Consider the following 60,948-nt stretch of genomic DNA (forward strand, 5'->3'; position numbering starts at 1 on the left):
CGCTATACTTGCCTTAAGTACCATAATTGACCTTGTTTATTTTGCAGCCGGATATGACAAGTATTCACATGTATGTGCGCTGACATTGCACAGTGCATGCTATTAAGATGTTACTGTTGCGTCCTTCAGGTCGATACCTAAATACCATAACCACAGATTCTGCGTCATGAGCTCCTTGAAAAGGCACATTGTACAGTACTGGGAAAGTCTTGTTTTGTGACTGAAAGGGGTAATCATTTATGTAAAATCTGCATTATGTCATTACATGTTTAGTTCACTTTTCTAGTAATTGTCACTTCGCTGCAAATGTATGTACTTCTCTCATATATATTTTACGCACTTCGCAGTTCATTTTTAGAGAGAAACAAAGCATGTGAGTTCTATGTTTTCAGCATTTTCAAAGATATAAGTTCTGTAGTATGTTGTTGACAATTATCAGAGCCAAACTAAATGTTACCATAGGCAACACTCTTGTCTTATCATGTCCTCCTGCCAGGAGACATTTCCACTTCAGATGATGTAGGCAAACAGTTTGTCACGTGTAGCGTATGCAATCCCGAAGAAAAAAATACATTGCATGAATGTGAGAATGGTCTCTGCAGCTTGCCGTAACTGACACCTTTAACTGCTGATCATAAGCATGTCAGGGTGAGTTGTTAAAAGTAAACAATGTTCTAGTTTTTGTGCATGTATTCTTTAAAAACGTTATTACCTAGTTGAGTGGCAGCCCATGACAGGAAGTGGTTCCAGCACTACGTTTTCTTCTGCCTCTTGCCTCCAGGTCCTTTCAGTGAGCCGCTCCTGCAACTCCTCTTGAGCTGTTGCACCTTATAAGCAGTAGATCACACAGGAGGCAGGTGTCTCGGCCGTCAAGGGGTTGTGTAATAAAACAAATGCTCTTATTGTCGTTTGGGGTTTTCGTATTTCGCCTAGACGCCCTGCGCAGGATGCGCCACATCTGAGCAAGAATGCGGAGCAGGTCCTTGACCACTTATTGAGCCCTTCCTAATCTATGACTGAATATCCTTTTTGCTTATTGTCAGGCAAACTGGCTTCCCTTTTGCTACACAGGGGTGGAAACTTGGGCTAGTTAGTAACGCTGATCCATGACATGTCTTTCGTCCTTTTGCGCTACACTCTCATGTCATGGTTCCCTTTTGCTGTTGTGCTTGCCCTTCAGTGCAATCTCGAAGCAAAGAAGGCAGATCGGCGCAATAACAAGTGCAGCTCGAGTTTATTAGGGAAAAAAGCAAGCTCAATAAAATTGTTATGTGAAATTATCTAATGTAATAAAGCTTTGCAATAATATTTTACAACAGTATTTTTGTTTTCTTTTCATTCATTGCCTCCTTGTTTCAAGAGGAGCGGCAAAATATATACTTGCATAGGCAAGGTTATTGTAAACTATACTTGCAGTCCTTAACATAATCCCCCATCTTGTGCAGTTACTGTGGATTGGTGAAGCAAACTCATAAACAGGTCATCGAATTAAGAAATCATACAGGTTTTTTAATGGCCTGGGGAAGGAATAGCAGTTTACGTCAGATAGCGAAGCACTGGAAGTAACAGGCGAATATGTCTACTTAGGTAGTATAACCGGAGATCCGGACTACGAAAGGGAAATAAAAGAAAATAAGATTTGGATGGAGCGCATTGTAATGGGCTGGGCAGCACATGTAGCGCGAAGAAAGGATAACCGATGGTCGCTTAGGGCAACACACTGGATTCCAAGGGAAGGAAAGCGTAGCAGCGGGTGGCAGAAAATTAGGTGGGCGGAGGAGGTTAAGAAATTCGCAGAGGCCAAGTGCGTGCAGCTCGCACAGGACCGGGTTAATTGGAGGAATATGGATGATCATGGTGATGATGACGATGATAATGATGATGATGGAGCGCATTGGGCAAGAATTCGCAGCTCGCACAGGACCGGGTTAATTGGAGGAATATGGATCATCATGGTGATGATGATGATGATGATGATGATGATGGAGCGCATTGGGCAAGAATTCGCAGATTATGACTAGCAGCTTGCCGTTAACGCTGAAGAGAGGAAAATGAGGAGTTGCATCTTACCTGTACTCACCTATGGAGATGAAATGTGTAGGCTAATGTAAAGGTTTCTTCTTAAGTTGAGGACAACACAGAGGGCCATGGAACCAAAAATTGTAGGTGTAATGTTAATTGAGAGGAAGCGTGCAGAGTGGGTCAGAGAAATAGCTCGAGTTAATTACATCCTAGTGGAAATCAAGAAGAAAAAATGGGCATGGGCAGGGCACCTAGTGCGCAGAGAGTACAACCGATGGTCGCTTAGTATAACGAATTGTATTCCAGTGGAAGGGAAGCGCAACAGGGGGAGTCAGAAAGTTAGTTGAGCAGATGAGGTTAAGAAGTTCGCAAGGGTCAGGTGGATGCAGCTAGCACAGGACTGGGTTAATTGGAGGAATATAGGAGAGGCCTTCCCCCTGCTGTGGGTATATAGTCAGGCTGATGATTATGATGTCGATAGGCTGCAGTAAACACGTATTATGCACTAGGATAGGAATGGTTATAAATTCGTTTACTTACCCGTCCTCGCAAATAGGAGCCTTGCGCTGCCTAGGGGGCGCCCCGGAAACAATGCTAAAAAGCGCCCCCTGAGCGTCTGCTAGGTATCCCCAGCGCCAGCATTCGAATGCATGGACTCAGGCGCTGGTGGAAGTTCCTGGCCCTGTGGGGCTGGGACGGTAGGTCAACGCCACTTGCGGCGGAGGCTAGCCAGCCACCGAATTTTTATTTGTTTATTTGGCCGTCATTGCACCCGCATCGCTTAGGTGGTGGACGACGGCTGTTGTTGCGGCGCGCGTCTTGCTCTTCCTTTTCTTTTTCTTTCTTCTCTATTTTCTCTGCTGTCCGCACGAGGCAGCGGAGGTGGCTCAGCTTCAGAGCCAGTTGTAGGCCCACGCATTTTCATCTCCTTCTTCGTGCAGCCACAGCAACAACAACAGTATAGATTTACCGCTTTAATTTGCACATATGTGTGTATACATTATTAAGGAGCCGGCAAACGACGGGTTAAAGCGTCGAGCCGCTGGCCAAACATCGACCCGGGGTTATGCCCTACTCTGCACTGCCTCATTTGGCCCGTTTGTGGTGGCTTGTGAGGCTTGTGCTTTCGAGTGCATCCCGGGCTTGCTGGACGGCCCACAGTTGAATGTCCTTGTGTGTACTTTGCACAATACTTGGACGTTCCGGCGGGTATGTCTTGGATGTAGCTTCGGTCGGGAACCTGGCACAGTCCCAAATGATGTGCCATTGGTCCACCGGACCAACTTGACATACACTCCAGATATCACCCATGTAAATGTATGGGTGGAGGACGTGTAGTACTGCCGGGGCGAGCAGTGACCCGGTTTGCATTTGCCTTAGGATGACCGCCTCCTCCCGACTAAGTTCCGGGTGAGGCGGCGGCATTGTCCGTCGAGCTAGGCGGTAACATTTATTCACTTCCTCGTAACTGGTCATTTGGTCTTTTGTTTCGAACCATCAGTCGGAACGGTCCCTCTCGGGAGCGCGGAAGATAAGCGCTCGCGCCACCGAATGGGCCGTCTCGTGATTCGGTGAGGATGCACAATCTCCCGCGTACGCCGGAAACCACTTGATGCGGATAGTGTTACCGCGGTCTTGGAGCTGGAGCTTACTGATGATGGCGGCCGCCGGCGCGCACACTCGCCCCTTGGCAAAGTTGCGCTCAGCGTTCCTCGAGTCGCTGAGCACAGTGCGATACTCGGCCTCCGAGATCGCCAGAGCGATCTCAACCTCCTCGGCGTCTATGGCGTCCGTATATGAATTACAACAAATTTAAGGGGCTGAAAATTCTTTTAGGGCTGTCAGGACGGGAAAGGCAATAAATAATCCAACTTCAGGCGTCATACGACATGCAGCAATCGGAGAGGAAGTCACGGCACGCTGCCAGCCGATATAGCCAGGCGAGTGTCGTGCGAATTCTTCGAGCTCTACGAAAGCTTTACACGGAACTGAGCTGATGCAAGGGAATACACGGAACCGCAGCACAGATAAGCAGCGTAAACAACGCTTCTTAGGCAAAAATAGCCCTTCCGATGGGCACCTTTAGCCGGCCGTGCATCGGCCGCTGGGGTTTACATTCAAATGCATGCATGTGAGCTCAGTTGATCCTAAGCTGGTTTTTGCTTTTACGTTTAGCTGGTAAGTCACGCTCGCAATGTTTGGAAATACAAAGTCCACGTACTGGAAGCCACACAGGAAGCTGAAGCTGGGACTGCAGAAACGCTCGAATTGCACCGCAGCAGGCGCTTCGGTGTTCGTCGTTATGTGCAGATATCAGTGAAGGGACACTGACTTCGTTCCACTAGGGTAGAAATTTGGGCAAGTCGCTACTGATTCATACCGTACGAGAAGCGCCATGCCAGGACAACCCTTTAACTTATACGCTTACAGCTCTCGAATCAAAGCTTTTGCCTGTTGGCTCAGAGAGGACTTTACTTATTAGAAGCGCACTGTCAGATCAAGAACGCACAGTGCATGACCGAAATGCTATTGTCGGCTGCTTAGTAATTACAAATATGCGCCATATGACGTCTATTGCTTTTTTTCTCGTGAGAGTGAATGGCTGCTTTCATAGAGACAGCAATCGTTTTAAGTAAAGTCTTGTTTGTCGATTTACCTTTCATTGCTTGATATACGCTCGTGCAGTCCTTACTTACGCCGCTGCCAAAAACAGTAGCATAACGGACGGTTTCTCTCGCGATCACAAATAAACACGAGTACATAGCGGGTTTAGCTCTGAGTCGGCGGAGCGGCCAGCTTATAGCGAACGGCGTTTCTCTTGAACCATGCATGCACCTGATCACCGCCGTACCAATCGCACCGTAGCCCAGTTTCGTGCGGCTTGAAAGAAAGCAGTAGATTTGAACAATGAAATTGTTAACTTGTCCGTGGCACCCTACGATGCACGCGGAAACAGCGGCGGTGACAATGTTTCGGGTCGGATGGTACACGGCAAGATCAATGCTGCATTCTTTTAACATTTCGCCGGAAGGCAGCCGCAGCGCTTTTTTTTTTATTATTACACTACTGCTGGTTCACAATGATGTGCATGATACATGACGACGCTTTTCACGCTCACGAAGGGCAGAAAACATAACGAATCGCCGTAGAAAGCTTGTGAGATACGTGCTGCAGCATAGGCAGAGCCGCTATTGTACTACCCAGTCAGGTTTGTCTTGGCCGCCACGAGGCAGCGCCACCCTACTCAAAACTCTAGCGCAAGGGCCCTATTGACGCATGCGGTAGGTTTTAAAGGAAAAGAGGAGGAATTGCCATAAATAACATTACTTGCTCTTCCTCTCATATGTCCTCCTACGGTAAGTTTGTATAGGATATGCCTCGTCTCCTACAAAGTAGTGTGCTGTGCATACAATGCCGACCAAAAGCGAGTCATTGGAAAAGCCTTGCTAGAACTCAGGAACATTCTTGAAAACCTCGCTGCGGTCGAAGTTTCCTTTATTTGGCTCGGTGGCAATGCATCCCGCTTCCACAAGCAAGGATCTATATATCTGGGCATTGAAAATTACATTACTCATAACTTGTGGCGAAGAACAAAATATGTGACACATGAGCCTTACTACAGATACACCACTTACATAAAAATTCAGCCTATTCGTAAATAAGTCACATAAACAACAATAATAAATGGTACAGCTGAAATCTTCCACAGGCTTTGGATTCATACAGCTGGAACAGCTAGTATGGCTCAAATCGAAGTCACGTTCTGTCAAGGTTTAGCCTTGCGCTCTAAGGTGAGAAGTTGCACATGGTATCTTTATGGCTTTACTAAAATTGCTCAAGATAACATTATTTACTCTTGTTTCCTAGAAGAATGAGCGTAAATAACTCTTCAGACATCTCACAGAACAGTTACACGTACAGCGCATCACACGATTGAAGCAATAAAGATGAGAAGATAAAAACCACTATGAGCACTGTGAGGAACAACCTGAATTAAAGCAAGAAATTAAATTTATCCAGCCGAAGCATGTACAAAGCGCATAAGCACCTGTGATTGATGCAACTTCCATGCCTGTAATGCATATCACTGATTGCAAGCATCGACTTGCTAATTGCGTTTTTGTCATTTCTGCCAGATTTGTTAGGCATTGAATATTGGTGTTTTCTGTTCAGAACACCTATGCAATTTGCTATCTGTCATATCTGTCCAAAGTCGTCGGGAATCTAAATTTGGGACAAACGAAAAGTTCATGTCAAACAGTTATTTGTCCTTGCAAGCTATTTGGTATACTTAAACCGCTTAACCTCTTGGACAACAACACGCTATGTGCAACACACTTCATGTAGAATAGGGGTTCTAGACGTTAGTATTCCACGGGATAGTAGCATTTCAATTGTTTTGTTTTGTCAATTACACATTATGTACAAATTATTTCAACGTTCACTCGTTCTTTCAGCCCGCTCTCTGTGTAAACAACTCTGTATCAATGCTGCCTTTGGTTCAGGCTGTATTAAATATTTCAAAAGCAAATAGAGCTAGAGTGACGTTTAGCTCGTTCGTTGCCAATCTTCAGAGGGGCTGAAGCCTCACCAAACGTGGTCATTCGGCAGTGAAGAAGCAGAAGACGATGATCTGACGATGGTCAGGAGGAGATATATATTTACAGAAGCAAAATAGTATACATAGGCAAAGTTACAGCAACAAGTCACACAGACAACTGTAACTTAAAAGAAAATGAAGACTCTCACACAGGGAAATCACTTTACAGGCCCTTACTTTCCTACCGAGCGTTTCGGTTCAAGTCTAGGGGGTGTAAATACGTGCTAAGCACGGAGCCTCAAACTTGACTGTCGAACATGGTCCGAGGACCGCTTTTTGATACCAGCCTTCAACAATGACCCAAGGGCGGTCACCTTAGGTGATCCGCCCCGAAAATGAAGCAGCCAATCAAATTATCTAAAAACATGCCACAACCCCCGTGGTTTGGGAATAATCTTGGACCCAGGTCATTAATTACGCCAAATAAAAATACAACATTCAAAACACACACTCTCTCCACTCGCTGGTCCCCAAACCCTCTCACATGGCGCCTGTCTTTGCCTTCCCTCCTCAGCGTGTGTGCGACGCGACCTTGCAGCTGGCGTGAAAGAAACGCCGCGGGGGATCTGGAGACTAGGCCACCCAGCCGTCACGTGCGAGGGAAAGGGGGGGGAGGGGCACTGTCCCAGAGCAGTGTAGAGTCGCCGTTGCTCGGATGCAATGTCTCGCGACACAGCGGGAGGCCACTGGGCTGATTGCCTACTTGGGAGGGCCAAGGGTCGCGCCTATTGTCGCTTTCTGCAGGACATTTAGTGAGCGCTTGTGGCAGTGCAAAAACCTTTATTAACGGCGTCTCCCTGCACCCATGCTTGGCGCCACGGCGAGACATCACTGGACGAGCTGGCCGTAAAGTGGTTCGCAGAAGCGTGCTGCTGTTGTTCCCGGCCGATAAGGATGCGTCTGCCGTTCGCTTCTTGGCGACGCCTCGGGGCGAAGGGGCGAAACAAACCAAGCCTCCCGCGCGCCCGCGCCCAAGAAAATGGGAGAAAAGGAGAAAAAAAAAACAGCAGCGCTCGCTCCTTGGCCTCGGCGCGTGGGGGGTTCGACCGCAGGCTCAACTCCACGTGCGAGTCGCTTTTCACTGCGGCCTTACACGCCCCTCCCAAGAGGGTAAATGAGCTTAGCATCCGGTCATTTCAGCCTAATACAACAAAGGCCGCAACAACCCGCGAAGAAAACAAAACATGTAACACACTTCGCACGTGATTGGGACACCAAATGAATCTCGCGACACAAGATGGGTATAACAAAAAACAAATCACACATTCGGATCGGCGGACCGGACAGTGTTCGTGAAAGTCCCGCGTTCGAGCAATTGGATGTCCTGACGCCAAGTTCACGCGCACTCCACCGTTCACATCACACATTGCACCGGGTACGCGGGAACATTCACGCGTCGCCGAAAGGCCATGGCTCAAGCGTGTGCTTGCTCTACGCCCCAAGTCACATTGGGGACACGGGTTAACGCGTCGGCGTTACCATTGCTTGACCCTTTCCTGTGGGTCACCGTCCCATTGTAGTGCTGTAGGGCCAGCGCCCATCGCGCGAGTTTTGCCCCATGAGGCGTACTAGTAGTGAGATAGTAGAGGGGGTTGTGGTCAGACACCACGTTAATTTCTGCCCTGTACACCCAATGATCAAATTTCTTTAGTGCCCAGATAATGGCGAATGCTTCCCGCTCGATCGTAGACCAGCGGGTCTGCGTTGGCGTGAATCGGTGGCTGGCAAACGCTATCGGCCTTTCCCGTCCCTCGTCTCCCATCTGCGCCAAGCAAGCCCCCGCTGCAACGTCGGACGCGTCGGTGAACAGCCAATATGGCCTTTTAATGTCGGGGGTGTTCAGCGATGCAGCTTCGTACAGAGCTGACTTGAGCCTGTCGAGCGCGTTTTGCGCTTCCTGGCTCCACGGAATCGTGTTAGGTACACCTCGCCCCGTCAAAGACGTGAGTGGTGCGGCCACCTCGGCGTATCCTTCAACGCAATCGTGGTAGTAACCACATAAGCCTAGCAGACTCCGTAGCTGTCTCTTTGTTGCGGGGGGCACGAGCCCACGATTGGCCGATATCTTTTCTGGGTCGGGCCCATGGTTTCAGCCTCCCACTATGTGTCCTAGGTACTTAATGTGGGCCTGTGCGACTTGACACTTTTCCCGGCTCACTTTAAGCTTGGCGTCGCGCAACAAATCAAAAATTATTTCTAAGTGCCGCAAGTGTTCAGTCCACGAGGAAGAGAAAATGGCGATGTCATCGAGGTATGCGGCCGCATAAGCCTGATGCTTCGAGAGGAGGGTGTTCATTATCCGCTGAAAGGTGGCCGCGGCGTTCTTTAGCCCGAACGGCATGACGCGCCAAGCATATTGTCCCTCGTGAGTTACGAAGGCGGTCAGATGTTGGCTCTCCGGAGCTACCGGCACCTGCCAGTATCCGCGTCGCAAGTCTATATGAGTGATATACCTAGCGCGGCCCACCCTCATGATGAGCTCTTTAGGGGGTGACATTGGAAAGGCGTCCGTGCGCGTCGCTGCGTTTAAAGCGCGCTAGTCAACACACATGCGCATCGATCCATCCTTCTTACCCACGCACACAACGGGATGGGCGCACTCGCTTTCCACCGGATACACCAGCCCGAGGTCTAGCAACTCGTTTACCTGGCGGCTCACCTCACTCCTTAATAACTCCGGCAAGCGATATGGGAAAGTGCGTTTGAGCTGGTGGCCTTCGTGCAGCTCTATCTTATGTGCCCCAACTCGTGCGACTCCCGGCGTTTCGCTGAACAAATCAACGTAAGCGGCAAACATCTCCGAGATCTCTAGGCGGTTTTGAATAGGTAGGTGTGCGAGTTTCTCCGCATCTATCTGACAACCACCACATCTCTCAGGCACAGACCGAGGGGTGTACTCGATTTCACCAAACCCCTCGTCTTCCTCGAAAACTACTCCGACATGGCTGACACGTGCGTAGTAGGGTCGCAGCCTGTTCGCATGCACTATCGCTGTAGCCTTTTTTCCCTTGTCAATTCTGTACGAGTTCTGCCTCTCTTGCGCGGTTGCGACGAATGGACCGAGCCATTTGGAGGCCATTTTACTGCCAGGGTCTGTGTCAAAGAGCAATACCTGGTCTCCGACGACGAACGTCTTGCTCCGTGCGCGCCTGTTATACGCCTGCGCGTAACTTCCCTCACGTGCGCTCGCCGTCAAACGCGCTACTTCTGCTGCTACTTCTAGCTGCTCGCGTAGCTGTCGCAAATACTTCGCGGGTTCTTCCCTGAGTGTGTTCGGGAGGGGTTACTGGCCTGTCCATGTTTGCTGCAGAATTGCTAGCGGTCCGATAGGGTTTCTACCGAATAAGAGCCGGAACGGCGCCACATCTGTAGGGTCATGGGGGACTTCCCTGTACGCCCAGAGAACGAACGGGACCAGTCTATCCCAGCTCTTGGGATCTTTCCCCATAACATGGAACAACATGTTCTTCAAAACGCGGTTCCACCTTTCCACTGTCCCGTTGCTCTCCGTATGCTCAGGAGTCGAAAAACGCGGTGCGCATCCCAGTCTTGCTAACATCTCACGGGTCAGCTGCGCCGTGAAGTTCGTTCCCTGATCTGAACAGACTATCTCAGGTATGCCTGTGCGGCTGAAAATCGTAAGCAAGGCGTCGCATGTTGCCCTAGCGGTTAGGGATCGCAAACAGACTACCTTCGGCCACCGCGTGCACAAGTCAACGAGGCAGAGAGCGTACCTATGATCCCTGCTCGACGGAACATCTAGCGGCCCGATTATATCGACATTTACGACCTGAAACAGATGGTCGGGTCTGGTGAGAGGCGTGATGGGAACCCTATCTTTAATTCGCCTGTCTGAGCGGACTTGACAACCGTGACATGTCCTGCAGTGTCGCGTTACGTCCCCTTCTAAGCCTGGCCAGAAAAAGCTGTACTTAATTCTGGTCTTTAACTTCCGTGGCCCCAAATGGCCTCCCCAAAGCGACTCATGCGCAAGGCACAGTACCTCTTCACGCCTGCTAAGGGGGAGCACGAGCTGCTTCACTTTGCTACCGTAGATCGAGTCCCAGTGATAAAACAAGCCGTCTGAAACAAACATGCCTGCCTTCCCTGCCTTTGCGTCAGCCCACGCTTTCTTTAAGGTTTCGTCTGATACTTGGTCGGTTCTGAATACCTGGCGCTGTTTTAGGGCTGCGTCCGTGTCATCCTGGTTCAAGATTACATCTTCCTTCTCGCTTTCTTCCAGATCTACTTCACAGGGCTGTTCCGTCGCCACACCTTGTTCACCACTCATTAGTTTGTCTGCCTCAGGCCCCGCCGCTTGCTCCTCGTGTGATGTAGAGCTCAGCTTTGCGCTCTGCTCCGTCATGGTTACAGACGCGCTAACTGCTTCAGACAGAGGGCAGGCCTTATTCATAACAAGTGCCTCGTAACGACTGTCTATCTCCGAAAGCAGTTCCCAATCCTCCCTGGAGAGCAAACAATCCACTCCCTCCGCCAGCTTATCAGAAAGCGCGCATACAATGTCTACTGCCTCGGGCCCTGTTATGTGTGCGGTGGGCCGCCTGATGCTTACCGCAAGAGTGACCAGTTTTGCGTTAACCGTCTCCCCAAAGGCCGAAACTAGCTTTATCGAGCCGGATGGCTCCCGACATATACTTGGCACGAGGCCTTCCCTAACCACGGTTATCTCGCTACCGGTATCAATTATAGCTGTCGCCGGTATCCCTGCGCACTCAGTCTCCACCTGCTGTAGCTTCGATTTGCTTACCTCGTCGAATGACTGGGGCGTTTTCATCTCTGCTACTAGGGTTGTCTGGGAGGTTACTGACCCCGGTGTTTCGCATGCCTCTACGTTGGCTACAGCGACTTTTTGAGCTCGAGCGCGTTTCTCCTTCTTCTGCACGTTTTGTGAAGCGCGAGGGCATTCCTTGGCTCGGTGGCCAGATGCGCTGCACTCATAACACTGAATTGGCCGTTTGATATCATTGTTCGCCGCTTGCGGGGGTCCCTTCGGTTTTTCCGCATACACAACATTTTGTTTCGCTGCGCGTCCCTCGCCCTTAGCCTGTTCGAACGTTTGGAGAACGTCGGATATTTCATTCGGTTTTAGCCACCTCTCCTCCTCACGAAGACGCACATACTCTAAGCCCTCAGGGCTCAAGCTACACTTTATGCGATCTGCGATGATCAATGATACCAGGTCGTCTTTGGGTTCTGCGTCCCGTGACCGAAGGTAGTACTGAAAGTACGTCTTAGTGCGCGAGGTGAACTGCGCCCAAGTTTCATCGCAGCGTTTCGTCGCGCGCTCAAAGCGTTCGAGGTATTCTGAGGGCTTAAGCTTCAGCTCCTTTAAAACGGCTGTTTTTACCGACTCGTAGCTGCCACACTCGTCATCCCCGAGGTCACGGAGAAGGTACCTGACACGCTCAGCTAGTGCTAGCATGATTAAGTGAACGCGGCTTTCGTTTGGCACCTTGTACGTCGTGAAAATTCTCTCGACCTCCTCGAACCATAACGGCACGTCCGCGTGACACGGCAGCTTCAGTCCCTTAAGGACTTTAGCGCATTGGGAGACTGGATCGGGCCCCATTCGACGCTGATCGTCAATGTCTGACCTTACAGACGTCTGCCCGCTTCCCGCTATCGCCATTGCAACCGCTGGATCTAGCCCAAGTTTCTGTAACTCTAGGCGTTCCTGTGAAAGAATTTTCAATTTTTCCAGCTCAAAATCTAGTTCCATGCGGCGAATTGCAACCGCATCGGATACCGACATCTCCGCTACTTCACGTAGCGCTCCTGCTACATGCTGAGTTGTCGCATGCTGTGGCTGCTCGCTGTCATCTGTTATATCTCCTCCTGTCTCTCTCTCGCCGACGCTCGCCATCATGCTCCGTGTTAAAACCATACGCCACTTTACACTTGAGCCATAGCCACTTCAACAAAACGCAAGAAATCCCGCTTGCCCGTGCTGGTGTTGCCAGTTGGGGCCTCCGTCCCTTGGTGCCGCAGCCTCGTCGGAGTCCTTCCCCAGAACGCTGCCTCTGGTTCGGGGCCTGGATCACCTTGCTGCTTCTGGCTGGACGTGCGGACGCTTGTTGCCTAGTGGGTTCCCAGGGCCTGGGTGCTGTGGGTGATGCTCGTGGTCGCTGGTTGCCGAACCCTGTCGTGCTGCGCCAGTGATGTTTAGCTGATACTGACAATCTTCTGCAGGTAGAGGAGAACTCCACAGGTTGCCCAAGTTGAGAAAGTAGGAGACGATGATCTGATGATGGTCAGGAGGAGATATATATTTACAGAAGCAAAATAGTATACATAGGCAAAGTTACAGCAACTAGTCACACAGACAACTGTAACTTAAGAGAAAATGAAGACTCTCACACAGAGAAGTCACTTTACAGGCCCTTACTTTCCTACCGAGCGTTTCGGTTAAAGTGTAGGGGGTGTAAATACGTGCTAAGCACGAAGCTTCGATCTTGACTGACGAACATGGTCCGAGTACCGCTTTTTGATACCAGGCATCAACAAGGACCCAAGGGCGGTCACCTTAGATGATCCGCCCCGAAAATGAAGCAGCCAATCAAATTATTTAAAAACATGCCACAACCCCCGTGGGTTGGGAATAATCTTGGACCCAGGTCCTTAATTGCGCCAAATAAAAATACAACATTCAAAACACACTCTCTCCACTCGCTGGTCCCCAAACCCTCTCACACGGCGCCTGTCTTTGCCTCCCCTCCTCAGCGTGTTTGCGACGCGACCTTGCAGCTGGCGCCTTTGTGAAAGAAACGCCGCGGGGGATCTGGAGACTAGGCCACCCAGCCGTCCCGTTCCAGGAAAAGGGGGGGGGGGGGGCACTGTCCCAGAGAAGTGTACAGTCGCCGTTGCTCGGACGCAATGTCTCGCGACACAGCGGGAGGCCGCTGGGCTGATTGCCTACTTAGGAGGGCCAAGGGTCGCGCCTGTTGTCGCCTTCTGCAGGACATTTAGTGAGCGCTTGTGGCAGTGCAAAAAGCTTTATTAACGGCGTCTCCCTGCAACCATGCTTGGCGCCACGGCGGGACATCGCTGGACGAGCTGGCCGTAAAGTGGTTCGCAGAAGCGTGCTGCTGTTGTTCCCGGCCGATAAGGATGCGTCTGCCGTTCGCTTCTTGGCGACGCCTCGGGGCGAAGGGGCGAAACAAACCAAGCCTCCCGCGCGCCCGCGCCCAAGAAAAGGGGAGAAAAGGAGAAAAAAAAAAAAACAGCAGCGCTCGCTCCTTGGCCTCGGCGCGTGGGGGGTTCGACCGCCAGCTCGACTCCACGTGCGAGTCGCTTTTCACTGCGGCCTTATAGCTAGGGACAAGTCCCTTAACTATTCGGCTGGAGATCCTTGTCTTATACAATATATAGCACTGATAATCTTCCAAATTGCCTGAAAAATTTTGCGACCAACTTGCAAGTTGCTGCCGGGTCTGCTAAAATATTTAAAACTGGGGAGCAGAGAGTATCTCGAAGTGCCAGTAATAATAAATAGACGGATGAAAAATATTCTATGCAGGTACGATGCTGCGATTAAAAATTTTGCACATGACGGGTTCCAAACAATTTCAGATTATACATGTACAAATATTATTGTCAAATTTGCTCCGATAAATCTCTCTATAGTAATGTTGCCTGTACCAGGACAGGTCTTTACTACTTCCAACAGCTGCTGATGGCATGGCTCTAAGGATACTACCCGGAAATTCGCTGGTTCCTTGCTGAATGCGTAGCGTTAATTTAGAAAAGGAGCCCTAAGGAATACCTCCCGGCCTGGTATTGGCATCCCATTATGTGCTAATTATTCACTTTTGGCACATTTTCTACTTCGACTAAATCTTGGGAAAGTACTGCATTCCCTCGGATACAATGAAAACAAAAAATAAATAAATCCATTTAAAAAGTTGGCTTCTCCTCACAACTCTTAAGCCTCCTGTCTATGACCTCAAGAAAGCGCCGTTTTATGGTATATAATTAAACGGCGCTTTTTTATACATTATATATGATGTATAACAAGGCATCATCGTCTAAGGCTCATATCAACATGCATCGTATACAGTACGCAGGCGAAATCGACCGTAATTATTTTGTGGCTCTCAGATATCCAAATCTACGCGCGGGCCGTCTTGTCATCATCCAGCGGGAAATACGCCGCCTTGAACAAATATTTGCCGCTGCATTCGCTCCTTCATTAAGGATGTTTTTACTATGGATGGACAAAAAGTACAATCGTCCACGGATGGCTGAATAAGCCTCAATTTCACTGCCATATTTAGCTTTTCTTATAGGTATTTTATGCAGCACGAACTCTAATCCCAGAGAAATAAAAATTCGATCATTCAAGCCCTGTATAATGAGGTAAAAGTTCATCAGGCTAGCAGTTAATTATAGAGCACCTTGTATGGAGTAGTGTATCACGTATGACAACCTTTTGTCAGCGATGCGAGGCGCAACGAGTTCCGCAAGTTTATCAAAGCTACTCAGTGACACGCGCAGGAAGCTACGGATAGGATAACATGGATATTGATGACAGCACAGTCGCTCGTACGATTTAGGTCAGATATAAAAATCACCGGCCTCAAAGTTATCGTGAACATATTCTCTGTTGTACTCCACGCCACAGTCACGAAGTGGCAAAAGTGCCTGGTCCAGTCTGTCGCAATCTTTCAAGGACGGGTGCCCTCACCACCACCTCCGCCGAGATAATAAGGGAAGTTCAGAACTTCGCAGTTCTTCGAGCATGGCCTTTACGGAGCTGCAGAGGAGATTGGACCAATCTCCTTCCCTTCCGGAATGCTAGCCATCATGCTAGCAGTGCCTGCTGAATGACAAAAAACTGGCACAGGGCTAGAAGGCAGCGGGAGGAGAAAAAAAAGTCGCGCGAACTGCTGTAGTTCACGCGACATATCGTGAGGTCCCCATACTGCTGTGGGATCTTGATGTCTTCGTGAAAAAGCGAAAAAGAGCTGTGATTCCGCCGTGGCGGTAGCCGAGATGAGAACAGGTTCTGTATATTTTTCCGGTGACTGTATTCGCTGCGATCATCGCTTTCTGTACTTGCGCGAACCGACCTTAACCCTCGTCGCTTCTGCGCAACAAGACTACCTCTCTAACTTCTCGGCTTCAGTTTTACGTAGGCGACCTCATCTCTGAGCAGGAACAGACGTAGATGCAACTACCCACTATCGATGAAAACAACAGCTCATACGAGCGCTCTATTTCCCTGATGCTGGTGTGGGCCTTCTGCTTCGTACCGGGAAATCACAGCGGGGTGGATAAGGTCATTCGAAAGATATAGAGGAAAACGAAGAAAAAAAAAAGAGTAAAATCGGGGCATGCATAACCACTGTGCTTGACAAGTCTTTCATCGGGCGTTGTTTTGGCGCTTTTTATGATGATGATGATGACTACTCGTCGTTGTACTACAGTACTCTAGAAGACAACCTTCTATTGTAGTATATGTTTTGCGAGGAGGTGCACACGAAATGCTTGGCCTCAAAGAAGGGCGATTAGTTAAGTTATATACTGCTCGCACACCATTAGTTGCAATAGCACCGCATCATCACGAGGCTTTCCCAGTGAGCAGTGCATGCCGCAGTGAATATAGCAGTGGGGTAAATAGGATGATCAGCGGAAATGTAATCTGATACTTCCTGAACTCTTATTTATGTAATTGGTTTCTCATAATACCTACTAATAAGGTGTGAGTCGTAAGGCAATGCATAGAAAAGGCCCACCATTATTCGTAGAGAGTGCCACATTGCTACAGGACTTATTTGATTCACTTTATAGTAAACGGGCATCTGCCAAGTCCCGTGCCAATAGACTCTTTTGCGAAGCAAGACTGTTCGAAGTCCTGGATGTTTTTTTTTTGCCTTTTCCTGCAGCCGTTCTATATGAGTGTTCTAAGCACTAGTAGTATCCATGGCTTCCCTTTTCTCGAGAATGAGGTCGAAATGCTTGCAATACTTATCGTATTGTTTTTTTTTTTTTGCACTTACAAGACCAGCATAGACACATTTGTATTCAAGATAGAACACTCAGGGTTCGTCTCTGGCGCTCAGAAGATTCGCTCTAAAAGTTCTGGTCTTTGGATTGGTTCATGAAGCTCAACACCACCCCTATGTACAGCAGTGGAATGCTCATGCATGTGTGGCCTGAAAATATCTGGGCGTTCCACAGCATCCATTTATGTGCACATTACTGAAGAAAACGGATCATTTTCGTTTAGTGATTAGCTCCTATCTTTGTCCACCATCGCCTTCGAATCTTTGGTCACGCCCAGGCCAGCAACGTATCTCTGGCGGCAAAAAAAAACAAAAACTATTGTCTGTTCCAGGGCCCCCCACTGCGCGAGGTACGTATTACGTCCAGCGTTTTCAGCGGATGTTCGCAACATTTATTTTGTCAATTAATATTGGGCCAATCAAACGTGATAACCTACTCAGGCCTGCTTTCGAAGGGATGTTAATGCTGAGTGGTGTAGCGTATTTCGCATTGAATGTTTGGATCTCTTGAGATGTGTGTTCTCTTTGCTGTGGTGTACTGTAAGATACTTTAAAGGGCCACTGTCCAGGGAAGGCCCTTTTAAGCAAAGGAGCCTAGTGTTTCGATCAGGTACCGGAGATAGTTTGTGCAAAATGCTGCAGTGACACGCGCGCCACAAAGCATCGAAAATACAATTCAAAGCTCTCTCATGCTCTCCTCCGGGAAGCCAGCTTCCCCGTTTCCTGCGCTGGCCCGACGGGCCACAGCAATGACGTACGTACCCCGAACGATGTCCATTGGTCCGTCTCGCTGACTGACGGGAGAAGGATGGGTGTCTACCGCTCGCAGCGCACTTTTCCCTCGCCACGGCCAGACTGAATCCAGCGGCGCGCGCTACCTCGACCGTTTTTTTTTTCGCGCTCGCGGAGAGCTACGCCCCACCTCCCGCCAAACGCGGAGGAGGAAAGAGAAATTGTATTGCGGAGGCTAGACGACCTCGGGCAGGAGAGTGAAAAACCTTTGCGAGGGAACGGAAGGAGAGAGGCACAGAATCGGGTGATTGCGGTGGCTGTAACTGCGTTATTAGTTACTCTTTTCAAAAACATTTTGCGGCCTTGCGTTCTAGGGGCGAAGTCTCACAGTCACCGGGGAAGAAAATATTTTCGACCGGAGGGTGGACAGTGGGCCTTTAAGGAGCTAGTCCCACGTAGCAAGTTGTTTACTTTTGCAGTCGCAGCTGTCAGTGCCCCCTGAATTGGGCCAATGACATAAATAGTCATGTTTAAACGGCTTTTCTCGTGGCACTTTTTTCACTCTAAAGTGAGCAAAAATAAAGAAAACATCGTAGCTTAGGCATTTAGTTACCCGTTTCTTCTTTCGTCATTGTTAAGAGCATTCCTGTAAGCTAACTTTATGATTCTGCTCCTCAACATAAAGGTTTCCTCAAATTTTACTGACTGCCCCATGTTATTAATATTTATACAGGAAGTTTATATTTTGGTGGGGTTTTTGGTAGTCCGGTTTTTGATTGAGTACTTATATTCTGTTTCCGCACGAGTGTGTACACAAAATGGATAATAGTGCGCTTTACGTCGCCATTGTATATAGTATGCAGAAGCGAGTGTTCAAAATGACGATTTCATCGTGCACGTAAACGGATTTTATTAAATTATACCCTAAAATCTCCTTTAAACATATGCCTCAATATGAAAAATATTTTGTATCTTCGGTCACCTGTCGTCTCTGTGAAGTGAAGGAAGCAATCGAACACTGTTAAATAACAAAAATGCAGTTCTCTTTTTTGGACGTACTGTAAAGATCTCAGCGGAAAGACATGATTCTCACTGGACTCGTAGCTGGTGGAAGAGGCGCATGTTGGATTCCTACGCTGAATCTTTTGAGCCACTCAGAACTTTTAGCCAGGTATAATGTCCCAGCATTTATGAAGAAAAACGCTTTCAATCAGACTGTCTTCCGCTGTTGACCCGGCGTTTACCCTTCCCATCGAATCAGTTGTATATTTTGTGACGGCAGCGCAGCTGGGCAAAGGATCAGCGCTTTTTACATAGTACGTATGATATACAACATTCTACACGTATATTAAATACCGTGTATGTAAAAACGTCATTGACTGAGTGTTCGCGGGCTTTTCTCGCAAAGTGATTGTGGCGAAATCGATTCGTTCGCAGTGCAAGGCTTTTTACTCCTTTGCTTACCGCTGATTTTCGCTAACCACTACGTCGACGCCGGCTTTTCTGCGAAACGGTACCCATAACGCTGTGCCATTCAAGAAGGACCGTTCTCCTGCGAGGACTCCGGGAGGCCGTGATTGAAGGTTGTCTCGCGCTTCCTTCGTACTGCACCATTGAAGTGTTTTCACTGCAGTACGACTATAACGGATATTACGAGCCACACCAAACACTGACACGGCAGCCAGATTTCTCACCGATTTCCATCTGGAGACGATATTGGTCGTTTCCTTCAAGTGGCTGAAGCAAAACAAGCGAATGGAAGTTTTTTCAGGAAACATTTCACCGCGGTTGAGTTGCCCCTTTTAATTCCCATTGTGCGTGTATGTGCATGCACATGTGCATAACTTATGCGCTCATAACTTATGCGCGCATGCGCATAAGTTATGAGCGGGATTGGTATGGTTGTCTAGGTAGAACCGGAGGATTGAGCGGGACCCCGAGGGAGGAACGCTCGGACAGCCGCGTGAGCGGTCTCGTTCCCCTCCACCGCCTGGTGGGCAGACACCCATATAGCATGTTTTTTACTGGTTGCCAAATCCGAATTTTTTGTATGTGCCAATAATATGCGGTCAAGTGGCACTATCCTACCCCGCACGTAATTTCGGCAGACCTGTTGCAAGTCCGAAATTATGTAGGTTGCGTCACAGTGGGTGGCGGCCAGTGCAATCGCCACTTCCTCCAACATTAGCGCGTAGTTAATTTTTACTGAGAGCCCGTTCACCTGCCTTCCTTCGTGCACAACAGCAAAGGTGCAGATGCTATCCTCGGAGGGACCCGCTGCATCACGTAATATTTGTGCGTGTGCGTGTGTGCGCGTGTGCGCGTGTGCGCGCGTGTGTGTGCGCGCGTGTGTGTGCGCGTGCGCGTGCGCGTGCGCGTGCGCGTGTGTGTGCGTGTGTGTGCGCGTGTGTGTGTGTGTGTGTGTGCGTGTGTGTGTGTGTGTGCGTGCGTGTGTGCGTGCGTGTGTGCGTGCGTGTGCGTGTGCGTGTGCGTGTGCGCGTGCGTGTGCGCGTGCGTGTGCGACAAAAGAACACACACACAGCGTGTATACATCACCAATGCCACTCTGAGGATGTGAAAAAAGAAAAGGACACTGATTTTACTCAGCGCTTCATTCGGAGCGTTTTTGTACAAAACTGTTAGGCAAGAAATCACTGCGAGAGATCTCCACCTTTCAGCTGCAATGGGATAAACAACGGTTATAAGAAAACAGATTCGAACTGCTTAAGAGTGAGCATGGCTTGGGCAATGCAGTTTTTTCATCCACTGCGTTTTATTGGAACCATCAGCACTGCCTTGCTTGCGCAGTCAAACGCACTTGCACGCCAGGGTGCAGTTCATGCAGGAAGACAATCCGTAGATTGCGAGTCCTTCCTCGTCACCACGGTCTTTGTCTTCGGGCTACTGTCGACGGCGGTCGAACGGTTTGCAGTGGGCGGCATCGCGTCGGCATGCTCTAAACTGAGCTAGGGCGGCGCATGTGGCAGACTTCTTTCCTCTGCCGACGCTCTGACCTGGGGCATGTTGTCGAGGAGCAGTAAGCGGACAAAGCGGCGCTGCATGACCAACGCCTCACGGTGGAGGCGGAAATTTTGGTGAACGGCGTCCAAGATGTACTGGCACATTTTTACGTAGGTGACGCAGGAAGCGAGACATAACAGCACGATCGGGATGTTGCGGAACACCACGACCAACGACAGGCATGTCGCGGTCAACAGCACGACGATCCAAATGAGAAGAAGGCAAATCATACTCATGATGCTCAGGCGGATGTCGAGCCCGATCAGATAGGGCATCCACTCGAAGACCCCTATGGGCGCCCATTCAACCTGCACAGAGGATGGTGGCGGTGGTTGTGGCAGCAGCTTTGGATTCACACAGATGTAATGCATTTTAGAACACTACGTAAAAGTTAGGAGGACACAAATTCGTGGGGGAAAAATCTGCTTTGCCTCGGTAATGAGCCAGGCAATATTTTTCTTGAGCAGCGTCTTTCACTTCGTTATTTCAATAGTTTTATTGCGAAAGCAATACTACGCCAGCTCTAATCGCTCATCACTGTGTGCCGTGTGTCCCTGGTCCCTCATAAAAATTCAGCCTGCCATGAAGTCCAAATTCACGTTACACCTATACTACGGGCAGAAGCTCCCAACTCAGGTCGCTCCTTTTATACGGGAGGGTGATATCAGAATCAACCTACCAGAACCATTTGCATTCTCGTTACCCCTACGACACGCAGGTACGTAGGGGAATAATGTAGCAGGCAAAAGAAGTTTCCACCATGGCTTTCGCAATTCAACAGGGGTTAACCAGAGTTGAACCACAACAAATCTTATGGTAATATCCTTTTTTCTGCCACTTAGAATACTTTTGTTCGCAAATCCGCATCCACTAAACATTTTTGCATGGCTGTATAGGAGGGCACAAACAATTTCAGAGCACTCTTGTAACGTTTAAACATTTCCGCTGGTTCTGTATAGAGGATGCGACAGTCACTTGGGTCCATACGCGAGCGTAGCAGCGGAATGTGCTAAAACATTTAAAAAGTACTTGCTTATATTGGCTAGATAAAACACGAAAAAAAGTTTGTCATCAGGCATCTTCCATATTATTATGACTGGGGCTGTAGATGCAACTATGTGTTCTGAAGCATCGCAGTCCGAAGTGTACTAGCATGGAATGCGGATAAAAACATTGGAAATCTGATATTTTTTTGTAAACACTTCTGCATCGGCAGAGCATTGATATAAAATGCGTTGTTGGCGCGTCACAAATATGCTCCCCGGCCACGGAAATACTAAGGACGCATGCAAATTTGGATTTTTGTCTCGCATCTAATGGTTACAACTGCCGCACAAAATGTAACGGAGTGTGTTTTCCGCTACAAATATTAAGCAAGTGAAAGCGTCCCGGGGAGAGATCTGCGGATATGTAAATTTTGTGTTGCGTCTTTATGCCTTACGCGAAACACATGCTCATAGACTTCTCATTGGAAAAAGATTGTCGGGGGGTGGGGGGGGGGGGTAGCCACTTGAGTGAGGAATGGGACGCTATCATTACATGCGACGCGGGTACAGGCTTCTGTTACATTGGCCCGAAAACTAGGCTGTAGCCCTTTTGCTTAAGTCTCTTTAACCCGTATAGCTGGTTGTGAATCCAAACTATCACTACCACCAGACTCCTTCAATGCTCCTACTGGCCATGAAACCCCCGCCGAAGTTTGATGCGTGGATAAAAGCGGCCGCTAGGAGCGCCCCCACCGATCAAGGGGTCGTAAAATCTGGCTGCCGCTGCGCCGTATGGTACAGCTGCACCTAAAACTATTTTTATGCCCGTGTTACTAATACACACTTTTATTACTTTACGTGAAATTCAAGTCGATGCAATGGAGGAGGAGAAAACATTTATTTACGATGATATGATTTGGAAAGGGAGGTGCGTTTTGTTGTGGAGCTGAGTGGCAGACCCTATTTCGGGACGCCATGTGCCGCCGCCGCTGTCAGAGCTCTCTGAACCAGGACACGCTGGGCCTCCAGGTCCGAGCTGAACAGGGCCGCCTCCCAGCCCTCCCTAGTTGGCAGTTTTATAACTTTTGTATTTTGCTGGCAGGCCCACACCACGTGGTATAGGTCAGCATACTGCCCGCAGAATTTGCACCTACCGTGAATGTCGGGTCCATGTGTTTTAGTATGGCGGGATTTAGAAAACGCCCGGGTTGGAGCCGTCTAAGGTGACCCTCCTCAGATCTGTCGAGACCTTTGGCGGGTCCCGGGAGTGCCCTCTTGCAGAGGCGTAAATAATTTCTAATGTCCGCATAAGTTATGAGCGGGATTGGTATGGTTGCCTAGGTAGAACCGGAGGATTGAGCGGGACCCCGAGGGAGGAACGCTCGGACAGCCGCGTGAGCGGTCTCGTTCCCCTCCACCGCCTGGTGGGCAGACACCAATATAGCATGTTTTTTACTGGTAGCCAAATCTGAATTTCTTGTATGTGCCAATAATATGCGGGCAAGTGGCACTATCCTACCCCGCACGTAATTTCGGCAGGCCTGTTGCGAGTCCGAAATTATGTAGGCTGCGTCACGGTGGGTGGCGGCCAGTGCAATCGCCACTTCCTCCAACATTAGCGCGTCGTTAATTTTTACTGAGAGCCCGTTCACCTGCCTTCCTTCGTGCACAACAGCAAAGGTGCAGATGCTATCCTCGGAGAGACCCGCTGCATCACGTAATATCTGCCTGTCTTAGTGCCATAGTTATTTTGTGTAAATTTTGCCCTGGCTTCACGCTTCCCCTGATTATACTCGCAATTCATGTTTTTGGGGAGCGGCTTAACCGGCAAATTATTTTTTCACACTTCCGGGATGTCCACTCTGTTTTCTGTGGTGGGGAGAATCCCTAGATTAAAGTCTCGGAGGACTAGCCTGCCGGTTCTGGTCCCCTACAGCCTAGCAATTTGTCCCCTGCAGATCCGCTCATGCAATCTGCTTGCCGTTTAAATGAAGGAAGCGCTGCCTGCAGAGGCACAGCTGGCTCCTCTATGCGCGCCCGTACGTATGCGTGTGGCTTTCTGATGCGTTCATTGGCAGACTGAAACATTACCGAAAGGAGTGGTGTGCTTATTAAATTACAACCCATGACGCTTAGCGGTGTGCTCTAAGCCAAAGATCGTGAAGCTCTGTTTGCATGTTTTGACAATCGTTAAGCAATGGTTTAGCTATAATGCACTCGTCAGTAGCTAACCAATGATATAGCACTAATGTACCATGTTTGCATTACAAAGGTCTACAATTAATATTGTGAAAGAAGGCCAGGTCGAGACGGCAAGGTTGTGACGACAAGGAAAGGGATGCTGTGTCTAGCGTTTGAATCCGATGGTGAACCCAAGTGCATGCCGCAGCCGGCGCCGCGGGACGATGACGATGGTATGTACAAATGAAAGAAGAAAATCCATGGAAGGCTCACAATATCGCCAATTACTAACAAAACTATCAGATTATACCTGCTTTCACCAGTACCTATAAAATGATATCCAACACTATGTATAATACATTGCACAGTTAATTATTTATTAACTATATTAAGTTATTACCAGATTGTAGTCATTATACTTGCTCTCGTAAAATGGCTGTGCGCGTTAAAATACATAGTTCATTATTTTGGTCATGAGCTCAATCATAATTACCCATTGCTCTGTTAACTTCATATACTTCTTCTGAACGCTGCTGTTGTAAGCAGGGACGTATACATGCAACGCACGTGGCTTAGCAGACAGACTAAGTGCGATTTGACCTGTTGCTGGCTTAAAAGTCAGGGCGGGGCATACGCTGCCGATTTCTGAGTTAGTACCGCTAGAGGAGTACAGCTTGCTTTCTGAAAAGAAGCAAGTGCCTCCACATCTTATGTTCAAACTTTGGCGCTCACCAGCGATTAGCTTTGCAGAGAAGTTCACTCCCGCCTTCCCGCTGGCCCTTTCTAGGAAGACGGAAAGAGGTGGCCCAATGCGAATACGCAGCGCAGGATACGGGCCTCCGATTTCGGGGTCAGAGAAGGGTTAATTCGCAATGTTGAGCGCTGCGGTTGCCTTGACCTTATAGTGAAGTTCGGGCAATAGTGACCTCAAATAGACGGCTCCTTGCATCGCAGCACGTGTGGATATTTAGCAGAAAGCGCCAACCTGACCCCGACCGCTGAGCAATACTGCAGGCAGCTGGCAGCGTCGCTTGAAGACAACATATTCAGCTGTTCTATTTTGTGGTAATGCCACCGAGCTCGCTTTCTGATCGAGCAGTTAAAGAACAGCTTTTGCTCAAACTCCTTAAACGGTCAAAGGAGATGTCGTTAGCGGGAAGCAATCTGATCACGTAGTCCACATACCGCGACTATTCCCATGCCGAAGACTGCATCCTTGGCGCTTCTTGCAATTCCATTGTAGAGTGTGAATCCATAAATCTACATATGACACTAAACAGAACAGGATATGTTCGATAACGAGAGTATAGCTTGCGTTGTATCGCGCGAGAACGAGCAGTATACAGCCATACAGCCATTTGAATACTCAAGCTAAACAATAGTACTTGCGTGCGGTCTAGTTTGGTTAGATGATTCTGAAGACCTCTGGCAGCTCACAAACAAATAACAGCCAGTTGGTAGTGAGCGCATGATCGGCGTGAAAGTCTTGCTGTAATCGTGTGTGTGTGTGTGTGTGTGTGTGTGTGCGTGCGTGCGTGCGTGCGTGTGCGTGCGTGCGTGTGCGTGCGTGTGCGTGCGTGCGTGTGCGTGCGTGCGTGTGCGTGCGTGCGTGTGCGTGCGTGCGTGTGCGTGCGTGTGTGTGCGTGCGTGCGTGTGCGTGCGTGTGCGTGCGTGCGTGTGTGTGCGTGCGTGTGTGTGCGTGCGTGTGTGTGCGTGTGTGTGCGTGCGTGTGTGTGCGTGCGCGTGCGTGCGCGTGTGTGCGTGTGTGTGCGTGCGTGTGTGTGCGTGTGCGTGCGTGTGTGCGTGCGTGTGCGTGTGTGTGTGTGTGTGTGTGTGTGCGTGTGTGTGTAACTATGCAGCGCCAGAGGTGTTCAGAACTATCTAAACGAGCGCGGTAAGTGGGGTGCAGTCGTAATTCGCCCCAGCTCCTGTTCATCCTTAGCGCTATAATGCACAGCACAAGGGGCAAATTCGAGGCAGCTACGAACGCACGGCCAATAAGGCGATTTACCGCACATTATCGATTACACAGGCCACAGACACCCCCGCCTTATCCTCCATTAGATACTACGCAAGCAGTTCCGTCGAAATGGCTCCAAACTTGCAATTCTCGAACCTGGTTTGGTAAATCGTATTTTAGCGTAGATTACGTATCATACCGGTGTGTAAGCTGCGGATTGAGTGGGTCGCCCGGCCACATCTGGGACGGTAATGGCGGTGCGAAAACCTGTTCCATGTTCACATGACGGAGCATTTGACTGACAAATAGCGATCACACCCTCGAAATATACGAATAATGTGCTTTCAAATGTGTGCTTAAGGTCTACGGCATGATTCCGTCAATTTTGGTTTCCGATAGCATAACGGACGCACAGAACAAGCCCAATTTTCCAGAGATCCGTACGCTCACATAAATTGCTCAGTGCTTCCGATGAGAAAAACAAATATGCAGATGATTTTCGTTTCGCAAATCACCACTTTTCGATTGGGCATCACCCATGGTGTCGATGTAAACACTGGAAAGACCCCAATGCTACAGCAGTAGGTCTAAACTATTATTCTGCGCGAGCATACCCTAGAAGACATGTATCTGCTTCGTGACGACACACATAACACTTGCAGAGCTGCGAGAGTGACTCTGCGTTATAGTTACAGGGATGATACCCCGCCGCGGTGGCACAGTGGTTACGGCGCTCCACTACTGTTCCCAAGGACGCGGGATCGAATCCCGGCCTCGGCGGTCGCTTTTCGATGGAGTCGAAAAACAAGGCGCCCGTGTGCTGTACGGTGTCAGTGCACGTTAAAGAACCCCAGGCGGTCGAAATTTCCGGAGTCTCCACTACGGCGTCTCTCATAGCCTTAGTCGCTTTGGGACGTTAAAACCCATAAACCAACCAACCAGTTACAGGGATAATATATGATAATGATGATGTAAACATTTATTTCGGTAGCTTGCTAGGGGCCCTCATGCTAGGGCTTCTGCAGCAGTGGCCGCAATTCTGGCCTTTCTCCCAACTTGCGCCGATCATTCACGACCCGCCTGGCTGGCACGGTTCAAGAATGGGTATCGATTAGTGGGCCCCACGACTGGCAGGCGTTAGATGCACAGGTGCCATATCGGCCTTTTCACCTGGTGCACAAACACTCTGATAAACTTTTTTTGGACAATGGCGGTTAGTTTAAAAGAGTTCGCTCTATTTCCTTCTCCATTCTCACGCCAGTTGCACGCAAGAGGCGACCCAGAAATATGAGAACACTGAGAAAACGCTTATCATAGACAGATCTATGCATTTCCCATGATCCGCTGCCAAGGTGTGCGGAGTTAAAGCAACTATTTACCTGAAACCGGTACGAGCATATGCTGCATTTGTCGGTGTTTCTGCGCGAGAGCCACTCCTCGAGGCACTCTTTGTGGACGAGCCCGATGGTGCCTCGGCAGTTGCAAGGCGACAGCAGGTCGCCATATTGGGAGCCACCGAAGCAGATGCGGCACACATCAGACTCATCCTCGTTGTGAGAGTAACCTCTCGTGTTAGCGGTGACGTCTTCTGCAGCCGCAGAACACGGCGAACCCCCTTCGACCGCACCTTCCGACCGCGTCATAGCCGCATCGGTGCTCAGTGCTGGGGCACCCACCGTCTGGTGGTCCAAGCCTCGTCTTTCCATCATGGTCACTTTTTGGGCGCCCCGTAGTCCTGCGGGAAAAATGTATCAAATAGGGAACAGACGGCACTGATTACTACAGCGAGGCTGTGAAACTGAGGCATCCCGATCTTGAAAGTAACGGCACACTCTTACGCCAAAGTTTCTTCCTCGATTTTCCTCGCTCGCTTGGTGCGCGTGTTGCACACTTTAAGTTTCAGGCATGTGCGCCGGCCGTACACTTTGGCCACCATTAATAAGTACGCTGGTGTTTCCGTGGAGTTATTGTCTCAGTATTCGCCGCAAGATCGACCTAGAGGGGGCGCCACCATCGCTCTGATAGTGTGGATCGGCAGCCGGTGGCGTTCGCAAAAACGCACGCGGCGTATGTCTGCTTTCAGTTTACGGCGGGCTTGTTGGTGACGAAAACGTGCCTACTGAAATGCATTGGCGATTTACTGTTCAGAGTGTTTCAATACTGCAGACAAAAATCCGTGGACGTCGCAATACAGCAGAAAAAAAGATCCGCGGATTTTAGGGACGCAAGGCACACAACAACCCGCCTTTTAGAGCTGACATCACTGTGCGCGCTTTTTGCGTTGTAGGGTGCTCACAGGCCTGATACTTAGTCTTGAACATGGCATATCTCATCGCTTTTTCAACAGTGTGCACGTGTCTTATACGAGTGAGACAAGCAAATTTAGTGTCAAGTCCACGGAGATACAAGGTTTGTGCTCTGACCTGCAATACTTTAGAATGAATGAAGGCAGCCTGGTTCCTTATATTATACTTGACTCGAAGATTAAGCAGGTTAAGTGTAGCACTAACAGCGTACTGCCGGCGGGGTGCCGCAGACTTAGTGGAAATCAACTCTCAGGCACAAATCAAATCAGGCACAAGTATTCCCCAAAAACGAGATTACGCCGGCACTGTACAGGAAACTTAGCCGCACAGGAAAGCTGATTGCTCACGTGTAAAGCGCTGAGTTGATTGAGTTTGCCGAGCTCATAGCAAGGCGAATGCTTCTTGCGGCAGATAGCCTGGTAGTGTTGCACTGTGAAATGACTCTAAATGATTTCCTGAAACCGAGGGAAGTATAAGGAATTTCTGATGTGTATGATGTTGATAAATGATAAATTAGTAGTGTAATTATTTTTTTCAATGACAATGAATTTCACTATGTGAGAGAACTTTTACACACTCGACCAAATTTAGGACTATCAGCGAATAATTTTCAGCAACGTTAAAGTGCAAGCTACGAATCAGTAGCTGCGAAGACATCGTAAAAACTGCGCATGGTCGCTGTCATGTTCTGACAAGGAATTTTGAAGGCTGGAGATTTCTTTATCATTGCAGTTATTCTTGATCCATGACTCAAATTTATGGGATGCAAATTATTAGGGTTATTTCCAAAACAGCTAGGTGCCGGATATAACACTATTCTGAAAGAAATGTAGTTTATGTTATCATTGAAATATAAATATGTATTTATTCCCGAACTAAACACCGTTGGTTAAGCTCGTATGAATCTATTTTACACCCCTTCTCAGAAACAACGAGTTTGCTCGAAAGATAGCGCAGACGAAAAGGGTCTTAATGGTTTTAAGGGCTACCAGTGTACATTGATATATGTTTATTATGTAATATTTAGTGTAACAGGTGATGGGAGGATTTGTTTCTCAAACATTAGAGCATTTTCTAAAGCGATTTGTGCTTGCTAACACTGTTGCGGATGTGCAGAGGCCTTAAACAAAAACAAAAAAAAAGCATATATGGGTTTAACGCGCCATGCGACGTCGGTTATATGACGGATGATGAATGGGTGGGCTTCGGTGTCGTTAACCACGTGGGATTGTTTAGCGTGCACTCAAATCCCACAGCCGAGGAGCGCCTTTCGAAACGGCCGGGATCGAACCCCCCGTTTTTGAAATCAGCAGTCGAGTGCCCTACCATTGAGACACCAAGACAGAAGTTTAACAGCAAAAAAAAAAAAAACGTTACTCAAATATATCGTGCATACAAAGGCACAGAGGGATTTGTTCAAATTGGATTTTGCTAAGCAGCAGTCTGCGGTTGCATGTTTAATTAGCTGCGGTATGGCTGCACAGGAGGTCCCCTGTGCAGCCATTGGCTTTGGGACCTTCTTTTGTATTTACGAAATCTTTGTATTCAGTCATTGCATTGAATAAATTCTGATTGTAATTCTGATTCTAATTCTAATTCTATGCAGAAATCGAAATATATGATTTGAGCTTTTGCATTAAGTTGTATTGACGGAAGCAACCTGTTTGCTTTGACACGGCGCCTAACGACAGCACCACTTCGTTTCAGACACCGAGTGTCAAAGAATTTGAAGCGCTGAAAACCGCGACTGATGATGTCTTTTCCAGTATGACATACATACTCGATATGAACAAGTATTTTTTTTAATGTACCGTGGAGTGATAGCCTGTTCATATTTCTTTTGCAAAAGGCAGATAAACCGCGAAATGAACCAAAAGCACTCGTGCACATGCAGCACGCGCGCGTATAAATAAATCACTGCGGGCTGGCACTTGACGCGAACATGCATCCACAGTGACTAGAGTTCACTGCTATGCCGCTAGGTGGCGACTCTGCTTGATCTCAAGGCCCGTTTCAAAGGGGACGCTAATATATTCCATCCATCCATCCAAGGCCAATAATAAACAACTGCAAGAAATCGACTGGATGTTTTTGGTCATACCATAATGAATTTAGGACTAAAGCTTTTATTTGATTGAAGGGATGGCTCTCCGCCGCTGTTTGGGTAATATAGAGTTAGGAGGGATGGGAGTGTACCTTCTTCCTTCTTCACGGGTATTCAAGCTGCTTCTCATTCTTTGTCACACTATCGATCTGCACGCTGTAAGTTATGAATGCTCCTTTAAGCTCCTCCTTCAAATGACAACTGCGGAGGTTTTTGGACTTTCGTGTATTCTTTTAAAATTTTGCAGTAGGTTTTTCTCTCCGCCCCTACGCACTCTATGAAATTTGGGCACCGTGAGATAACTCATTCGCACGCGCATGACTTTTAAATGTGCAGTTTTTGTGGCTCCAGCTGAGACAATTTATCGGGCAATGCTGCGTTTCTAACGCCATAAACATTATAGCCGTGATGTCCCCTCTACTCATGATAAAGAAATTTTGAGGCCTACATTCGGTTATTTGATTACATTTATTTTATGATCTATTTTATTTGATTTTTATTTTTTTTTACATTTTATTTTATGATTTCCCTACTTTAATTCCACCATCCAATGCACGTGCGACTGTTTTTTCAATACTCTATGTGACGTTAAAATTTTATGAACTCGAACGTCGTTTCTGGCTATGAAAGCAGGCTCGGTTTCGATTTAAAGTTTTCCTTTTTAAAAATGTTTCCACTTGGAATTTCGAAAAACTATTTTGTGTCGGAGTCCGGACACACCGAGAAATGTAACGTAATCAAAAACTCAGAATGAGGAAAAATCTACCGTAGTCGCCCTTTAAGGTTGTGAAGTAACAACATCAATGGCTCTCATGCTCGCCGCCGTTTGCGGATCCTCTTTCGCGCATTGCACTTCGGTACTCGCTTAATCAGTTACTTCATAATTTGTGCCTCCATTACCTCCGACACACCAATAAGCATCCACTCATAGGCTAGAACGCTGTGTGGAAGGTCGCTGGGCATTTTTATCAACATTGCACGAACATACCTTTTTCACTGCGTGGGCTAGGGTTAGCGTACCGGACTAGTGTCCATGGTACAACTCCCATCTCACCTTCACCTTTCAAAAGAACGTCACTAGAATAAACACATTGCGTCATCGGCTGTCATTGGTTAGTTCAATTCCGATGCAAAACAGTCTAAAAATAATCACCTCTAAGAATATTTCTTCTCAAATTTGTTGGAGAAGGGCTCTTCAGCAGCGTGCGCCCACGACAGCCTTTTTCTGGTACTCACACGGAATCTCATGAAAATTGTTTTCAAGCAGACTTTGACGGATAAGCCTGTGTGTCAGGAAGGATGAGCGGTAATGTAAATAATGAGTGCATAGTGTTTAGCGGCCGACGTAGTACACGTTCGTTTTGTGCAAGTTGCCGCGGAATCATTCAATGATCGGAGGACTCTTATTACACCAAAGTCACCATCCAGTGCGCCAAGACCGATATGGTGGAAAATCATACTGGCCAATAAAGGCCCCCCTTGTCATTTTTCAAAACAAACTCAATCTATTCCCGCTTTGCCGTGCAGCGACCAATACGATCACAGATCCAAAGAAATGCATAAGAACATCAAAATAAATATCAATAAGCAATGAACGCAATTTTATAATGAATGCTGCACGCGTGGCTTTCTATAGAGTAAAAAAATTAAAATGATAGGTGCACGTGTGGCGTTTAAGGTGAGCTCCTCGCCTTGAAGCCCTATAATCAGAAGCACCATCGGCCGCATCAACGACGTCGATATTTATGGCATGCATTAACTGCAGTTAATGCATGAATACATCAGCTTAGGCACCGGAAGTACAGAGACGACAAAAATGAACGCGAAGAATGTACCGAGCACGCACTCCGGTCTTTGCATTGTTTCTGCTTTCGTGCATATATATAGTAGCAAAAGCATGCTAGAGTTGTGCACTATGCAACTAGGAACGATTCTAGCCTGATTTTGCTGACGCCCAATTATGAACGCAACGGAAGTGATTCGAAACTTGAGGTGTGCATAAGCACTCAGGTTTTTTTATTTCATTCATCACGATAGCATGCATACATTATGAAGTGTAGAAAAAACAACGAGAATCACAGCAGTCACATGCCACCGAAAATCTGAGAATGTGCAGAGATGGAGCGAGTGTATGAAGCCATCTCCGGAATGCACTATGTCATACTGCGTAGCATTCTCAATGTGAGCTGTGCAGTATGTGCAGCAGTGGGGGGGGGGGGGGGGCACAGATCTGAGAGTTTGCCGTTTGTTCTTTAGCGGGGTCGGTGTTTCCTACTCGGTGCAGATATATTGCTCTATAATTACTAATAATTACAAATATTAGACCACTTCTCAGAAGCCGATAATTCAGTTATCAGCAGAAATGCAGGGTCGCTGATACATGCAGCTATCCGGAACGACTCTTAAAGAAGAAAGGTCAGCGTGCCTAAATTGGGAACCGCAATTCTTCGACTGCGATCTACGTGATGTGAGGAAAAATATGGTGCCTTTAAACAGGTAACCTCTAAGTGAAGGCTGTAATAGCAAATCTTGTGGAAAAGCGAAATGCGTGAAACCTTTAGATGAGCAGAAAAATCGCTGGGAAAGCCTGGCTTTCTATAAGCCTTACACTAGATGTCCAATAATAAATTCTAAAGATGGAATAGATGCTCCGATTCTACACCGCCTCTAGTTCATTTATGAATGTGTTGGCGCCAGGGTCCTTATTGAAAGATCCGTATTCCTGTTAGAGACGAATTGCATCAGAGCTGAGGAAAGCCCGGGTGCACTAATTTCAGTAGCTGTCTGACCGCGATATCTCGTCCTGAAGGGATCTGGAAAATTGTAAACGATGCAATCGGTGTTCGCACAGCTGTGCCTAATCAGTTTCAGATGGCTGTCTACAGTCAACCTCTTACCGAGGGGGCTCTAGCAACGCATTTTAACACACATTACATCAGTGCCGTGGCTAACAAAGCTGCTCCTTCTGATGTGTCATCCTTTCTTGATACAACTTCTCAGACAATGTTTTTTGGTCCAGGATTGCATCCTGAAGTATACAATATATATAGGTCACTTAGGAACAGTAAAAGCACTTTCAAATATAATAACCACGTTCAAACCGTCAAGTACGTTATTGACGTCACCTGTCCAACTTTCTTACATATTTATAACGTTCATTTGGAGACAGTTGCTTTGCGCTAAGCATGAAGCGCGCAAGTGTTTCAGTTATATTTAAAGGTGGCAACTGAAGTGACCCTGCCAACTATACCAACCAGTATCAGCCCTCTCAGATTTTTTTCATGGCTTGAAAGAGTCATCATCTCTCGCAGTAGAATTTATGTCGTTCGTTCCTCTTCGGGAGGTTCTTTAAACCCTTCCTGTTATGTATTTCGGCGTAGGTAAGACCAGGAGGCGTACTTGAAGGTAATGATGGTAGAGCATATATTTACAGCATGACATATATATACCGACAGTAAAACTGGAAGTTGGAATGAATTAACAAAAAGAACACCCTGCGCTACTTTACTCTTCGAGTTAACTGGTTAGAGCCTAAGCAGAACAGCCGCGTTACATGCCTAGGCATGGAGCCCCAGCTCAGACTGGACTCAACTCTCTTGGATCGCGTCCCGTTTTACAACTTCACAACGCAAAGAAATAGGGGCGGTCATTTTCAGATGCCAGCCCCACACATCAACTGTCCAAAAATGAAATATGCTAGATGGGCACAGCCCCGTGGGTTGGCCTTAGCCTCTAACCCAGGGCCCCACTAGCAATACAAATCACAACAAACAAAGCACGGCAAAACACTTTCCCCGGTGAGGGTGTCGAACCCTCTCCTCTCGGGTTTCCCCCACTTGTGTCCCGCGCACCGCCGCCCCATCCACGCTGCCGCTGCTGGCTTAATCCTTTCCACAGTGCACTGCCCCGCGCCACCCGTGTTTACCACTACGAGCAACGACACGGAAAGGGAAAGATCAACCAGCCGCCATGCTGAAGGCCTGGCGCCGGATTAAAGGGGAGCTTCTGGCTTGCCCGCTCTGAGAAAACTACCCGAGTCAAATCCTGAGTGCTTCTTCGGGCGCTCTTTGTCGCATCTGCAGACAGGATAAACGAGACTGCCTTTCGCACTGCTCAAAGTCGCAGTGTAAAAATAAGGCTGAATGGGTGCTCGCTACCGGCCAGTAGGAAGAGCACCCGGCAGCACGTTCCGCTGCGCTTGTCCCCATGAATGACCTTCGGGCTAAAACGGTCCCGCAAATCCGGCGCCGACGTTCCGGTCGGCTTTCCCCACACGCGCGGCACGCTTGTAGAAGGGGGACCGCGTCCACAATAAAAGAAGCAAACAGGTGGGTGGCGGTGGCATGCAGAGACGCGCACCTGCAAGTGATTAGCCACGAGCGTGGCCCTACACTCGGCTTGAACCCTTTCTTTTTGTAAAGCACAAACTTCTCTCAATATGTCAGCATGGTTTCAAAAAAGAATATTCCGGAGAGTCCACCCTTGTGGTGCGAAAGGAACTAATACTGAGAAATATAGCCGCGAACAAACTGATCCTAGGGATATTTGTTCGCTGCAGTAAAGTTTATCATTGCCTTAATCATACTGCTCTACTTAATAAGCTGAATCATGATGGCATTAGGTGTAGCTCACTCGCTCTTAAAATGATATCTTGCAAGGCGCATTGCAGCCTGTAGGTAGTAATCAATAACGATTTGTCATCATCTAAAGAAATATCATACAGAATTACACAAGGCAGCGTTTAGGACCTTTTTGTGTAAAGCCTATGTGAGCGGCGTAGTGTGTATTGACAAGCACTACAAATTCATTTTTTTACGCTAAGGATATCAAGTTGTTTTTTACACCAGATAACAGTTCCCACTTATGGCAGCATAGCGCTAATGACGCCCTTTGCAAATTGCTTGATTGTTAGAGAAAAATCAATTTAAGGGTAAACCCCCAAAATCAAAAGCTATACTGTTTCCTTCAAAAAACAAACCTGGCGAGCTATGCTTGGGCAGCTCTACAGTCAATGTTGTAGAGAAGAACAAGGTTTCAAGGGTACTCTCGCACTATATGAGTTGGGATGCATATAATTAGCAGTTAGTCAAAAAGCTCTATTTTGCACTTGCCTTACTAGATCGATCTCGAGACATTTTTTTTTATCCAGCATTAAAATTCAACTCTTTCACTCCCTTTTCCGCCCGCCGTGGTGTTGCAGTGGTTAGGGCGTTCGAATATTTTGCCCAGGGAGGCGGGAACAAATCCCGGCCGGGGCGGCCGCTTTTCGATGGGGACGAAAGGCTAGGTGCCCGTGTGCTGTGCGATGTCAGTGCACGTAAAGAACCCAAAGTGGTCGAAATTTGCGAATTCCTCCCCTACGGCTGCTCTCATAGCCTGAGCTGCTTTGTGACGTTAAACCCCCCAAACTAAACAACTCCCTCCTTCAGTCGAACATAAAATACTGCACATTAGTTTGTGCAACGTCCACTAAAAAAATATAACGCATTACATAGGCTGAAAAAAAAAAAGTTTTTAGCTGCGTTGCTAACGTTCGATACTGCCACCATACTGAGAAACTGTTCGCTCAATTTAAGATAATATACAGCAAATTTACAATTATTGAATATTGTACCTGCTGCACTTTTAAGACATACGTTGCCAAGAATTCCTGAAGCAATGGTGTGTATGCTGCAAACTCCCATATATTGAACCAGGTAATCTAAGGAATGGTTTCCGGCGTGGCTAAGCCCAAATTTGCTTGAGCAAACGTTGACGCACTTTGCACCATTTCTTCTTAATAAGCTGGAAACACATTTTACTGATTCCATGGACGTATGCGCGACATATTTGTTGCCGTGCAATTTCCTAACAGCATATTTTATCTTATCGCAAAAATTCTGAAGATTAGTATGCGAAGTGCACGTGTTATATTTCTGCCTTTTCACCTTTCTGTTTCATGTGAATACCGTTTATTTGCAAAGCAGTTTTCGTTATGTACTTTTTATTTCTGGCTTCTATAGCGTAATTAGGTTAAATTAAGCGAATGTATTGTGTTGTGATTTTAACTTCCATTTGAACCATTCTACTGCGCATGCGAAAAAGCTTCTGCCTAAACTGGCTCCCTGGCCTAGTCAAGCTGTGTCCACTACGTTTTGTCTGGAAAGCCATCAACATTTTACTAATATTAGGAATAAACTGGATTTCATTACAATATTACTTGTCACACTTGCAGGTTTAATGTCATTCGAATCATGTGGCATTCGGTGCATTGAGTGTCATTCAGTGTCTTTCGAGGCTACAGAGTAGCACATAATATTAATAGCAAACCATGGCAATTACGACCAGTGAAAAAGGAAACACTGCAGTTAAGGAACATCAGTGCGCATAAAAGGCGTTTGTAATCAATTTGTAGCATTTTGATAACGATTAGAACATTTATATTTTTGTACGATAATTAAGATGTAAAACATTGTTTCCAGCAATGCTATAGCAATTTGGCCTTCTAAATACAAGCCAAGCACTGAGCCAGGACAAACCCAAAAAATGTTAACAAATAGTATGGCTGACAAAGCGGAGTGCGGATACAAAGTGCTGAGATACGTTAACCATGCAATTGATATCCAAAAGGTTAAGTGCTCAGCAGTTACAGCTTTCAATATTTCACAGATAAACGCACGAGGAGAAGCGGAAAGCAAGGAACACACCAACAAAAATGATCGAGTCACTGGCATGACTGGGCTGCAGCTGTGACCAAAAGTTATGGCTTTCAACGACTACATGCAGTGCGAACAATTTAACACTTCAATTAAATGTTTTAAAAACTAAACCCCAGAAATATTTCTTTTTTACTGTGGGCAGCATATTTCTTTGCGTTGCTTACTTCTGCTTCGTTTCGAAAGTGGACAGACAGTGGGAGAGTGGGAGGAGAGTGCAGTGTGCTGCGTGGTCGAGAGTGCATATTCAGTTCGCTATTGAATGCAATTGAGTTCCTCACATGCATTCGATGGTGAATCTCATTCTATCTTAATGACGGTAAATATTTTCGTGTAACAGGCGAATGATGACACTAGATATCATTGAATTCGAATGATATTAAAATTGCTAGTGTGACAGGAGTATCAAGGCTGAAACACATGGAAGCGTTCCTTCTGCGCCGCGTCAGCGTCTCGGTTAACGGCGTCGCCGGAGGCGAAATTCTGGCGCTTGAGGCGGGGCGATGCTGAAAGACGCAGATATCCTGCGGAGCCAGATTTCATCGTCGATATCGAAAAGGCTTCATAGGCGGGGACCAATGGCAAGCCATGTGTTTTCCTGTTTACGCAGTACTGCAACCGAAACTCGTTTCCGCGAAAGCTGGAGCTTCTCTTTTGTCCCCGTGCACGCGTATGCCTTCGCATCCCTCACTTCCCCTCCTTTCATAGTAAGTTCCCGTCGTCGCTGAATAGGACGATTTTAACTACGGACGGGGGATGTTTCTTCGAACCTCGGTCCTTCCATGCCTTGGCATGCAGACGCCAGTTCATACGCGGTCATTTGGTCACCCTCTCCGGCGCACACCGAACGGTGACGCGCGACGAAGAAACGCTGCTACGCCATCGGGCCTTATGTGTAATATATAATACCACCTTCAGAGGAGGTGAAAAAAAATTGTTCGCACGTAAACAACTCGAAGGCATTTATGCGATGACAGAGTATAGAGAAGTATATTATTATAAAATAAACACTTTGGGGCTTTAGGCTGGCCGCGGCTGAAAATCATGCCGTTAGAAATTTTTATGACATGGAAGTGGCTTATCTTAATGATAACAGGGGCATTCTGGACTAACATTTGGAAATATATTGTCGCAGCTCAGAAATTACGGCTCTGCTCTGTAGGATTCTGTGCCGAGCTTCCATGCGAGCAATGCGAGGAAACAGAAGACTACAATAAATAAAAAGAAACAATCCGCAATGTTAAGAGTTTGTTCTGAGGTTAACTGAATATGCACGGAATACTGAGGTACACCAGCCATAAAATGCGTCGACCTCGGTCAAGACTTTTTTCTGGCTGTTTTTCGGCACTACCAACATCTTGATGGTGTTGTCGAATAAAAATGAATTGAACTGAAAAGCGGCGAGGTAACCAAAGGGCGACGGGTTTTTCCATAAAATCTAATGCTCAAGCGAACGTCATGACCAAATTACAAACCGACCACATAACCAGACAGCCAGCGTCGGCATCTCCCAACAACGCGCGCCTTTCTTGCGCAAGTCAGAAGTATGCTGTGCTGGCTTATATGTTGCTGAATATTTTGCTGTCCTTTGTCCCCTAGCCCAGCGGCAGCAGGCAACGGGTGTAACTGCATGAACCTGTGTTTGGTCGTTCTTGGAGAATGAGACAGCGATACGTTTCCCGAACACGTGGCACAGTCTGCCACAGCACACGGCAAGTTCGGTGTAAATGGGCAAAGACGGAGCACTCTATACGAAACTGCTTATTAAACTAACGTAACACACTCAACGGAAGACCGTTTCATCGGCAATAAATAGACGTTTGGTAGGCTCACCGTGTTCGTCACAGTACTGGGACCAGGCGTAGGTTCTGGCGGGTCGGAAGGAATGCACAGGGAGTGTCGAACACCAGAAACCTTCTTGTCGCGAGCACCCACAACGAGAAGTGGTCGCCCCCCGTGTTTGCTTGAAATGTTTCTTTTCTTAAGTGGCATGAAGTAGCCAGCCCTCTGCAGCGACGTCGCTCATTGTGTAGGGAGGGAGAGAGTTGCACCAGTGCATTGTCCCCTTGCCCATTCCCGACGTGTTTGCGTCCTTCTCTTTTACAGTGCGCAGGGGCGAGAGGCACTGTTTATTGGCTGGAAGCTAAACATTTCGACAGATTTGCCTGTCTGGTTGGGTTGATAACTAAGTGAAGCTTGAAATTTCTCCAATCATCCTTTTTTTTTTCTACAAAACCAAACTTTTAGGAGCCGAGGGGGAGAAGAAGAGGGGGAGGTGTAATGGGGTGTGAAGGAAATCTGAAGGAAGGAGGGGGGGGGGGGTTAACACTGTTCCGCAGGTGCAGGGGTGCCCGTTGACATGGTTGTTTGTTTTCGTTTTTTTTTTTCTCCGGCCAGACGCCAGCGCGCCCCTGCTCCTACCGCACAGTGATTCACTTTAGGTCCTAACCCCCTCTCCCGCTCTCTCCCGCCTCTGCATCCTTCTGGTTTTAAATAGCGAAGGAATTTTGCTCGCCAGGTTTCTGCAAAGAAGCGCGGCACCCTACGAGAAGGAGGTGTAGACACGTTGCGCACGTGTTGATGGCGCTGGCAAATGACGCGCGCTACCGATGAGACGATTGTAAACATCGAGCGCATTTTCCCATCGTCGACGGATCCGGCTTCTTCCTCCGTGAAAATGGCGAGTTCTTCTAAAGTCTCTCGTGACAATATGAACAGCCTCCTGAGTTCAAAGCTGAAATATCTAGCAACAACGCTTCATTTGTGCGGGAATTCGGTTAATTGCGGTCTGTCCGAACAGTTGGTCTCGGTCTGAGCCACAATGTAACAACTGTGTTGCCAAAAAGGAAAGCAAGGCATCGGATCCTAACCCTCACTGTCGGAGGACTCCAGAAATTCCTTCGGTGATTTTGTCAACCATGACTTCGCGAGCCACGAAAATAGGCGTATTGTGAGAACTTACAGCTCCAGGCCAAGAGGAACTGGCAAGCAAACGGCAAGGTTCGCTTAAAAAATGCCGCACCAGTGACATGCGGCGCTGCTGACACGCTGCACCTAAGGCTCCTCTATCTTTTAAAGGTAGCGACAGGTCTTGATCCAGCCGCCCCTCCCTCCGATTGGCCGGTTGGCTGCACGTGACCTCTTCGCCGCCAAGCTCCGCCCAAAGGGTACAGCGGTGCTCGCTGCGCCGCTGAAATGCCCTGCGGTCTGCGCTTGCCAGCGTGATATTGGGCGATTATTTAAGCAAAAAGTACTTCACATGCCTCTATTGAATGTTTAGGAGTGTATATGCAGCACTTAATGTTTAAGCGGACGCAAGAATTACATCTCTGAACTAAAATTTTGAAGCGTGGGCGTGACATGCGGCTGCGCCGGGCTGCTGTGCTTTCGGCTGCTGGCACCATGTGGAAGAGGCAAAAAAGTCATTTTCCATTCCTCGCGGTGACGATAATAGCAACAAAAGGAGGCTATGGCCTCATGAGATCGGGCGTAAGATTTTTATGGCCACGGAAAACACCCGACTATGCGAAGAGATTTCTGCCTGCTTAAAAAGCCGTTCGCTTGCCCGGGATGGCCTTTGTTTGGGCATATGCTATTTCATGAGCAAAATATCAAGAACGCTATGACTATGTAGTCATTTCTTGTACTGTGGATGTCTAGTGAAAATTCACTGCCGTTTCGAGCCCCCTTACTTTCCCGAACAGATCAGGACTGCAATATTACGCGTGGAATCAATACTGTCGAAATGCTCAGAATGAAAAGCCAATGATTAATAATGCTTATTATGAAAATTTAGTGCGTACAATTGATCAGTTAATTGATATAAATGAAAAATGAAACATTGTAAAAAGAGGAGGGTGCAAATGTGTCAATGTGATCGAAATGAAAAGTCAATTTTTTCCAACGCTAAATATCGGTGTATAAAATTAAAAAATAGAACAAAAATTTGTACCATAAAAAGTGTAAAAACAACTGTGTGTGTGGAACGCTATTGAGCCATTGTTTTACCGGAGGAGTCTCGCAACATTGCATCGAATGCAAACAAGTTCCGCTGAACGCGCACAGGGACTCGTCAAGTTTCAAGAGGCGGCATCCAAGTTTACTGGTGGTATTATTGCCCGGCAGGCTATAAGGAAACCAATATAAAGCAAGTAAAGAATACAAAAGTCAGAAAACATTACCCGTGAGCTTTTTATCACATCATACCCGATTTTTTTTCTGTAGTTGTTGGAAGATATACATGCGTTGTTAATGCATAGCTGCAGAGAAACTGACTTTTTTTGCAAAATTAATGTATTGGAATACTATGTAAACGAAACTAACTCGAGTAAGAAAAGTGTGTAAAACAGAGTATACCCGAACGGTTACAAACGCAATGAACCCCTTATTTCATCAGAGCTATGCGCGCAGCTGTGTTCTCAAAGGTTGCAGAAAACTCGCAGTCTACTTAATTTTTAGTAAGGAAATGAGCACGGTAAGTTTACTGAAATATCGTTTCTACTTTAAGTTCGCTACTAATTTCAAAGCATAAAAAATGAATAGTTCCCTAGCCGCTGTACTGAGGAGAATGGTTCAGAAGAATGAGCTGGCTCGTTTAACGCACGCCTTTTTTTTTTTTTTGACGTTTATGCAGCACACGCATGTTTAAGTTATTATTCCTGTCTTTTGAAGTTTCCTGAGCAGCGGAGGGCACAAATCTGTTGAATTCAGCGGTTTATGTGCGCACCGAGCGCGGCTTCATGAGTACGCGGTATACGCTCGAAAGAGTGCCACGCGTCGTCTGCTAGCGCTGCCCCTGGACCCTTCGAGAGGGTGCTCGTGTAGTTCTCGCTACCTTTAAAAAAATAGAGGAGCCTTAGGTGCACCAGTGTCTTTTATTGCGATAGAAATACTGCGACAGGTTTCGGCCCATCGCGTCGTCCGGAAAGGGCCACGTTTGACTTCGAACAGCCGCGAAGAAGAAATAGAAAAAGAAAAGGAAAAGAAGAAGAAGAATGCTCGTTTTCCCACCGGCACACCCTCTTTATATCTCCCTTGCGTACTGCGGTTCACAAATCCCACAGGTTGAATCCTTAAAATACTTGGGTGTATTATACCACTCCCAATTAGACTGGCGGCCTCATATCAAAAGTAATTGCCTGAAAGGTGAGCGAGCCCTTGGTCGCCTGATTCGAATTAGCCATAACAAATTCGGTATGCGTAGAGATACTCTTTTGTTTCTCTATAAAACTTACTTGAGACCAATTCTAGAGTTCGGCTGTGTTCTTTTTTCGGGCAGTCTTAAATACAAACTACGACCTTTGTTGCTACTGGAGGGGCGCGCTTTACGACTATGCTTGGGGTTGCCAAGAACAGTTTCAAATGCAGTCGTCTATTTAGAGGCCCATGCACGTGACTTGAACTCTCGATTTGAGCTGCTCACTGTGCGAACCTTTTTACGAGCACTGGAATCTCTGTCTGTAGTGGCTTCTCCCATTTTTATTACACACCAATCTCAGTTTCTAGATTATCATTGGCCGCAATATAAGCAACCACAATTTGTATTTACTCAGTCCTTGCTGTCCAAAATTGCAGTTTCGCTTATGTCAGTAAGACGGGTTGGCAATGTTCAAGCTACTTCCACACTGTGCTTTGACCAGTCGTTGCCATCGAATGCAAAACACTTGACAACCACGGTAATGAAGGGACACCTTGAAGATTATCTATTACAATATCCACGACACGTAGCTATTTTCACAGATGCCTCACAACGAAATGGAAAAGCAGCAATAGGGATTTACTCCCAAGCACTTGATCGGAGTTTTTCTGTACGGATCCCTGATTACACACCAATATTTACTGCTGAATTGCTTGCAATTGGTTTGGCCCTTCAAAACGTTCCCGGTAATGTTACTCACGTCATCATACTCTCTGACTGCCTGTCAGTCTTAGCAGCATTAGAAAGTCCGAAAATGCGTCTTTTGAAACAAACCCTGACGTTTTTCCTTCCGTTACACTTACAGGAAGTACTCTTTCAGTGGGTTCCGGGACACTGCGGCATCGCTTCTAATACAATGGCGGATTATTTAGCAAATTCAGCTCTCAGTGGGCCTGTTGCCGATGTTGGACCCAATATTATCTTGCTAAATATATCCCGTTTTGAACGATTTCAAACGTTAAACTCCTTGAGCCATGAGCCACTCCTTGCGACTACGAATTTTAACCAATTAAATTTCCATTGGAATGTCGAATGTTGTACCTCGAGGCAATGTGAGTTTTCCATGACGCTCATGCGTTGTCGAATTCCTTCCCTCAATCTTTGTTTATGTCGCTCTGGATTCACGCCGTCGAATCTTTGTGCGTTGGAAACAATTGAACATTACATCCTCTCCTGCCTCAGGTATGCTACTCAGAGAAGAAATTATCTAGACATACCTTTTACTCGCCTAGGATGGCCATTTACAGTTCCTGTCCTCCTCTCCTTTGGTGCAACCGTCAAAGGGTATGCCCTAAAACCGGTGTGTGACTTACTTCATAATTATAATATTGCTACTGGAAGATTTGTGTGTTAGAACTGATCTGTCTGAATTGTATTTTTTCTTCTTATTATTATTTTTCGTAATTTATAATTTTATTCCTTTTTTTCATTGCTTTCTATTACATAGCCTCAAAATTTCAAGTTATTTCAGCAACACTAGCTCTTAATTATTAGGTTCTCTATATCATACAGTCAAATCGACATTATCAAAAATATTATGCCACCTACAACGAATTCTGGCCAATCCCCCCCTGTGGGTATGTGCCATTACAACGAGGGAAAAGAAGAAGAAGAATGCTCAGTCAACGGCAGCTAATGCTTTCGCTCCAAATTCGGTTCAGTAGCATTGAACCCTGTCGGCTGGTAGCTTACGCTCTCGCGTCAACTCTTAAAGGATGAGATTAAGTGTCCCCAATAATGTAGCACCTTACAGTGATAGGGCGTGACAGGGGAATAATGTAGCAGGCAAAAGCAGCCTCCGCCGTTGCTATCGCAACTCAACTAGGGTTAACCAGAGTTAACCCACAACTAATTTGTTCGGCTACTTTGATAGTCAAAGTAGCCGAGGAGTTCTATACAGATCTCTAGAGTAGCTAAAGTAGTCAGGACCGTAATGAGATTGGCGGTAGGGAAAAAAAGTCAGACGTTCCACCAGTGACGAAGGACGAGGTCAAGAAAGCGCTAGAAACTATGAAAAGGGGGAAATCGGCTGGAGAGGATCAGATAACTACAGATTTGCTGAAGGACGGGGGGGATATCGTGCTAGAAAACCTGGCCACCCTGTATACGCAGTGCCTGGTGTCATCGACGGTACCGGAACCATGGAAGAATGCAAACATTATCCTCATTCACAAGAAAGGGGACTCTAAGGACCTTAAAAATTACAGACCAATCAGCTTACTGTCTGTTACGTATAAGGTATTTACTAAGGTAATCGCTAATAGAATCAGGACAACCTTAGACTGCAGTCAAGCAAAGCATCAAGCAGGGTTTCGGAAACGGTACTCTACTATCGATCATATCCATACCATCAATCAGGTGATAGAAAAATGCTCGGAATATAACCAGCCCTTATACATAGCATTCATTGATTACGAAAAAGCATTTGACTCAGTTGAAACCTCGGAGGTGATGCAGGCATTGCGAAATCAGGGGGTAGACGAGCCATACGTGAAAGTGCTGGAAGCTACATATAGCGGCTGCACAGCAACCATAGTTCTGCATAAAGAGAGTAACAAAATTCCTATAAAGAGAGGTGTTAGGCAAGGAGACACAATCTCCCCAGTACTATTCACAGCTTGTTTAGAGGAAGTATTCAGAGACTTGGAATGGGAGCAGTTAGGGATAAGGGTAGATGGAGAATACCTCAGTAATCTGCGATTTGCTGATGACATTGCCTTGCTAAGCAACTCGGGGGATGAACTGCAAATAATGATTGATGACCTAGACAGGAAAAGTAGAAAGGTAGGCTTGAAAATCAATATGCAGAAGACTAAGGTAATGTTCAACAGCCTCGGGAAGGAACAGCAGTTTACATTAGGTAGCGAAATACTGGAAGTAGTAGGCGAATATGTCTACTTAGGACAGGTAGTAACCGCAGACCCGGACCACGAAAAGGAAATAACAAGAAGAATATGATTGGGATGGAGCGCATTTGGCAAGCACTCGCAGATTATGACTAGCAGCTTACCGGTATCGCTCAAGAGGAAAGTATACAACAGTTGCATCTTGCCTGTACTCACCTATGGGGCTGAAACGTGGAGGCTAACCAAGAGAGTTCTACTTAAGTTGAGGACAACCCAGAGGGCTATGGAACGAAAAATGGTAGGGGTAACATTAAGAGATAGAAAGCGTGCAGAGTGGGTCAAAGAAATAACTCAAGTTACCGACATTCTAGTAGAAATTAAGAAGAAGAAATGGACATGGGCAGGACATGTAGTGCGAAGAGAGGATAACCGATGGTCGCTGAGGGTAACAAACTGGATTCCAAGGGAAGGAAAGCGTAGCAGGGGTCGGCAGAAAGTTAGGTGGGCGGATGAGATTAAGAAGTTCGCAGGGGTCAAGTGGATGCAGCTAGCACAGAACCGGGTTAAGTGGAGAAATATGGGAGAGGCCTTCGCCCTGCAGTGGGTATAATCAGGCTGATGATGATGATGATGATGATGATGAATTTGTTCAACTTATAAACCACACAACTGGAACTGCGCCTGACTGGCATCGGTGGAACCGTTTCAGAATTGGTGCTGAAAACCAGTTCTAAATCGAGCTAATCTATAGTATTTATTTTATTGGTGGAACCGTTTCAGAATTGGTGCCGAAAACCAGTTGTGAATCGAGCTAATTCATAGTATTTATTTATTTATTTAAATATACTGCAGACTGGCATGACTCCAAGCACGGAAGGACACAAATAAAAACTACATTACAAGAATACGTCAAAAAAGCAATCACAGTCAATTACAGAAAGTCAAAGCATGAAGCATATCAAACAACAACAACAACAACAACAAAAAACAATGCAGGAATGCAAGTGCAACTTCACACGAGCATTTTCAAATTTGCGACGAACTGTTCGGCACTGGCAATGTCCACAATATTCTTAGGTAATTTATTCCAAGCGTGTATGGTTCTAGGAAAAAATGAATACTGGAAAGTATTGTTCAGGGGGGTATATTCCTCAATCATTTTCCCGTTATCAAAAACGCGAGCTTGTGCGCAGACTGTGAGGGGTAATAAAATTGTGATGTTGATTTGTATTATGTTGGTATATATTAAACACATGTATTTTAATCTGCATTCAGAACGCCTCGCTTCAAGTGTATCGAGAACAAGATAATCAAGCATTTCTGTCATGCTGTAAGTGCGTTTATATTTGTTGCAAATAAATGTGGCCGCTGTTGTTTGAACTCTTTCAACTTTGTGAATATTTTTCGCCGTATCAGGGTCCCATAGACGCGAAGCATACTCCAGACATGGCCGGACTAACGCTTTATATGCCGCTAGCTTCACATGTATGGGTGCTTTTGAAAGCTTGCGTTGAATAAACCAGAGAGATTTAAAGGCTTTGGTGCAATTTGTATTAATATGAAGATCTGAACTCAGATTTTGTGTAATAGTAACTCCGAAGTATTAACAGAAGGCGATTCCTTAAGTGCGATGCCATCCACAGAATAAGAATGTTTAAAACGGTTTTGTTCCTAGATATACGGAGGACTAGGCATTTGTCAGCATTTAAAAGCATGTTCCAATTTGTGCACCAGCCTGAAACATCAGCGAGTGCTTTGTTAAGTTTAATTTGGTCAGCTACACATTTAACTGAGGTATAAAGAACGCAGTCGTCTGCGAAAAGCTTTATCTTAACATCACCCTGTATGACTTTCACGATATCATTAACATAAATGAGGAATAAAATTGGTCACAGAACCGATCATTGCGGTACCCCTGATGTTAACTGCAGTGTCTCCGAGCAGTACTTGTCAACTTGGACGTACTCGTACCTGTTTTTTATATAAGCCCTAATGAATTCGATAAGCCTGCTATTTATTCCGATCTCGTAAAGTTTCTGTATTAGTTTACTATGAGGCACTTTATAAAAAGCTTTCGCATAGTTCAAAAATATAGCGTCGATCTCTTCCTTGTTATTAATCGCGAGTGCAAAACCATGGCATGCACTAAGGAGCTGGGTCACAGTCGACAAGCCACGCCGAAAGCTGTGCTGTGCAGTGGCGTAGCCAGAAATTTTGTTGGGGGGGGGGGGGGGGGGGGCTCACGTTGCAGCGCGTCCTCCTCCATATAGAATTAGTCGATGGATCAAATATGATTAATTATGATATCGTTGGCATCCTTATTTAGGTACTTTGCACAAACAGTGAGCTGTTCGATTCCAGCAATATCTGCCGTTTCGTCAGCGAGTACGGAGAAGCTGCCTGCAGCGTTTATTTTTACAACTAGGCTTTCTTTGATAATTTCCCCACAAATTTCTATAATTTGGTTTTGCACATCTTTAAAAACCAGGCTATAGGTCACAATGAACGCGGTACAAGGCCTCTACATGACAGGAGCACAGCTTTGGTAAGAAAGTAAGGGGTAGCAATTTCGGACCCCAAGAACTAAACATGCAGACGAAATTCATCAACAAACGAAACGTTTTGAAAAAGTGATAATCACCAGAAAACAACTTTAAACAATACTAAACAGATAGATTATGGTGAAGTATATAAATTTTTGTAGAACAAATGTATTAGTGGCGCTAAGCACAATCTTTACAAAATATTTATGCACTCTATCACAACGTTCGCAGCCCTAGTTGTTTTTAAAACACCGGTTATTCGAACGCAAAGACAGCAAATGGTCAGTCAGTCATGAGCGACATTTCGAATTGTGAAGCTGTCAGTCTTTTTTATGATAAACAAAACAAGTACTTATCGAACATATATGCCTATCTTATATATAAATGAATTAATGGACAAATGGTGTGGTTTCAAGAATTTTGGGGCATGTTTCTCGCTGGGCCGATGTTCCCGGGGCCTGGCTCGGAAGCCGAGAAGAAGGAGAAGGAGCAGGAGCAGCCAGGGAGTAGAAGTGAAGAAGAAACGTTTTATACAACTTTTTAAATGATCTGACGAAAAAGGAGGTTCGGTTGAGGCAATCTGCCGTTTAAATATGGTAGGTTATCCCCAATTCCCTTGCTGGGGAAACAAAGTTTAATCTGTACAGTCCAATCAGCGGGGCACAAGCATGGACTTGAGATGCCGCCTACTGCCGAGGGTGGTGCTTGAGCCTCCTCTCACATCTTTCAGTGGCGAGGGCTAGCTTCTCCGATGTCGATGACAATTTTGTGCATGCTGGCGGTGGAAACCCTTCACTAAGGTAAAGTAGCCGGAAAAGTCCGTTGGCTTAGGTCATTTCCCTGGCGTTACTTCTCAGAAGTTCACCCGCCTGCTTCGAGAAGTCGGCGAACAGGGTCAATGCTGATCGGCGACGCGCCTCCGAACCTTTAAACAAAAGATCAGGTTCCCATGGTCGTCGCCGCGGGTGCCGATAGGATTAAGGTCTGAAAGAGCAGCTCCTCTCCGTCTCCATCGCGAAAGGAGAGGGGGGGGGGGGGGAGGGGGGCTTGGGCGCCGCAGTAGGAGACAAACGGTCACTCCGCCGCCGTCGGCGCCGCTTCGGTGCCTTTGGTCACGGTCGCTCACCGGCGCCCGCAAGGTTAGTTTCTGTTTTAAGGGGGATTAAGGTCTGAAACGGCAGCTCGTCTCCGTCTCAATCCCGAAAAAGGGGGTAGCGGGGAGGGGACTTGGGCGCCTCATCAGGAGACAAACGGTCACTCCGCCGCCATCGGCGCCGCTTCGATGCCTTTTGGTCACGGTCGCTCACCGGCGTCTGCAAGATGCGTAGGGCGGCGTAGAGCGGTGTAGGAAAAAAAAAACGAGGTACAATAAAAAACCAAAACGCTCCTGGGCCAATGTTCAGCTCCTTCTCTTCGGCGCGTGGGAAGAAGCGTGAAAACAAAAAAACAACAACCACAAACAAAAAGCGCAACCACGGGGAGAGCATAGTGTACGGGGAGAAGGGCGAGGGAGTACCACTAAGAGCTGCTACAGCACGGTGAGGATTCGCAGAAGGCACCAGAAAAAAGAAAGCCCCAAAAGAGAGACACAGGGATTTCGAGGAAGCGGGGAGTCGAAGGCGAGGGAAATACCGCCTTTGAAACACGGAGCGGGAATGGAAACCTGTCTTGTTTCGTCGTCCACCCCCGCCTCCGCGGCCGGCGCGAGTTGACGCGACGAGCCCGCTGGCTATCTAAACACCCTTGAAACTTAGTGCTCGCAAATTGTTCCTGGCTTTACGTGACTCCGTCTGCATGAGCGTTGCTACGAAATGTAGCCCCCAAGTTCGTAATGTTCGTGCCGAAATGTATTTTCGAACGAACCGGAAAAATATATTGTAGACAAAACCCAGAATGCTTTCTAGCGCCGGTGGTTGTTTTGGTCGGCGGTGCATGACAGCACGAGAACATTTCGGGGGGGGGGGGGGGGGCTGAAGCCCCAAACCCCCCCCCCCCCAGCTACACGCCCGGTGCTGTGCGTATGATAACTGTTTTGTTTTATTCAAGAAATACGGTCAAGTGTGGACAGAAGATATGTTCTAATATTTTGCAACTTGTTGAGATCAAGGAGATTGCGCGATAATTGGATAGACAAAGGCGATCAGTCAACTTGAATGTGGGTATGATACGGGCACCTCTCCAGTCTGCCGGAAGAGAACACTGCTCTAGTGACGCGTTAAAAATGAGGAATAAGTAGTGCGAAATCCATTCCGCGTAACGGCGCAAGAAAACTGTAGGAATACTATCGGGGCCGTCAGCATTTTAGCGTCAAGATTAAGCAGTAAGTTTAAAATACTTTCCTGGGACACAATAACATCAGGCATAGGAGAAATGTACCCTTCAGGCTTTGTAACAAGATTAGCATCTTTCCTGGCGTATACGGATTGAAAGCAGCTGTTAAATGTACCGGCAACTGCTTTTGCCTCTGAGACTGGGGAACCATCATCCATTAACGAAATACTATTGGATTTGTTGCCACCCATATACCTCCAAACTTTGCTTGGCGCTTCTTTGAGAAAATTGCCTAAAGTGATAGTGAAAAAGGTTTCCTTAGCTTGTTTAACCTCAGTTTTCAGCGCTGAGCTTAGAGCGTTGATAGCAGGGTCTCGAGCTCTGCCTGAGCGTCTCATTCTCTTAACTTTTCTTTTCATGTGGATTATCTGTGTCGTAAACAATGGGTTCTGTTTCTTTTTGTTAACCTTATCAGGAACAAACATGGCAATACAATGAATACAAATTTTTTTGAATTTACACCACAAAACATTCACATTTTCGTCAACATTAAAATCGTCCAAATTCATTTCTAAGTAGTCTATAGGATGCTCTCATCATCTGCCCTGTTGAAATCCTTCACAACAATCACAGACTTGTTTTTTCCTGAACACCTCTTAAAGGAAAATGTGCCAAATACTAAGTTGTAATCAGAGAGCCAATTTATGACATCAACCGTGTCGCATTTGATAGCGGAGCTTATAAACAACAAATCAAGAATATGCCTTGCAGTTGCAGCGACTCTGTTAGGGCCAGTAACAATCTGAGCTAGATCACATGAAAATGCAATGTTCAAAAGAATCTCTGAGTGTCTAGCGTTCGTGCCCATCGTATTCATGGGTGACCAATCGATGTTCGGTAAATTAAAATCCCCGGCTAAGACGAACTTCACGTGCTCACCCCGGAAACGCTGTACATAATCGTAGACTTGCTCAAAAAATGTGAGATCTGCTGTAGGAGGGCGGTATACAACTCCAAGGGCAATGGAATTACCGCAAAAATCAATTTTACAAAAGACGCTTTCGTGATTGGGAATAGTTGGCAAAATTGTCACAGTAATGTTTTCCTTAACTACAATAGCAACTCCACCCCCTCGGAATTGTTCATCCCACCTGAATATTTTATACGATGGGGGGGATTATTTCGTTATCCAGCATTCCGGCGTGCAACCTGGTCTCCGTCAGCAGCGTGACGTGTGGGTCAAGGTCATAAAGCAGAGCTTCAAATTCGGCAGTTTTATTCACGATACTTTTCACATTTAAAGAAAGTAACCGTAGAAGACAAGGGTTATTTCCTTTTCAATTGGATGCCCCGCTTGCTGCCAACCGCCAGGTTCTCATTCTATTATTCCGAGGTGCAGCCTGGATTTCATTATCTTGTGCTATGTCTCAATCTGTGCCGGGCCCACAAAGCATTCGTCTTTCGTTTTTGTTCTCATCCCACACGTACGTCACCTTGTTGAGAACCAGCTTATCGTACTTCAGATACGCTTTTTCATCAGGCGTGAGGCTGTCTTTAACGGTCGACCGTAGCTGCTTCCTTATTTTTTGAATTCTGAGCGAATAGTCCTCCGACATAGAATAATCAGTATCCTTCAGTTTCTTTGCATTTCTCAGAAGTTGCATTTTCTCGTAGGAATTAAAAAAGCACATTATCACTGGCCGCGTTAGGTTTGGTTCCTTTGTTCCCAATCGGTGTATGCGGTCAAGACTATTTACTTTTATTCCCAATGCCTCTTCAAATATTTCTGTCAAGACAACATCCCTGAGCGATACCACTGTTTTGGTTTTGGATTCAGGGATTCCATAAACAATCAAGTTATTGCGTCGACTTCTATTCTCAAGGTCATCTATTTTTTTTATAAGAAATTCAGTCTCTTCACTGAACTTTGAAGTAATATGCTCACACTCTTTTACCCTATGTACGGTCTCTTAAAATGACAGCAATTTCTGCTCAATTGAAGCCAGCCTTCTGTTAGTTTTAGTAACATGACATTCCAAGCTTTCTCGTATAGACGTAAGCTCATTTGCTGCCTCCTTTTGGTTATCAAGTATAGCTGCCAGTTGTTCAGAAACCGTAGGGCCAGGGTTCATTTATATATCACCACTTGACAAAAGAACAATAAAGCACAAAGAGTCAAAAGAACTCGCGACGCATTCACACAGCACCCTTAGGCAAGGGACTACAAACCAGACACAATGAATCGCTTTTAAATTCGTGACTACTAGATTTTCTACTAACCTGCGCAAAAAAGACGACCCAGGTTAGCCGCATCTGCATAGCTTGATTTGTCCCTTGCCCACTGATGAAAAAAGCTTGAGGGGCGGTGCCGGTCGGCTCGGGTGAGGACAATGTTTCTCTGATGTGCCTTTGCAGAATAGAAAAATGTCCGAAGTTCCAGGCATTTCTTTCAGTCCGCAAGCTATCACTGCCATCAAGCGATGCAACTTACTTGTGGATGAAGAGATGGGCAATGGATTTCCGAAGCGGAAATCTTGCAATGTATCCGGCTCATTGCATGCAGCGAAAACCTGCGCAAAAAAGATGACCCAGGTTAACCGCATCTGCATAGTTTGATTGGTCCCTTGTCCACTGATGAAAAAAGCTTGAGGGGCGGTGCCGGTCGGCTCGGGTGGTGACGATGTTGCTGCGATGGTACAAAAGCGCTTCTAGTGAATGCGGTGTTGCCTTAGAAACGTGCCGTAGAACGTTATACTGCGGTGTATATCGGTAATTATGAGCATGTTACTTACAGAAGTCGCAGTTACACGAGTAGCGAAGTACGTTTCCGCTACATTTCTTCTGCGCTCTGCGCACATGCAGAGCCATCTTGCGGCAAACACAGAAGAACCCCTCCTCGCAATGTGCGGCGCTGCCCGGACACGTGGCGCGCCACTCACCCCTGACGTTTCGCCGTGCACCCTCATGGGTTGTAGAATCAAGCGTCTTTCTTTCTTTAGATCACTATCTTCGCTCACCCGCTTCTCCCCTTCGGGCCGCGCGGGTACCGGTGCGAGGATGCCCCAATACCCTTGCGTTTAATAAGTTTTCTCGACGAGGTGCAATAACGCTATCGCGTTCCACTCTTGAAGGCGAAGCTTAAGCGTCCTCCAAATTTTTTCTTGCAGTCCGCAAGCTATCACTGCCATCAAGCGATGCAACTTACTTGTGGATGAAGAGATGGGCGATGGATTTCCGAAGCGGAAATCTTGAAATGTATCCGGCTCATTGCATGCAACGAAAACCTGCGCAAAAAAGACGACCCAGGTTAGCCGCATCTGCATAGTTTGATTGGTCCCTTGCCCACTGATGAAAAAAGCTTGAGGGGCGGTGCCGGTCGGCTCGAGTGATGACGATGTTGCTCCGATGTGCCTTTGCAGAACAGAAAAATATCCGAAGTTCGAGGCATTTCTTCCAGTCCGCAACTATCACTGCCATCAAGCGATACAATGTTTACTTGTGAATGAAGCTTGTAGATGTGCGATGGATTTCTGAAGCGGAATTCTTGAAATGTATCCGGCTCATTGCATGCAGCGAAAACCTGCGCAAAAACGACGACCCAGGTTAGCCGCATTTGCATAGTTTGGTTGGTCCCTTGCCCACACATGCCATGCAAATATGCGCAAAAATTTGGTGTGCGTTATACAGTTCTCGGACCGTGGATGTGTGTAATTACTAGGCAGTAGGAAAAATTGGTCCTGTAGGATATATTTTTCTCAATATAAATGGTAGAAACAGATATGCGCAAAAACTGAATTTATTTATATAAGTAGACGACGGTGCCTGGCGGCTATAGTAGGATACTGTTTAAAAACACAGCAATTTTCCCAATATTAGGCTGATATGCGGCGTTTGTTTTACTCCGCTGAACTGTAAATAAATTCTGTTTTTGATATTTGACTATATAACATTGAGTAAGGTGGAGTCCAAAGACAGACTCCTCCCGCACCACCAATTTATCACGGGTTGACTATATAACCTCCCATGATTAGTCCTTTAAAACCCCGGTCCTCAGTCACCAGCGGCTGCGGAACAACTGACCACGGCGGCTCTCAGACTTGTGACGCAGCATGGGATGCTAAGAATTCCTGGCTCTGTTGGACAGGCAGCCATTGGAAACTGACTCTGCAACGTTTGACGCTAGAACCCTAGCTAGTGAAGCTAGTTAGCAGTGCTATTAGAGGAACTAGAGGGTATGAAATGGGATGTCATATCTTGCTTAGGCAGGTTAGGAGGCTGAATGAGGCATATACTGTACTGAAGAATGGGCATGCACTGTGTTATTGACGTTTACCGGAGAGGCAAGAACTATAGAGTAGGTTTTCTTGTCAATAAGTATATAGCGGGTAGTACAGATGAATTCGACTGTATTAATGAGAGGGCGGCAGGTATCGTAATTAGGCTTAATAAGCGGTATAAACTGAAGTTTGTACTGGCCTACGCACCTACATGTAGTTATGATGAACAGGCAATTGAAAGCTTCTACGAAGATATAGAATTGGCAGTGCGAAAAGTAAAGACGAAGTATATTGTACTAATGGGCGACTTCAATGCAAAGGTAGATAAAAAGCAGGCCGGAGAGACAGTAGGTGACTATGGCATTGGTTCTAGGAATAGCAGGGGGGAGTTACTAGTTGAGTTTGCAGAGCGCAATAACTTACGAATCATGAATACCTTTATTGAGCAAACGGAAGAACCGCAAATGGACATGAAAAAGTCCTAACGGGAAGACTAAAAATGAAATTGACTTCATACTGTGTTCAATCCCCGCCATTATGCAAGATGTAGAGGTAATTGGGAAAGTACGATGCAAGGACCACAGGATGGTGAGGTCACGAATTTGTCTAAATCTGAAGAAGGAACGCCACAGATTAGTAAGAAAGAAGTCCATCAATGAATTAAGCGGTGAGGTGGAGAGCAGAAGAGTTCAGGATCTCGCTACACAGAATAGATATTCAGCTCTAACCGATGATGGCGACATTACCTTACAAGAAGTCAACAATAATTTGAGAGATATCATTACTGAGTGCGCTATAGAAGTAGGCGGTAGGATAGTTAGAGAGGATACTGGTACGCTGTCTAAGGAGACGAAAGATTCTATTAAGAAACTCTAGAGTATGAAAGCTACCAATCCAACAGACCAGATAGAATTGGCAGAGATATCAAAGCTATCAATAATCGCCAAGTGGCCGATATAAGGAAGTATAACATGGAGAAAATTGAGCATGCTGTAAAGAACGGTGGAAGCCTTTAAGCGGTGAAGAAGAATTTGGGCGAAGGCAAAAATCTGCTGTCTGAGCTAAGGGACAAGGCGAGCAACGTTATCACGAATATGCACAAGATATTCAAAGTATCTGAGGAGTTCTATACTGATCTCTACAGTAGCCAAAGTAGTCAGGACCGTAATGAGATTGGCGATAGGGAAAAACAGCCAGACGTTCCAGCAGTGATCAAGGACGAGGTTAAGAAAGTAATAAAAACTATGAAAAGGGAGAAAGCAGCTGGTGAGGATCAGATAACTATAGATTTGTTGAAGGATGGGGGAGATATCGTGCTAGAAAAGCTGGCCACCCTCTATACGCAGTGCTTGGTGGCACGAGGGGGGGAGGATGGTTAACAAACGGCACTCATTGGCAAAAAAAAAAAGGATGGTATGGTGGGCATGGCTTGATCTCGTTGATGGAACGGAAGTGACAAATTTTACCCCCTCCCCCCCCCCAAAAAAAAAACAAACGAAACAAAAAAAAAACACCCACAATTCGTTTTAACCTTCACGCGCCAGGCATCGAAAAGATGCGCCTCTACATGAGCCTTGATTAGTGGCACACTCCCACTCTCGCTCTGGAGCGGCTTAAACTTTAAGAGATGCGGTTTGTCTGTTGTTCTCAACGTCCACAAAAATAACTCCGCACAGCACGCAAACAAGGCTTTCCACCAAATATTATAATGAGACATGACCGAACAGAACGAAACGTAGGACAGCGAGAACAAATTTGCTGGTTTTGCCGACAGGTGGATGCGACCAGTGTAGGTAGCTATTCAATTACCTCGAGCGCCTGTGCATTTTTCTTTTTTTACTTCTCGTAGTCCCATGATGACACTTACTTGAGGCGACTCTATTAGCTGGACGGGATGCTGTGCATTGTATTCTTTCGGAATGAAGAATGCTTTGCTCCCGTGCAGTGATCGACAAGAAGGTGGGATTCTTATCTCGATCTGCATGTGGTTTGGCAGTCGATCGGGAGTAAGACGATGCTTCGGAACCGATACCTCTGCTGTCTACCTTGTGCTCTGGCACCGGGGAATGTAGACATAAAGGGATCAAACTCGCCCGCCGAGACAGCAAGAGAGGAACAGCGAGGCTCGCCTGTGCTCCGCGGCTCACATACATTCGTTTTGTTTCGCCAGCTGAAAGGAAAAGGACGCGCGCTTTGCCCCACTGGTCGACCGCCCCTTTTATAATGTGACTGTTCAATGCATGCAGTTTCGTGGTCTGTGTTCATGAGCGCGTCTTCGTGCAGTCACTGATTGTTCCAATCACAGAGTGTCTTTTTAAAGGGGTAGAGACACCATATTGCAAGGTTGTACAAAGCTTGTCACGCGCTTCCTTTGTGTTTGAAGACCATCACGGTGAAGTGTTAGACACAAGGGAAGCGTAGAAAATATTTTAATTCCTTTTTAAAGTTTGTGGAAATGCTCGCTCTTGCATTCCGGACCTATCGCTAGCGCATTGACTGTGACGTAGGTTCAATGGAAAAACCTAGTCAAGTATTTGTGACGTCATTGCACATTTTTCTGATGTATAAGAGACGTTGCTGCTGGTCAGCTTGTTTCGGCTGTTCTTTTGCACCCATAGCGTTCTAACAGTTCTAACGCACGGACAGCACGACAGCGCACCGTAGCCAAAATATGCTTAATGGCAATATTCATTCAATAAAAGTTTCGAAGGCTGCAGCCGACGGCGCGGCGATGGTCGGCGGACGACGTTGTTGTCGGTCGCCGTAGCCGAGACTGGAGTGGCCGGCGGCGCAGCCGTGAGGCAGTGTAGCCCTCCTTGCCTTCGTGCAATCGTAGCATGCCTGCAGAAGTGCGGAGTTTTCGGCAACGGCGCCTCCCGCGGGCTCGTCAGGCGACGAACTGCGCTGCTCTCTGCCTGCCCTACTCGTCGCTAGGCCTGTTTGGTTTCGCCGGACGGCACTCGGAACGGGTCAGCGACTCACGCTGTAATAAAGGTTTGTCTCCCTTCAGCGCTTTACTATAACAAGCATATCCCGTGTTAAATAAGCTCGATAAAACGTGTGTATGGCGACTTTCCTCAATCTGCCTAATTTTCTCTCCAGAAGTATTGCCGACGATTGTTTCGGGCAGCTTGCTGCATTGCTCGGTGCACTGGGGTCACAACGGCGCTTCGTGGTGATTTTACGCGCTTCCTGCGAAGTAGGTGATCGTCGATTTCAGTTCACTGTGGCCAAAACTATACTCGACTGTTTTCATTCACTAAAATTTGTGAATTTTCTCTAAACAATCCCCAAATTCGCACACATGAAGCGGCGCTCCAAACGGCGCACGAAAGTGGTGCCTCGATCAGTGTGACTAAAGCTATATACTCGCGAGCATTTACGCGTGCTGCTTCATAGTCAACGCCTTTCTCTCTTTTAATTTTCCCAGCCACTCGCATAGTATAGGAATTTAGGCAATCTTGTAGCGAAGCGAGGGGCCGACATCGGCACCTCTACGCGCAGCAAGTCGTGGAGCGAGTTGGCGATAGCTGTTCGCAGGCGACAATGGAATGTTTCGAATATTTCGTGTTGGCGCGGCGTGACAGGATCGCGAAAACGACGCAAACATGTTTACGGATGCAGTTGACTATAGCTAACTAGATACCAACTCTTTCCTCAATGTGACTGCGCTATGAATGTATATGGCGGAGTCATATACTGCAAACAGAGCAGACGACATGCCTGCTCCTTGACGTCACGAATTTTTGGGCCACGTGACATTTCAATGTTATGTCTTCTGTTTCTTGACGTCAAGTAAAAACCTGGCGACTACGAACCGAAACTGCTTCATACTAATAATATGATAATAAATTATATAATGCGATTTTGGGCTTCTAACACCGTGCTCTATGCTTACAGAATTGCTATAAGCAATATTTACAAATCAAACGTACAGTACAAAAACATGGTGTCAGCCTTTAAGGGTGGATAACACTGCGTAATTCACACGCATCAGATTTTCTTTTCTTTTTATCTCAAATGTTTATTAAATAGCAAAGCATGCAGAAGGGAAAGGGACGTGCTAAGATCACGCAAAGGGCGCACCGACAGACACGGAAAGCGCAGCTGAGAGGGGACGGAGCCCACTGGTCAACCAGTATTGGTTAGTAGCCGCCGCTATCGCCTAGCAATCCAGCGCCACCCTGCGAGTAGACGAGAGCTTACTGCAGGATTGCTCCGGCGCAGAGACTGTACTTAAACCGAAGCCGTCGCAAAAGAAAGCGCGCGATTAAGTGGACCTTTCGGCAGTCATTTACATCCTATTTTTTTTTCAATTCTGAAAGCTGTTATTTTGCGGGGACAATTTAAAGTGGGCCGCACTTTTTTTAGTTTTATAAGAAGCAATCCTCTGGAAACGAAGTAAATTGTACGGCCCCTACTATCAGCGCGGAACCGCACTTCCTGTTAATAAACGCCTGTATTAAGTGAGCTTACACTCCTGGATATATTTAGGATGTGTTTTCGCGTGTGTCAATTGTTATGATATGACGAACAGACATAATCTCGATGTCTCAGCAGTGTTGTGCACGCACGCCAAAGACGTGCTCTAAATGCAACTTAAACCGTGCCTCTGCTCAGTCAGAAGCTCTGGAACGGTGGCATTGAAGAAACGGAATCGCGCTGCACCGCGTACCTAGCCTCAAAGGTGCGATGCCGTCATCATCATCATCATCAGCCTGACTATACCCACTGCAGGGCGAAGCTTGCCTCTCCCATATTTCTCCACTTAACCCGATTCGGTGCTAGCTGCATTCACTTGACCCCCGCGAACTTCTTAACCTCATCTGCCCATCTAACTTTCTGCCGCCCCCTGCTATGCTTTCCTTCTCTTCGAATCCAGTTTGTTACCCTAAGCGACCATCAGTTATCCTCTCTTCGCACTACATGTCCTGCCCATGCCCATTTCGTCTTCTTAATTTCCACTAGAATGTCGGTAACTTGAGTTATTTCTCTGACCCACTCTGCACGCTTTCTATCTCTTAATGTTACCCCTACCATTTTTCGTTCCATAGCCATCTGGGTTGTCTTCAACTGAAGTAGAACTCTCTTGGTTAGCCTCCATGTTTCAGCCCCATAGGTGCCGTAGTTGCCGCGTATTCAGCATATTTATAGCACGATAACTAAAGGACCTGATGACACCACGATACTCTTGGCGTCCTCTCTGCGCCTGAGTGCAATACAGCGAGAACAAAAAAAAAAGGCACGGTTTTAACGTGTTCCAACCGATCGAGTAACAAGTAGAAAGCTTTTTTGCAAAGATCGAAGTTGATGGAGAAAACAATGTGCAATGAACAGCTCGATAATTTGTTGCATTTTGCACGCAGGGCGACCGCCTGTGGCATTATCTACGGTCATGGTCAGTCCCCTTGTGGCTGTGTACTATATTTATGAGGACAACACCACCTACGGGATTCCGTACCCACTTCCCAAGAGAAATTCCTGAGTTCGAGTCCGCTCCGCTCCGACGGCTTCCCCCCCCCCCCCCCCCCCTGCGCTCAGCAGAGGTTTCATGCAAGATTCGTGGTTGAATTTGACCTTGTTAAGTATTGTGCACTAAACAAATGTGGACAGTGTGCAGCTTTGCTGCGCTACTCATATGAGACACGAAATTTCGATCACAAACCACACAAGCCTGCTGTCTTATGCAGGTATATAAAATGTACATCGAAAGAATAGTAGCATAAAAATGGCGGAATAAGTTGCTAATTAACATCTGGCCTAGGTGTAATGAAAAATTCGAAATTCGAGCACACTTGATTCTAGCTGAACTAAGGCTTAATATGTTCCGTGATGCACTTCCACTTCTGAAGATATTCTCACCTTGAAGCAGACGGGTGATGGTCCTTCGGGATGAGCTGTATATATTGAGTCAGTAGTAAATAAAGTGGCTGTGCTCTTTCAAGCAAGGCGAAATAGGCCGGCATATTGGGAAAACCTTCGTGAGCGATTTATTTTTTCGCAATTTTTGGCCTGCCCATACAGTTTTTCAGCTGTTAATTTAGAAGAAGAACGAAGGGCTCAATAGCCTGCTTGAGGTACAGTCTGGTTCTGCAGCTGACAACCTTCTCTTGCACTGTTGCCTTCTGAAATCGGCATATATTTGCTAATATTCGCTCTCGAAAGGGAAGCAATTGCGATACGTACAACAGACGTATGTTTGAGGGTAAACGTAAAGGGAGGCATACATTCTGAGGGATGTTCTCCTAGAAAGTTCTACTAATATAGCGATCAGTAGCGATCGGGCCGAGTGTCGCTTTTATAACAAGTTTATGGGCCTCTTTACTCTTCTTCGCAACGAAAGCAAAATGCTTGCTGATCTATTCTCTACGGACATTAAGGCAGGCAATCGAGGTCAATATTGCATACAAGCTGCATTCATATTATGCATCACCCTCTAACCGACAAGCGATAAAATCAGCCTGAAGTAACGTTTGCTGCGAGAAAGCCGCAATCAAGTTATTGTGTGCAGGTGTCAAACAATATTCAAGGAGAAATATTATATTCCCCTGGCTGCGTAATCGAAAACTCAACATTTTATGCTTAAAATCGGCCGCCTTTGCTAATGGAGAAGGCGGCAGCGTCCTTACCGCCGTCGGGTTGCAGCTGTTTCAGCACGTGCCGCACGATATCTTGAAAAAAAAGAAAAAGCCAGAGGAAGCATATAGTTTCCGGTGTTTCCCATACAAAAACACATATAGTGCTGTAAATAACAAACTCGACCAGCATACTGACACAAATCATTATTAAGCTTGAAAGCTTCCAGGGCGCGCATAATGCAGCTGTAAACTGAGTCGGAAATTTGTGAAGACGCCAGTTGATGTGCGCGATTTTACGATGTATGTAACATGATGGACAGTAATATACGTGCGCAACAAAGACGAGACAAAGAGGAGAAGTGGACAACGACGGCGCAGAGCTGACAACTGATTTAATCGATGAACGCAAGAGCACGTATATGCTAGCTATATTCTATATATATATATATATATATATATATATATATATATATATATATATATAAACTTGAAGTAGGTGACACACGGTGAAAAGACAACACTGTGTCACCTACTTCAAGTTTATGACCTACCGGACCCATTCGAGCTTCAACCCCCTCCCTATATATATATATATTAATGTAAC

At 46.7% G+C, this 60,948-nt stretch overlaps 1 protein-coding gene across 1 annotated transcript; it reads right to left on the reverse strand.

The window, feature by feature from the left end:
• Window positions 1-20,050: 20,050 nt before the first annotated feature.
• On the reverse strand, window positions 20,051-52,918 carry LOC146186880 (uncharacterized). The gene is made up of 4 exons (XM_084607481.1): window positions 52,695-52,918; window positions 51,770-52,059; window positions 26,907-27,262; window positions 20,051-20,708 (listed from the first exon to the last, which is right to left on the reverse strand). The coding sequence occupies exons 3-4, from the start codon at window positions 27,234-27,236 to the stop codon at window positions 20,346-20,348; spliced, it is 693 nt and encodes a 230-aa protein (XP_084463607.1). The 5' UTR covers window positions 27,237-27,262; window positions 51,770-52,059; window positions 52,695-52,918; the 3' UTR covers window positions 20,051-20,345.
• Between the last annotated feature and the right edge of the window lie 8,030 nt (window positions 52,919-60,948).

Source organism: Amblyomma maculatum, chromosome 6, assembly GCF_055883805.1.
Source record: "Amblyomma maculatum isolate TAMU_Amacu chromosome 6, ASM5588380v1, whole genome shotgun sequence".
In the NCBI taxonomy this organism is placed as follows: Eukaryota; Metazoa; Arthropoda; class Arachnida; order Ixodida; family Ixodidae; genus Amblyomma; species Amblyomma maculatum.

What these genes read in the sequence shown, in the direction of transcription:
- LOC146186880 (XM_084607481.1), bottom strand. Translation starts at nt 27,236, where the DNA reads ATGATGGAAAGACGAGGCTTGGACCACCAGACGGTGGGTGCCCCAGCA. An exon ending in TATGCTCGTACCGGTTTCAG is followed by an intron (nt 20,709 to 26,906) that starts GTAAATAGTTGC and finishes TCCTCTGTGCAG; the next exon opens with GTTGAATGGGCGCCCATAGG.